The following is a 61,669-nucleotide window of genomic DNA, read 5'->3' as shown; positions in this document are numbered from 1 at the left end:
GCTCTGTGGGCAGGACGGGGTCCCCCGTGTCTATGCACAGCGGGCACAGCAGAGCCGGCGTGTGGGCATTGGGGGCAGGTTGGACGGGAGTCCATTTTCAAACAGAGTCCCCCACACACGCGGGGGTGGGGGGGGCGCAGAGCGCTCCTCTCACTCCCTGGCGCTGGGCTAGCCCCACCTCAACTCAGCCTTGGGCCTAGCCAGGAGCCAGGAGAGCCTCCGGCCGGGGTGGGGACAGGAGCAGCTAAAATGGAGCTCATCGGTGGCAGCTGCGCTAAGAAAGGCCCCGTTTCCCGCGCACATTGGCCAAGCCCGGTGGAAACTCCACCACTCTTGGTAACCATGACAAAGCTCACTCCTGGGCCCTCTTGTACCCATCCCCGTGGTTTCTGGGCGTACGCCCAGTTCCTGCCAGCAGCCGTGACTTCCTATTTCTGACTCACTCTTTTCTTTTTAATAGCCCTAATTCTTGAAAATAAAAGCCTGCTGACTCCCAGCCATGCCCAGCTGTTCACCCCTGAGCCAGCATTTTCCATCTTCACCACTTCCAAGGAGGTGACATCAGTCCATGGGAGACCACCCCGCCCCTGGCCTTCAGTGACCAACACTCCCTGGGAAATTTCACTACCTCTCCCCTTCTTCCTCACCAGGGCCGGATTAACCTTTTGGGGGCCCAGTGCCAAATATATTTGTGGGTCCCCATGGGGGCAATGGAGCATGGCGCAGGGGCGTCGGCCAGCCCCTCGCTGCAGGGACCAAGGGCATGGCAGGGGCAGCCCCGCTCCGCCCAGCCCAGTACGAGGGCACTATCTACAAACCGGCAGTTGCCAGACGCACTGTGTCCTGCCCGGCCCTGTGCTGCCAGCCTGCCCCTTCCCCTCGGAGGGGGCCCATGCCATGCCACACAGCCCCCCCGCCCAACACTCCCGTGACTCCCTCTGGCCAGAGCCCCTGCCCACAGCCCCACCACAACTGTCCTGCGTCCCACACAGAACCCCCACTCCCTAGTGCCCCAACACACACACATCTTCCCCACCCCCTCACAGCTCCCCAGACGCTTCAGAGACCCATTCCCCCACCCCTGCCTCCCGGCCGCACTCACCAGCCCTGCTCGGCGGTGACTGTGTCTGCTTCTGCACCAGTCCCAGGCAGCTCAGCCCCGGGGAGACAGGCGGGGTCCCACAGGTGGTGGGAAGCAGAGACTGCCCGGAGCCGGAGGGGCACTGGGGTCCGGCCAGGAGGCAGAGAGGAGTTCCCAGCCGGCCGGCCGGCAGGCCGAGAGGAGCAAGTAATGGGCGGGGAGCAGCCAGTAGGCTGGTGGGGTCTCGGCCCAGTGCAAGCAGAGCAGGCCGGGGAACCCTTCTGAGCATGGGCCCGGCTCCATGGCGCCACTGTGAACCCGGCACTGTTCCTCACAGCCCAGCTTTGTGCCACAGCCTGAAATCTCGCTGCGGAAGGAGGAGCTCTTGAAAGCTTGGAAACTTTGCCACCAGCCTTCCCATGAGAGGCTATCGGGAGATTCTGCCTCCCATGAGGTGAAATTCCCCCTGGGCGCCAGCTCTGCAGAGGTGAGGGCTCTCCCGCCCGGCTCCAGTCGCACGGAGCCCCAGACAGTGTTGACCCCCTGCGCAGGGCTGACCATCAGCCAGGAATGTCTGTGGAGCAAACTGAATTCAGCCCTGCAGCCCGTTGAGGGAGCTGGGGCAGAACCTCAGAGCAATTGGCATTCGTAACAAATTCTCTCCAGTCCAGGGAGCAGAGAGAGGCGGAGCCACAGCCCCAAGGCCACGGAGCAAGTGAGAGAACCCAGGAGTCCTGACTCCCCAACCCCTTCTGCTCTAACCCCTAGACTAATTTGGTCTAGTGGGCGGAGTAGGGAATTGTCAGTCAGGTTCTGTAACAGGGACACCTCAAACCTGGTATCAGACCTGCCCCTGCCTCAGTTTCCCCCACATTCCTGAAAGCCGCCAGCCAGTGCATCAGTGAGCCCACTCCCCTACCCCCTCAAGGGTCCATGTTTCAGCCCCTTTCACCAGGGGTCTACTTATTGTTCAAACACAAACTCAGCTCAACACAAATCCAAACAGGTAACCAGCTCATGTGGCCTTGCTCCTCCCCAGGCCTGTGCTACCTGCCCAGGGGGAACCCCAGCCAGCTCCTTGCCCCAGCCAGAGTAGCAAGCCCCACACCTCCCACCTCCTTACGCTCTCCCTCAAGTTAGCTGCTTGTTGGTCTTTCATCTCACCATCTGGGAAGCAGGTGGGGCTCCACCCAGCTCCCTTAAAGGGGCCATCTCAGAACAGCTCTGGTGGTTGAGAGCTGACGGAGCCAGAAGTATACTGATCCACTCGTATACTGACCCACTGTGTGACCCGCTCTGTTCCTAAGTTTGCCCTTTTCCAAAGCAGCAATTCCAGCTCAGAGCACAACAAGCAGGAGTTAGGTCCTTCGGGTTCAGTTAACACCCCATTGAGGTGGATGGCTTGATTCATGCCTCTCAGAGCAATTGCCTGGGGCTGGCTGGCTCAGCTTGCACTCAGCTGGTGTAACGGTTACATGCGCAACCATTAGCTGGTGCAAATCAGCACAGGCCGTTGCCTGTGGCTGACCTACACCCGCCGGGCTCAGAGGTCCACGGAGAGCCCAGGTGGGGGCAGTGAGGGCGGCATCTGAGGCACCGTGGAACATGCCGAGCCCGGCTGATTATCCGAGGTGAAGTGATTTGACCAAGGCCTCAGAGGGGAAGTGTGTCGGGGGGGGGTCAGAATGAGGAGGATCTGATTCCCCGCTCCCCCCCAGCTTTTGCCTCTCCGAGAGGTCATGCTGGGACAGATGGTTTAAATCCCCATGCCGGGATTCGGTGAGGCGGGTTGGACTTTTTATTACTTTGGCACCTGCCCAGAATCCCATTTCCTTGTTCCCAGGCAGGTAGAACATGGAGCTTGCGATTAAACGGAGCCAGAACAATACATTCCAACGCCATCCCACTAAGTGCTGCAGCCGCTTTGCCAAGGGGCTGGGCTCAAAGCCCCTCTCCAGCTCCATTTCCGAGCAATCGTCCCCCTGCCCCCAGCCGGGCAGGAGTTGGTTCAGCTGGCACTGGGCCAGGCAGCCCAAGCTGGAAATGTGCGTCGCGTTTTCCCCACCAGCCTGCCAACAAAAGAACACTGAGGAGTTAGGAAGCAGCGCCCGCGTCAGATCCCCCAAGTCTGGGGAACGATTGCCAGAGACCGGTGCAGGATCGCTCCCGACAGGGCCTTGCCAAGGGGGCTGGAGCTCCTATCGCTGTGGTGCACCTCCCAGGCCCATTCCCCCACCCCGAGCCAGCTAACGCTGCTGGAAAGAGGGGTTCAGAGTCCTCGTGGTGTCTGTATCCCAGCGGCGCTGAGAGCAAGGTGCTGCACACACACGGTGAACCCCTGGCCCGCCGAGATCAATGGCAAGACTCCCAGTGACTTGAATTTCACCCACAGCAAATCCCTGCCCCCAACGAGCTTGTTATCTAAATAGACAAGGCAGGCCAGAGACAGCCACGGGTTTTCCATGTGACCCCAGTCACGTCCCTTACACCAAGATAGCAGCCTTCAACTACCTGAAGGGGGGTTCCAAAGAGGATGGAGCTCAGCTGTTCTCGGTGGTGGCAGATGACAGAACAGGGAGTAATGGTCTCAAGTTGCAGTGGGGGAGGTCTAGGTTGGATATTAGGAAACACTATTTCACTAGGAGGGTGGTGAAGCACTGGAATGCTTTACCTAGAGAGGTGGTGGAATCTCCATCCTTAGAGGTTTTTAAGGCCCGGCTTGACAAAGCCCTGGCTGGGATGATGTAGTTGGGTTGGTCCTGCTTTGAGCAGGGGGTTGGTCTAGATGACTTCCTGAGGTCCCTTCCAACCCTGATATTCTATGATTCTATGAAGATCTTCATAGGACAATTCCTGAATTTTAGGGTCTTGCGTTGAGCATCTACCATCACTAGCCACTTTGGAAAACTGGCCTAAAGCCTTGCTGTGCCTCAGTTTCCCCATGTGATCCTTCCCTATCTCCCTAGGCGGTGCTGTGAGGATCACAATCATTCATGACTGTCTGGGGCCCAGATACCATGGTGTGGGCCCCTCCAGACTTAAGGCATAGGATCTCTCAGCAAGCAGACACATGCTGTTTTAATTCTAGGCGAAGCACATATCACATGAGGGAATGTTAGTGGTTCTACTTGAGGGCAAGTGAACATAGCAACAAGGAGAGAGGAATGTAAAGGTGATTTCTCTCTCTTCATCATGACCTAATTACTTGGTTAAATTAACAAACAATCTACTCAAGTTGCTGGAGAACAAAGCAGCTGCTTCTATTATAAGGATAACAAAGTTTGATCAGGACTGAGATGTCTTGTTAGCTCACAATTAAATCTCTGATGGGGAATAAGAAACGGCTGATCTTTTGGGGAGTGGCTGACTTTGGGGGCATTCTGGGGTTTAAAGAGCAATGAGAATTAATGAGTTTCTATTGATCTTGCCCCAGTGGGCTGGAGAACAGGTCCAGCGGTCTAAGATTGGGGTCCCAAGTAGAATCAATTGGGACCATTTGAAAACCTACATTTTGTAAAACTTGAAAATACAAATCTGTGAAAATACAAATTCTAGGAATGATTTGCCCAAGCGATTTGTCACACTTATTTCATCAGAGTGAATTTTCCCTGACAAGACTATAAATGCCCTGTATTGATGAGAGGTTCAGCATTCGTGAACTGAAAGGGACTAGTGCAGCTTTTGCGTCTGTCTTATTCACATTCCCGGGAACCGTCATAAACTCAAAAGGGGAGGAGATACTGAGAAGATTCCACGCATTTAGAATGAGATCTCTCCAAAGTAAGTACGAACCTTCACTCGACAGCAAGATACCATAGCCACTGATTTCCTAATAGCAAACTGCTTGGATTTATTCTAGGTGAGGGGGCTGGTAAGTGTGATTTGGGGAACAGTAACTTCTACAGTTACCGTTTGGGTTGTTTGATTTAAACAAAAAAAAAATTTTTTTTTCTTCCTTCTTCCTGGTATATTTGCCTATTTATGTATAGCCAGGAAAAGAATAGCTGTGGAGACAAATGCAGAACATTTAAGAGGCATGTGTTTTATACAGGCTGGATTATGTTTTTAACAGGTGGGGTTTACTTACTGCATGTTATGGGTGAGTTTGCCTCGCTACAAAAAATTCTGAGTTATGAGCAGCTGAAAGCAGAGGGGATTTAAATCAAAGTCTCATTCTAACTTTAACTCTAAAAGCTTTAATGTCTAGATTGTGTTTCTTTAGACTAAGCTCCTTGGGCAGAGATTGGGGGAACCAACACACTTTGGGGTGATACTTACATGAGAACAGTTTCCACTGGAAGTTCTCCTGGGCATGGCCTGTCTCTCACTAGGTGTATGTGCAGTGCCCAGCATACAGGGCCCCCAACCTCAGTTGGGGCTTCTGGACTAACCCTACTATCTCCTCTGAACACAGAGAGGGGGCGTTTCTCCCGCTCTGTATCTCCAGCCACAGCTGGATTCCTCTGCACTTACCTGCCTGACTCTGCTCCTCTCTCTCCTTCCTTCGCCTCCAGCTGTTCTGCCACTGCTAGTCAGCACTGTGCTGTGTTTGGGGTGCACCATGCTGCACGCAGCTCCCCTGACAGAGTTCTCCGGGGATCAGGATTTCCAGCAATTCCTGCAGAAGGACCTGGAATACATCCGCAAAATCAAAGGGGACGTCGCCCAGGTGCAGGAGCTTGTGGTGAGTTGCTCGACACGAACCAGGGGGAGAGGCATGGAGGGCAGCAGAGGTCTGGGGTGGGCCATGCAACGCACTCAGAGGTTCATCTATGACCTGCACAAAGGGGCTTCTTGACATCTGACGAGAAAGCTGCAGCTACACGCCTCCCTGGCGATTTGGGGTCTCTCGCTCAGCAGTGATGCTGGGGGCTGCAGCCTGGCTGGAGGGGACTCAGGGGAGAGCTGCGCAGTGGGTTAAACTGTAACAAGGGAGGATGCCAGCAGCCGGGCCCTGAGCACTCAGGGGTGGGGCCCTGACATTCTGATCCGGAGGCTTCATCTCTGCTGAGGATCTCAGCCCCAGGCTCCCAGACAGACAGGCTTCCCCAGCAGCTATGACTTGGGCTGGGCGGTAGGACTTCGCAGCAGGACGAGACGGATTGGGAGATCACTCCGCGGCGTCAGACCCCTTGCTGTAGAGCAGCGTGAAGCTGTGCTGATCTTCCCCAGGGACAGACACCTGACCAGGTCCCCATTACCTCCAGTTGGGAGGGTCACAGACAAGGGCCCTCCTGATCCAGCAAACTTAGCAAACTTCAACCCCCGGCAGGAAACACACAACAGGAGCAAGAGGAACTGTGTGTCTTCGCCTCTCTCAAAGCAAGAACCAGAAACAGGGACCCATCCCTCCCAGAGGAGTTGCAGGCTGCTGAACAAGTGTCTTCTCAGGGACCAGCCTGACAATTTACCCAGCCGCTAGGTAGAGGATCTGTCCACTCAGCCAGTGCAAACTGCAGCCTTCCCCTTCTGGTCACTCTGCCCCTGCCTGATGCAGGCAGAGAGCGGATTTGAGGACGGTGAATCCTCCTCCTGCTTTGGACTGCAGTTTGTTTGGCCTGATCCTCATGCACTTCTGCAGGTCTCCTTCCTCAGGCGAGCAGCCCTGTTTATTCAGTGTTACTCCCACACCGAGGCGTTTGCAGGATCGGGCCCTTAGGATTTGGGCCAGAAAAGTTTTTCGCACTGATGGTGTTAAATTGGGAGGCAGACGCTGGCCAGCCCGCTGGCCCGGGGGATCCGAATGGGCATGTTTCCTGGAGATTACAGCTCGCGCTTGTCAGTATTTTAACCCTGTGGGGCAGCCAGTCTTATTCACATAGCCAGTGGATTTGTTTGCTTTGGTCCAGTTTCCAAAGTCTCGCACGACCACGCCAGCCAATGTGCAGCACTGAGTCCCTCTCCTTTCCTGCTATTCCCGGGGTTGTGCCAAAGGAAAGGACAATGCAAAAATGAAAACAGAAAAACAGTGCTTGGGAAAAGGCAGGCGAGACTAACGGAATCCGAGAAAGGCAGGGCTGGAAGGGACTCCGGGCAGGACCAAGCAAACCCAGACCATCCATGACAGGTGTTGGTCCAACCTGTGCTTAAAAACCTCCAATGATGCGGATTCCACAACCTCCCTGGGAAGCCTGTTTCAGAGCTTAGCTACCCTGATGGTTGGAAAGTTTTTCCTAATATCTCACCTAAATCTCCCTTGCTGCAGATTAAGCCCGTTACTTCTTGTCCTATCTTCAGTGGACACGGAGAACAATTGATCCCTGTTGTCTTTATAACAATCCTTAATACATCTGAAGCCTTACGCAGAGCAGAATAGGACAGTCCCCTCCCGTGTCTTACATACAATGCTCCTGTTAATACACCTCGAAGGGGATTAGCCTTTTTCATAACAGCATCACACTGTTGACTCATATTCAATCTGTGACTCACCCCCCAGATCCTTTTCAGACCACTGCCTAGATCCCCATTCTGCAGTTGTGCATTGGATTTTTTTCCCCCCTCCCTAAGTGTAGAACTTTGCATTTGACTTCAGTGGGTAAAGTTACTCCCAGGAGTGTTTGCAGGGTTGGGGCTGGTGTCTGGAACCCACCCCGGCCATCGCATTCTCGGCCTAGACTGGGGTCCCGGAACAGCAATCGCTAGCTGTCGCCGAGGCAATACTTGGCTTATAATTCCCACCTCCTGACTGTACCTTTGCTTCTCATCCCACCTCAGTGCACGACCCTCCAGCTCTGCAACGAGGAGGAGCTGATGCTTGTCAAGCAGAAACTGGGCATTTCCCAGGCCCCGCTGGATCTGTGTCACAGCAAGACCTTCCAAGTGGTGAGTCTGACCGAACGGGACTACAGCAAGGTCGGGGCGGGGCGGCGGGAGCGATCTGTGGGCTGCGTCCTAAGGGCCCCAGCTTGCTCCCACTGACAGCGGTGGCAGCCGCAGGGTCGGACTGACTCCAGCAGCAGGTCTGTGCCTGGGGCAGGAGTGAGGATCAGCTCCGAAAGGGTTAGGGAGCAGCACGCCGCGGTGCTTCCCGGCCCGGGGGCGAAGGAAAGGCACTCCTACAATGAGCTGCTGGTTCTCAGCTTTGGCTTCTCTCCAGCCACGGCAGCCTTCTCCAAAACAAGAACAATGGAACCACTTCAACCCTGTTCCTCTGCCAGCTTCCCAGAACCCAAACGCCTCTCGGCTACATCCGAAGCCTTCCCAGGCCAGGGCCTGGCTGATAAACCCAACCCTAAGAATAGTCCAGCCCAAAATAGCCGGGTGGGGGCAGCTAGCTAGAAAGAGGGGGAGGCTTCCTCACAGCCCTGGCAAACGCTGCTGTAACTCAGCACTTCCCGGCCTTGGTGATCCCCAGCGCCGGCCCAGCCGTGAGGGAGGGAGAGGCCCAGGTCCGTGCTGCCTCGCTGAGCTTCACGGATCTGTCAGCCGGGGCTGGGGGGAGTCTCCGGTCCTTGCAGGGTCTTGAGCTCGATGGTCACGTTTTCCAGCCCTGCTCGAGGGCCCCGGCAAGGAAGGAACCCCAGGGGAAGCTCCGACCCCTCGGGGGGAAAGGGAACAGCTGGCCCACTGCAGTTACAGTTAACCCCTTCCGTGCTGCACAGTCACCACAGCCAAGGTGTTTCGCTGGGATAGACGCTGCACAGGAAACTTGATGCCAATCGGGTCACTAAAGCGCTAGCGTCCCCGCTCCGGCCTCCTCTCTCAACTCCTTCCTTCTCGTGCCCACAGGATGCCTGCTTCAGCCAGATCCGGGACGGGCTCCAAATCTACCACGGCCACCTCGCCCTCCTCCTCCAGCTCCTGCCGGCTCACTCCAGCCTAGTGGATGCCCTCCAGCTGGACGTCTCAAACCTGTCCACTAACATCCAGCAGCAGGTACACCGCTCCGCTTGCTCCTGCTCCCCCGGTGGGTGGGACCAGGCCCTCGGGGGGAGGGGGGAGAGGGGCCCCTGGGGGCAGCCAGAATCCTGGCGGCCTTCACCCAGATCAAGTGGCTCAGGCGGGGAGCCAGCCAGGGCAGGGCCTGGCAGCAAAGGTGAAGCCAATCCCTGCTTGCCATAGCCCTGCTGCGTTCCTGGGCCCGACGTGCTTGTGCAGGATTGAATGGGACGGGGAGAGCGACCCGCCCTCAGCCTCACAGCGGGGCCTCCCAGGGTGCGGGGAGCTCACCCCCATGCTGGCCCTGACCTGTGCCTAGATTGAGGCTTCGGGCTCCTTTCGCCAGCACGAAGGGCCCGAGCCAGAGCCTGGTTGTCTCAGAGCAAGCCCAAGCTTCCCCGGGTGCGTCAGGCGCTGGCTCCACTGGGCTCCTGCTCATGCTGCTTGCTGTCTCCCGCTCCTTTAGATGGAGGATCTGGGTCTGAACACGGTGACGTACCCCAAGGCCGAGGGCCAGGGCACCCTCCCCAGCCTCTCGTCCGACTTCGACAAACAAGCCGGCGGATTCATCATCCTCGCCAACTTCAAGCGCTTCCTGGAGACGTCCTTGCGGGCCCTCCGCCACCTCACGCTGGTGTGAAGGGGCGCGGGGGTTGGCGCCTGAGAAGTCCCATGCCTTGGGGAGGGGCTCCGGGCTTTGAGATCTAAGGGGGAGTTTTACGGGGGGTGTCTCCCAGCCGGAGGATGCTCTGCTCATCCAGCCTGGATTCTCCCTTATTCCCCCCACCACCTCCACTCTGCAAAGCAACAACCAAGGCTCTTAACTATTGGACTGGGGCATCAGCAGCAGCTGCCCCTCCCTCTCGGGGTCAATGGCAAACCCTGCCCCAAACCCGTTTACTATTCCCCGGGGTTTGAGGCTGGGCATGGTTCTCTTTTAGGGTGACCAGATAGCAAGTTTGAAAAATCAGGACAGGGGTGGGGGTAATAGGTGCCCCAAATACTGGCACTGTCCCTACAAAATCAGGATATCTGGTCACCCTGTGTTATTTAAAGGTTATTTATTTCTCATTCGTGAGCTTCACCACTGGTTGGTGCATCCACACACGCAGCCCCAATGCAAACCCTGCCCGGCTTATTTAATATTTATCACTATTTAATATATTTATAGGGGTTTGGAAGCAGTTGGCAGACGTATTTAAGTGCAACTGGTCTATGGTATGTTTTTAAAGTCAAACTCCATTCCCTTTATAATGACCCACGGGCATCATCACTGAATGTTTTGCAGCATCAGCAAATCCGGGAGCAGGGCCTGGGCTGCTGGTTGTGCATTTTTACATGTGCGTGCAATGGAGTTACTGTTTAATATTTAAACAAACGAGCGTCTCCAGTACCGGGGGGTTTGCTCTTTGGTAGCCAAAAGCTCCTGGCCCAGCTCCCCGTGGGATCTGGGGGAGTAGGACGGCACAGCAGGCTCCTGAATTAGCAAAGTCCTTGGCTAGGGTACTGCTTATGCCTAGCCCTTCTCATTGAATGACAGGGAGGTTTTCCTCCAGGGGAGATTGGCAGAGGCCCTGGAGGTTTTTCGCCTTCCTCTGCAGCGTGGGGCACGGGTCACTTGCTGGAGGATTCTCTGCACCTTGAGGTCTTTAAACCACGAGTTGAGGACTTCAATAACTCAGGCATAGGTTAGGGGTTTGTTCCAGGAGTGGGTGGGTGAGATTCTGTGGCCTGCATTGTGCAGGTCAGACTAGATGATCATAATGGTCCCTTCTGACCTTAAAGTCTATGAGTTTCTGAGGTTTCCAGCTCACCCTCCCAGAAAACCAGCTTTTCTGAAACTTTTCTTATATTATTTTTATATATTTATATTTTTCAAATGCACAATCCACTGTTCCTCCTCGTTCACCCATGAGATTTACATTCATGTCAAACTGATTTTATTTATTATAATTTAACTTAATGATTTACATCTTCATTTTTACTATTAACTGTCATCGCTCCTTTCATTTCAAATGATTTTTTGCCGAGAATGGCTCAAACCTGAATCCTACCAGACTCAAATTCCAGCTACTCTGAATCCAACCAGTGTGAACTGGGCTGGAGGGATTGGCATTGCCCATATGCTTCAAAGCGGTCACCGACAGACAGCCCCCGTGCATTTCGATATGAATCACATTGTACTAGATTAGCGGAGACTGTGCAATTCTACCTCGCCAGATGATCCAGATGAAGAATGTCCATTCTTGAATGGTTGGAATTTAATTAAAAAAAAACAAATGCAAGATCTTCATTGACAAATTCTGGAGTTTTGCCTATTAACTTGGCAAAATGCCCAGCAGAGTGGGATATTTTGTAATTGTCTTGAACTGGTTTATATTTCAATGTGTTGTATTTATTACTGTGTCTGGGCATGGCTCAGACCAAATCGATTTATATTTTTATTTAAAACAAAGAATTAAAAATATTTTGGTACTTTCTAAAACATGTATGTTTGGCTGAATGTATCAGGAGGCGCGGTCCTACGCGCTAACACTTTTAACCAGAAATAAACCAGTCCCTTATCTAGGATGACAGCAGAGAGGCCCCCACGCGGTTCGTTAATAGTTCTCTTTACTTGTTCAAAGTGCACAGCTTCATGCCAGCCCACAGGCCCATCCAGCCCAGCCATGGAGAATTAATCTAATATTAAACGCAAACTGCACCTGAGCTTAACCAAAGCAAGAGACGCAAGGCCTGTTAGAAGGTCAGAGCCGTTTAACCCTTCAGCCCATTACCCAGCTAGATGGGGATTTTCAAAGGGGACCAAGGAGTTGGTGCCAGCCCCCAGTGGGATTTTGGCACCGAATATCTTCAGCTCCTTTGAAAAAGTTCATACCCAAAGCTTCAGGGAGAGCAGGAGCTCCAGCTCCAGCCCACATGGAAGGCAATTCAACAGCTCAAGGACCCTAGGGAGATACATCATCTCAGGAGCAGGGAGGGGAAAGCTGTCACCAGACCAAGGAGCACTTGAAGGGGAGAAGAATCTTTCCCACATCCTCTGCAGTACCCCAAATCCTTGTCCCCCTCCTGAACACCCCTGCGCTTGGGGCATCTGCTCGGACAAGGGCTCTCTATATCTGGAGCACTGTCCAGACACCGAACAAAACCATCCCAGCCCTAGAGAGCTGACAATCTAAGTACAAGACAAGAGATGGAGACAGCCAGGGGAGTACAAGGAACCAGGGAGACCATGCTGGTCAGCATGGCAGGTAGTGAGCTTAGCCACAGCGGCCTCGCCCAGTTTTTGTAGACCTGGAGGCCTCGGAGAGTTTTGCGGGGGGATTTGAAGGTGGATCTCGATCGGGAGCCCTGCCCAAGCGCCAGGGGCAGCAGGGAAGAAAGCACACGGGTGCTAGTTTGAAAAGAGAACAAGTGGGTGACGGAGGCTGATCGGAGGGGGCAGTCGATAGCTGGATGGCGAATGAGACGGGGGGAGGCTGTGAAGGGCCTTGACTGAAGACAAGCAGCGATTGTTTGATGCGATGGAGAAGGGGAAGCCAGCGTGGGATGCAAAGAGAGGGGAGACAAGGGCAAAGCAACGGGCGAGGAGAATGATGGCCGCCGCAGCACTCGGACCAGATACGAGTGGGGCCAGACCCAGAGTGCCTAGGGCAGCCCGCACTGGAAATGCCGCGGTCAGGGCAGGCTGCAAAAGGGAGAGCAGATCCTCCCAAGACTGGTGGGTACCACTGATGTTAAACTCCCCAACCAGCCACACACTGTGCTTCTGATCCCCCGCACTGGTTATCACACAGCCCCCTTATTGCATTCCAGTTCTCTGCCTCCCAATCAGCACCTAGGTCCAGCACAGAGAGAAGTGATTAAAAAACTCTGCTTACGTATACAAAGTGTTCTTCTGACCCCAAAGGATCAGCCCTGTTACCAGGTCACTATAGGTTTGGATCTTACCCAAAATACCAGGCTGCCAGCCAATCCTTTAGTGTCTAAAACTAAAGATTTATTATAAAGAAAAAAGAAGAGACGTTAAATGGTAAAACAGTCACATACACACACAGATCAGGTTCTTAGCAGTATTGGTGAGTTTGCCGACTTGAAATTCCCTCTGGAACCCACCCACAGCTTGGATGGGTCATTCAGTCCTTTGTTCAGAGCTTCAGTTTGTAGAAAGGTTACTCCAGAGGTAAGAAGCAGGACTGAAGACAAAAGGAAGAAGATGCAGCTGCCTTTTATAGTCTCTTGCCGTGCAGTTTGATTTCCTTTGTTCCAAGTACAAGCTGCCCAGCACGTGGCTTGGAAGCCTTAGAGTTCTGTCCATGGGCATGTCCCTCTCAACGGGTCAGGTAGAGCTGATGGTCCTTAATGGGCCATCAAGGAAGCTAGGAAGTGCTGATGCCAAACTGTCTGGGGGGTGTCACCCAGAAGTATAACACACGTTTTGAAATACAGCCATACCTACATGTGTATAACCCACAATACAAAGGTGATACAAACACATAGATGAGATGATCATATCTGGCAGATTATAACATTTCTGCAGATATCTTACATGGCATATCTGGCATAACTCACTGCAATTTTACAATATTGGTATTCATAATATCCTGAAGTGTCCCCCAGATTCCATACAGCGTCACACAAGGCATTCCCCTAATCTCCACTCAGAGCAATCAGAGCCAGCCAATCCAGCCACTCGAGATCGGAATCAGAAGCCATCAAAACGTAACAGGACAAGCTGGTCTGCGCCCCCGAAGGGGTCTGCTTCCCAAACCAGTCCCAGAGGCACCCCCATTGAGTGCAGGTATGGCAAGTGACCTGGCCTCCGCCCCCCACCCCACCTCCTGACAGCAGAATGACTGCACCTAAAAAATCACCCGCTAAGGACAAAAGACCGTCCCCTGCAACATGCTTAATGGCTGGATCAAACTCTCTGGGGCTGAAAACAGCCTTCAGGGGACTGGCAGGCTGAACCAGCTCCGGCACCAAAAGGATTGGTTTGAAAACCATGAGGTTTAAAATAAATATATATATATATATATATATATACACACACACACATATATACACATATATAGCATATGAGGTTCTATTTAATTGACCTTCTGGTTTTTTACCTCTAGGTGCACTCGGATCATGTTTTCAAGCTGCTCTCCACAACCACAACAGCTAGAGGACTTGGGCCCAGACATTAGGAACCTGTGAGCATCTAGACTTTTGACTTTTTAAGAAAGGTGAGGCTCTCCCATGGTCTCTCATCTTCCAGGACCGGGACTTTACGTGAAACACCAAATGTTGGGTGAGTGGGCACCACAGCAGTTTAATCACAATGCCTAGCTCCTGGGCTGCCCTCCCCCGCCCCCCACATCCCAAAGCACGTCACAAAAGCAGAGTCAGGATCATTAGCCCTATTTTTATAGATGGGAAAACTGAGGCACAAAGGTGGGGGACACAGGTTAGGAGACTTTCAGATGGTGAACTCCTCAGAGCAAGGACTATCCTTACCTTTCACTACATCCCATCCCCCAACCCACCGCTGGAACTCACTGCTGCAAAGGCTTGACACGTTATCTACAGCCCCACCACGCAGAGGGGCCTTGGACTCTCTGGGTGCTGCACAGTTAGACTGGGCAGCAAACAGGGCCTCCCCAGCGATTTCTGCTCCCTCTTGGACACTGGTGTGAGTGGGCTCCTCAGCAGGCGCTCTGCCTCGGCCGCTTCTGGCCTCAGCGCAGCGTTAAACCAATGGGGCTGCGGCTGAGGGGATTAAACTTCCAAAGGCCAAAAAAGTCAGCAGGGCGGGAAGACCCAGAGCAAGAACCAGGGGCTGATCCAGAGGGAGATGGTATCAGGGCCAGGCTGCTGCCCAGGCATGTAGATACCAGTCCTCGTGATGTACATCTAACGGAGGCAGGAGGGTTTTCCCCTGGGAAACCAGAGAGCTTTCCACTATTGCTACACTCCCGTCTGACCATTGGCTCAAGATAAAGGGAAGAGGGGGACGCCCCTGTCATTATTCATCAACTCCCAGCTGTTTGGGGAGCTCAGAGAGAGCCCAGGGCTGATTTCTAATGGCCCAGAGGAAATACAGCCCCTCCTGTGCAGTCTGGACCTCCTCCCCTCCCCCAGGGCCAGCTGGAGGCGGGGATGCAGATAAGGGGATTGCTCCTCTGGCGAAGCCTGAGATCACCTTTGCGTTTGAATCTGAAGCAGACCTCCTAGGATAAGTACCCCCAGGCCTAATGCTAATAGAGGTTAAGACCAGGAGGAGCCAGTAGGTCTCCCTTAGTAGGACCCGCTTCTAACACAGGCACCCTGCCCTGAGCCCAATCCCTTGTGTTTGGTTAAAGCAGCTCTTCCAGAAAGGCAGCCAGGGCTGGAGCCGTCCGCCACGGGAATCAGGACAAGCGATGCAGGAAGTGTGGCTACGCCAACGAGACGCTACCCCATGTCCTGGGTAGCTGCAAGCCCCATGCGAGAGCTTGGCAGCTGCGACACACCATCCAAGACTGCCCGGCCAGAGCCATCCCGCCACCCGTGGGGGAGGTTGCCGTAAACTCTGCCATCCCCGGAACTGACAGCCAACTGCGACCGGACATCGTCATCACCAATGACGAGTGGAAGAAGATCGTCATGGTGCCGTTCGAGAACAGGACCCCGGCCTTCCACGATGCCAGAGCTCAAAAGGTAGAGAAATACGCCCCTCTGGCCGACACCTTGAGAGCTAAGGGTTCCAGGTCCAGACACACGCACTGATCGTCGGAGCGCTGGGCGCATGGGACCCCAGTAACGAGCTATGCTGAGAGAATGCGGAATCGGTCAGCGCTACACTCGGCTGATGGGCAGGTCACGGTGTTGGACACCATCAGGTGGTTGAGGGACATCTACCTAGAACACATCACCGGACATCGGCAACACCAGGAGGGATGAACTGGAGGCCGATGAGAAGCGCAGTCAGGAAAGTAAATATTCTCCTCATGGATTGTATTTTCTAAATGGACAACCAACCTAATTCTCAGTTACCGAGGGACAATCTCCACTCATTGATATATTTTGCTTTCCACAAGCAAATCTCTGTACAACTTTTCATGAGGGATGTACCCGAGTACTTGGATTCTAATATCTAAACTGTATTGTTAAATCTATTCACCCAAATTTGGGTTTTTGCTGATTATGTACTCTATGTATCATGTGACTTTTAAAAAACTAACTTTGTATTTGTGGATAATCTAAGCACTACACCCAGATGTACAGACACTCTTTCCCACAACTGTGTATTATATAATATTCAACATTAGCCTGAATAACATTTTTAAATCTAAACCCAGAATCAGGCTCCTCCAGGATTCACAAGACCCCGTAGGCGCCTACAATGGCCAAGCACCTACATTGTGGCAGTGAAAGTTCCCAGCTACCTTTCTGCCTCTGACCATGCGCGCTGCAGCCCCACCCCAGGCGGCTGGATAAGCCCCAGAGTGACACTCAAACCAGGACGGATGGGTGTTCACCTAGCTCCCCTCCAGGCCAGACCCAGCGAGCATGCACCGAGCTCACCGAGCGGATGAGACCCCTGGGGCGAACTTACACACACCAGGTAACAGTGGCAGCAGGAGCAGCTGCCACCCAGTGGTTAGCTACTCAGCTGGGATGTGGGAGACCCCTGGTTCATGTCCCCCCTCCCCCAGAGGGGAGAAGCAATTTGAACGGGGCTCTGCCACCTCTCAGGTGAATGCCCCAACAATGGGGTGAGGGGATCGTCTGATGCAGGGCTCCTTCACGGCCTCCTGTTGGAGCTGTTCCACTTTGGATAATACATAATAAAAAGCCATTGGAGCAGAGGGATTGAATGCTGGGTCCCTCGCCTCCCAGGGGTACGCTCCAAGCACCAGACTCATATTTGCACCCGCTCTCCCTGGGCCAATGATTCTGTCACCAATTATCCAAAGTGGAATAGCTTCCCCAGGCCAGATGGTTGGACCTGGACATCGGCTCAGCTGGCCCCTGACCTTGCAAGCTGGTGCTTTTCCAGGTAATCCTAGCGGAGCCACTCACTCACTTCTCAGCTATGCCACACCAAGGGAACGCCGACTCCCTTCTCGAGCGAGCGAGCCCAACTACAAAGTGGGGAATAACCGGCTGGGCCATCGTCCTGCTGAAAAGGATCTGGGGCTTACAGGGAAGCGCAAACTGCCCACGAGTCAGCAATGTGATGCGGCTGTGAAAAAGGCTAGTATCAGTCTGAGGTGCAGCCACACGCACGTCAGATGTAAGACACGCGAGGTGATTGTCCCGCTCTACTCGGCTCCGGTGACGCTCAGCTGGAGTCATGGGTCCAGTTCCGAGCGCCACGTTTTTAAGAAAACTGGGGAGAGTCCAGAGGAGAGCAACGAAAACGATGAAAGGTTTAGAAAACCTGACCTATGAGGCAAGGTTAAAAAACTGGCCCCCTTTAGTCCTGAGAAAAGACGACTGAGGGGGACCTGATCACAGTCTGCAGGTATGTTCATGGCGGATATAAAGAGAATGGTAGTAATCAATTATTCTCCGTGTCCACTGAAGGTAGGACAAGAAGTAACGGGCTTAATCTGCAGCAAGGGAGATTTAGGTGAGATATTAGGGAAAACTTTCCAACTCTCAGGGTAGCTAAGCTCTGGAACAGGCTTCCCGGGGGGCTGTGGAGTCCCCGTCACTGGAGGTTTTTAAGAACAGGTTGAACAAACATCTGCCAGGGATGGTCTGGGCTCACTTGGTCCCGCCTCAGCGCAGAGGGCTGGACTTGATGACCTCTTGAGGTCCCTTCCAGCCCGTTTCTATGACGTTAGTGAATTACTGAGGAATACTGATGTGAACAGGAGGCAGGAAACATTTCTGCAGAAAAAATTCAGCCTCCAGCCCTGTCAGGTTCCTGCGCTACAACAGCTTTTCCATCGATTGCTACAACTCTCTCTGGAGCCTCCCACAAAGCCCTTTAGCACCAGTCAGCGCACAATGGGCACAAGATGCCGGGTCAGCACCATGGCACAGACCTCTACCGCCTGGACTAAAGGAGTAACTCCATCAGCAGGCAGCAGTGGTAGACTGGTGTCCTCAGCGAACAAAGTCATGTGGGGAGGGACATAACACACAGTTACCTTACAACTACTCACAGCTCTACCATGTGGCTCCTTAAAACTGCAGGGGGAAGGGCGTGGCCTGGTTTCAAATAATGAAATGTACAAAGTAACCCACCAGCATGTCCTGCTCCTGCCTTCTCTTCTGCTGTCACTTTCAATTTCAGTCACATCACGAGTTGGCATGACGTGGGTGACTCCAGCTCGACAAATTCCTCTTTCATTACTGCTGTGAGAGGGATTTATTTCAGGAGTGGGCCGGACTAGTATGATGGTCACAGACGCTCGCTCTTCATCAGCGGAAATTCAAGCACTTCAACAAAGGCGGTCAGGATCGTTATCCCGATTTTACAGATGGGGAAACTGAGGCAGGGGATGTCTGGGTTGCCAGGTACATTACTGACTCGCTGCATAGCTTGCGCTGTCACTTCAGCTCTCTAGGCCTTGCTTTCTCGTGTTAACACACACACACACACAAGCTGCATCACTCTCAACAACCGGCAGCTGTCCTGTGAAAGCTCAGGAGTCAGCCTGGCCTGAAATAAATCCACTCCCCCGCCTGGCAAAAAACTGGCCACTCTGACGGGTTAACACTAGCACAGGCGTGGAGGGGGCTCTCCAGAAGAGACACGGATGGCTCTCTTGCGTCACTTTATGACGGCATGGACTCGGAGCTGAATCTCTTCCTCATTCCTGGTCCTGGGGTATTCTGTAGTTACGATTCTCTCCCCCAATTCCCTGGATTACAACAGCAGCTACTTCCCCAGCTACCAGAAACACTTGCCCGCATCCTATGACATTGCCACAGCCTCCCCCAGACTCCCCTGCTGTAGGTGTTAGGTGGGGAGCATGACACAGGGAGAGTGATGCAAGAGTCTCTATCATTCACTGTCCCATGAGCAAAGGGGTTTCCCTTTTTTTAAACCCCCCCACCACGCCCTCGTAATGTTCCAAACCCAGTCAACCCTGGTGGAAATCAGCTCTGAGAACTGGACACCCCTCTGGGGCCCTCTAAACCACCCCTTGCTGCTGTGGCACGATGAAGTTCCTCAGTGAGTGTGTTCCACTACTTTGTTCAAAGTGGTTTTTAAATGTCCCAAGCGCTGGGGTTCCCATCCCCTTGCTGGGGGAGACGATCCCAGCTCACTGCCTGGACAATATCGCTGATGGCCACGGCCCTTTTGGGGCTCGTCCCACACACACGCTTTAGGAGACATACAGGTATAACGAGCTCATTCATTCATACCCCCCCACCCCCACCCTCCCCACTTATCAGCATTTACGGGAAACCTGTTCTCCAAACCCTGCTCCCTTCCCGTCAGGCAAAGCCGGCTGCTTGGCAGTGAGCTGCCGGGACTGTCCCGCTTTGGGCTGCTGCGGCGGTGGCTCTGGAAGCCCTTCCAAAGCAGGGCAAATATTTGCAAAACTGGCGAGGGTTGGGCTGGTGGCAGGATGTGTGTGCGTCGGGGCGGTCAGAACAGTTTGCCTTGCTGCAACGATAACGGGTCACAAAAGGGGATGCCAGGCAGGGCGCCGTAGAAAGCTGCCACCCTAGAGTGGCAGAGCCTCTGCTAATAGCCCAGGGCAAATGTCTTAGGGGAAGCCATAAAAACCCTCAATGGACCTGCCTGTGCAACTCTGGGCCATCCACAGGAACTGTTTGCTCCCACCAAGTACTAAAACAGGAGCGACACGTCTCTTTCCTCTGCCTCTCAAGACGCTACGCTGAGCCATTCCTGTCTAATTTAAAAGGTGCTGAAGATAAATCTCCTGCAGCAGGGAGTTGCACAGGTTAATTGTACATTACCCAAGAGCAGCGCCCGTTACTCTTGTATCACAGGAAGAAGGGTGGCCGGGGGGCAGGGGAGGGTTCGTTCCCACCCCACCCCCCAGGCTCCAGGAATGACTATGTTATCATTACAGCCACATGCCAATGAGCCTTATCACCCATTTCGCAGTCCTCTCCTCCCTTCGCTACGTCAGCTGGCAGGAGTCTTGCTCAACCGCCCCAAGCACCCCAACCACTTGAAAGCTGCCGCAGGTGATTTACGAGCCCCCTTTATTGCCGCTCCCTCCCCTTCTGAAAAAACGAGGGTGGGGTGAGCCGGTCCACGTTACATAACGAGGTTACATCAGCCCCGGGCTGGATAGCGCTGCTCTCTGAATCCACTTGGCGAAGCCAGCGGACAACGGCCCAGCCTTGTTGCTACACACAGTGGAGCTGGCTCGGCTGGGAAGCCTGCGTCCCAGCTCTCCCTTTCTCGTTCCTTGTCAGCTACCCGGACACACTGTCTTTTCCCTGACATCGCACAATGACTGTGGGCTGGCGGGCGGCTCCATGTGACAGCCAAACAGGAAGGAAATGCTCATCAGGCTTCTAGGACATGGTGCTCCCTTACCCAATCCCACAGGAGCCCAGAGAGCTTCTCAAGGACGCTCTTGAGCTGACTCTGCAGCCAGCCACGCTAAGGCCAATGCAGAATCCCAGGCGATGGCAAGACGCCCACTGGTCTCCAAGGCAGCTGTTCTGCAAGAGCAGTCGCACTGTCTCCCTAAGCACAAACAGCCACTCCCGGACAGAAGTGGGCAAACCTCCCGCGGATTGGTGAACTCTGGGGGCACGCTGCCTGCTTGCTGCTAGGGGTCGCGGGCGTGGAGCAGAGCAGGGACTGAGGCGAAAGCAAACCGTGCTGGTGAGAAGTCCCTTGGTCCCCACTCCCCGCAATCTCTCTGCTCGGCGAGGCCGATTCCGAGATAGGCGTTGAATTTCCCATGCAGGGCTGCGTCAGGGGGATGTTCTGTTCCAGGCTGTGCTGTCTCAGCAACGGCTCACGGCCTGAATCAGACACGTGCGTGAGTCACATGGGGTGTTCAGCAAGGAATCCCAATGGACGTTTCCCGGCAGGAATTTCTGTACATCCTTTTCAATGGAATTGCTTAGCGGTGAATCCGCTTTCCAGGCATGTTGCATGGACATTGCTTTGCATGGAAAGGTCCCGACAGCAGGTTCCAGAACAGGGGTCCATCTGCTCAACTATGGTACAACCCCATGGCTGCTCAGGACAAACTAGAACGACAGACCCAGGCAAAGGGACGAATTCAGAGACTCCACTCATGGCACGGAGGTCTTTGGCCTGGTTCGCTCCAGCTGTGACCAGGAGTGGAGATGATTAGGAAAGGAGCTTACAAGAGTCAGGTCATGCCCTGAGCTAGCCCCTAGCTACTCTTCCCAAAGATGACAATGCTGGTGAGTGCCGGAACGGCCACCTGTATAGGGAGAGTCTCTCGCTGCAAATCTGCCACCCGTCTGACCAGCAAATGGCTGCAGAGAGCAAGGAGGAGTCCGTCAACCTCCGCCCATTGGGTAACATGGCCCAGCCAGCCAGGTGCTAACTTTTCACCTCCCCACCCAACAAGCAGTGGCTAGCCAGTTTCAGAGCCTGGATACTAGTGAGAGGGACCAGCGGCCTGACGCAGTAAGACAGGATTTCTGGGTAAAGGGCCAGTTAACACAGCAGAGATTTGTCGAAATTGGCCAGAGGGGAATCTAACAGACCCTCCCCCAGCCATCAGCGTTTGCACTGGGGCAGACACTAGGTGTAGACAAGGATTGGCACAATTGGCACCACAGCAGCTCACTCCACTTGCAAGCAGGGGTCAATGGTGTCTTTAGCCATACTAGGGGTCTGCACCGGATCAGCTGCACATGAGCCGACCACCGCTGGCTGGAATCGGGCTGAGAGCCCCATGTCGGGATAGACACACGGCAAGCTCCACCTTGCCCTTGAACCTAGGGCACACGGGAGAAGGGCAGCTGGGATGGATCAGAGCCTGGGGACACAGGGAACTTAAGGGGAAGGGCCCAGTTACAGAGATGCTTACAGGGAAAGCCAAGAGTTAATCCTAAAGGAGCCCCTCAGCAACCCTTCTTTTCACTTTCCTGTCTCGAGCAAAACACGTGAGCGAAGAAAAGACAAACCAGCAAAAACTCAGCAAAGCCAACCGCTCCCACTCAGCCTGTCAGTGATAAGGTAATACGCCAGGCAACTCAGCACCCTCACAGTCTGACCAAGCCCAGGGCTGGGCGATTAAAAGGAGCCATGCGCTATTTACTCCAGGCAAACGACTTGCACAGAATCAAAGCTCTGTTCTCCCGGCAGCACTGCCAAGCGAGTGCTGTAACAAAAGGAACTTACAATTACTCGCCCGCATGAGCCACTGTCACACTCACTCATTCACAGGGGTTTCCTAGGATAGCTCAGTCCAGCGTCCCTGACTGCTACCACGAGTCAGCTGGACCCTGACCCCAGACCTTCCAGCAACACGCCATGCGGTGGTTATCAGAAGCGCTCTCCCCAGGGAGGCTCACATTACATTTCAGAGAGTGCTCTGGCTTCCAAGCACTTGTCAGAGCTGAGGGGAAGTCTGTTTACATCCCTAGGAGCTGGGGGCTCTACCTCACCCTATGCATAGATCTTGTTCTCTCCTTAGAGAGGTATTTTTATTTTTAAAATCGATCTTGTATGTAAGAGTCATGAACCGCAGATCTGAAAGCATCAGGAATGGATAAAATATAAATCTGTTAGGCACAAAACAGTCCAAAGGGAATTACAGATGATACAGATTGAGATAATGCTGCTGCCTCTGGGGTGGAACACAGGGCAAGACTTCAGCAAGGGTAAGAATCCTTTCTTCTTGCAAGCAATGTTGGTTTCCTCTGGTTGGAGACGGCAAGCTCCGGACTCCCTTACATTAAGATTGCATTAAATCATTCTACCCCGCTTTCCCGTCGCGATGCATTCCACCAGGAGAGGGGAATGGGCAGCTTTTAGGCTGGCTTCATGAACAGCTGGAAAAAGCAGGCAAGCCCCGCAGCACAATAAGGCTGCGTTATAGGAAGGAGGAGAAAAGCACCAGGCTGAACGGAGAAAGAAGGAGCATTTGAATGTTGTAAGCTGCGCTCGCTCTTCGGTTTACTGTATCTCAGAATCGCTAGTTCCATCCTCTGCTTGGCGACGGGAGAGAAATGCCACAGAAAGCGATCTGCTCTCAGCGGTTTATTGTGGGTTTATTCAAGCCCAGAAGGCTCATTAGACATGGTACAAGTCAGTCGTAGCCCACGACAGGCGTCTTACACGGTGTCAGAAATACACTGGCTGGCAGAAGGGGAATGAGCATTTCAACCTATGAAGGCGTGAGGGCAAATTCCATGCTTGAAATTCCCCTTCTGGCGTCACATGGGATGAACCAGCATTGCCCGCAGACTTGAACTCAGCTTGTGCCACGTGGCAGAAGCGAGTTTGGTTCATCTCTGCCCAGGCTCAGTGAAGGCATGTACTGTGGAGCCGCAGGGATATCTGGATTGATTGGCAGCACCTGCTCAGGACAGGCCTGGGGCAGGGACTGGAGCAGGTCGGGCTGAGGGGCATCGGCAGAACTGTGTGGGGGAAGCGAGCACAGCAACTAGCTGGCTCCAAGCCATAGTATTATTTGCTGTCTTCCACAAGCACTAACTGGCACCTCTTCCCCCTGCGACAGCGGTGCCGTCTCTGCCCTCCCTTGCACTGTTCTAGCGGCTTATCTTAGCAAAACTTAGGAGCCGGGGTAAATCTAGCAAGGATCCAGTTCCGAGCTGTATTCCCACAGGAATCCGGGCACTCCCTGCCGACACACGGGCAGGCGACGTTACGCGATGGAGCTAATCAGAACAGGAGGGAAGCATGAATGATCTGCTGAAACATTTTGCTTGCAGAGCCGTGGCGGCTGCAAAGTTGGACTTTGAAGACTCCCAAACCAGCAGAGGATCGCGCCCGAGAAGGCTACAGAAGAAACCACCACAACACCCCCCTTTTTTATCTAGCAATAATAGTTATGCAGCCCTATAGATTTAAAAATACCACTTCAGAAACCCCTGGGATCTGTAAGTCGCAGCAGGTAGCACCTTTGCTACAGACAAGATGTCGGGTGGCTGCTTTTCAGTTGGGTGTCTGGAGATGAAGGCCCCGGACACATTTGTTTCAGAGTCACTGGTCCATGGATGAAGCGGATAAAGCTGCACGCGCTGGAGGCAGGAAGGCGTCGAGCCGCCGCGGGGTCCCCGTAGCCATTCTTCGGCTCCAGTTCCCGTGTGCAGGATGTTTTGCTCAACAGGAGTCCAGGACTCAGTCACAGCTCCGCAGACCCCAACAGCAAGTGGAGAAATATACCAGCTACTGGGCCCCCAGGGAAACCATCAGTCTCCCGAGACACCACGTCTTGGCACAAAGGCTATTAGGAAAGCCCCGAGCATCTGGGCTTTATGAGAATAAAGAACTAGGTCTTAAAACACTAGGAAAAAAGATCCGAGCAACAGCCAAACAGCGTTCGGCATCAGACGACGATAGGGAGCCACAATCCCGCGTGGGCTGGAGAGAATGGAACCTTTAACACGCCGAGTCCTGGGAATGAGGCACTGCTAGACTCAGAGTCCACTGCAATGGTGTCCCCCTGGCACGGAGAACAGGCGGGATCCATGCAGCCGGAGACGATCCATTGTCCACTTTTCCTAGCTCCCCCGGCTTCTGTCCCGCCTTCCCCTCACGCAGCATCACAGAAGGGCGAGCCGTGTTCACAAAGCAGCAATGGCCTTGGCAGCGACCCGGCGACCCAGGGGCAAGCTGAGATCCGTGATGGCCAGGACAATTTTGGGACTGGACATGGTGGACACTTTCACCAGCTCTGACACCTGCCCAGAGAGAGAGGGGAGGAGAAAAACGGATGCCTCAAGTCAGCGTTGGAGGTGCCAGCAGTCTGGAGAGAGGGCTGCAAAAGCTACCAGCATGCAGGTCACCTGAGCCAAACGGTGGGACATGAGCCAGACTAGAAAAGGGAGGTGACCCTGCTGCCCGCGGGTTACGATACAGGAATCTGAGCCCAAAGATGACCTCGCTGCAACTGGAGGCAACTTATGGGGCTGCTCTTCGGTGCTAGCAAATCAGGTTCTCATAACAACAGCAACGCTTTGCCCATCTCTAGAGAGTCCCATCAGAGGATCTCAAAGCACTTTGTGCCTCACAACCCCCTGCAAGGCGGGGATTAACCCCATTGTTCAGAAGGGGAAACTGAGGCACGGGAGCAGGCACGCTAGGTGCCCAAGATCACACAACGAATCACTGGTAAAGCTGAGAACAGAACCCAGATCTCTCGACTCCTAGTCCCAGGCTTTAAACCACAAGACCAACTTTGCCCCAAGCGACGGGCCGGAGCTGCTGTAACCGTTTAGCCTTCGCTGTTAGGCCGAGGCCCAGGATACTGGCCGGAGACGCTGCCCTGTATAACGGGCTTCCCTGAGTCAGTTAAACGCTAGCAATCACCCAAGTCGCCCACGGTGCCGTTACTGACCCTCCACCTCCCTTAACAGCCCCTCCCCTCCGTCGCGGGGAGGAGTTATAGGCCTGACTAGGCCTCTCGCTGTGCCAAGCGGCCTGCCCCCAGTTCCACACCACAGCAGCCCCAGGCCCGGGCACTGCTGAGTGAAGCAGGTGGGTCTGCCACGTTGGGGGCTGGGTCCCAGATCTCAGCAGGGGCTGCGGAGCAGGAGCAGAACCAGAACTCACCATTGTGAAGGGCATGAATTGCAGGATGCTCCCGCGGCTGCCCTGCTCCAAGCAGTCCACGCACTCCTCCATGAACCACTGGACGAACTGGGTGTGCGTGCCGGCTGTCTTGGCCCCCAGGATAGAGGAGATCAGCAGGAAGAGGTTCGCTGGGGAGGAAGGGAAATGAACGGGTATTTGTAGCCTCAGGACTGGCAAAGGGCTGGGCGGTGCCTTCAACACCCGGGGACTGGGGTCTCCTTCCAAAGGGCTGGGGTGCACCACGCTCACCCACTCATGGGCACCAGCTCTATCAGGGCACCTGACTCTGCCGGGCTGCTCAAGAAGAGTCAGGCAGCAAAAGCAACACTGGCTCATTCAGCACCAGAATGGCTTTACAGCAGAAAACGTACCGAGCCCCTGCGTTCGGGAGGCCAGCCAGCGCTCTGCTGCCGCCGGTGGGCAGGGATCCATGCTGTGAGCCTGCCGCGCAAGGACGCAAGCCAGGTCCACGCCGAGGGGAATCAACAGGAGCAGTGACTATGAGAGCATCCAGTTCAGAAAGGCTTCTCCCTGGGGAGCCCAGACACTGCAACTGACCAGGTGCCTCACCGCACGGCAGGGGGTGGTTCCACCTTCCTCTGATGCAAAGGGAGCTGCGGGCAGGATACCCGACCTGACAGGCCAATGCCTGATCCGATCCAGGCCTACGCTCCTGTACAGCCCGTGCAAGCCTCCTTATCACGCCTGGGGAACAGCTCCCGCTCGGGACTCACCTAGGACTCTGTTGAGAGGGTCCCTCATGCTGACGGTGTGAAGCTGGGAGGCAGACAGCGAACTGCTCATCGAACGATCTGCTGCGGAGGAGAACACACCCCGGTCAGGAGGGTAGCTGGAATAACCCCACCGTGCACCTGCGCTCAACCACAGCCGCCGACGTTCCACCCCAGGGACTGCTGCCCCTTCCTAAGCTCAACCCCGCAAGACCATGGAGAAAACCAAGCCAGACGCGGCCCCGTCCCTGCGGAGAGGGACGGCAGAAAACTCCTGCTGTACAGAGCCCACCTGTGGGTGTGCTTTGCTCTGCCACTTGAGGGGTCTCCCTCCACCCTCAATGGGGGGCACATAAGATGCCTTCCCCAAACCCTCAATTTTGTCTTTAATATAGTGACGCTCAGACCTCAGTGGTTCAGGAGCCAAGTTAGTGATCAACATTACCCAAAAGTGCCCCAGTCGTGTGAATTCATTCTCTCCTTTACTACAATCCTATCGATTCATATTTAGACAGTAGGACAGGAGAAATAGTTAGTTTTATAGATGCAGTGTGTATATAGAATTCTCGCAGTAAATACGTTAATAGCGTAGTGCAAGTTGATAACTTGGTTAAGAACACAGTAAAAGCCTCCTGATTGTGTGATGTAATCATTAACCAATCTAAGTTATTAACCAGCGCTGCAACGAACCGCAAGAGACACATTAAAGAGCCACTTGTGGCTCTCCAGACTCAGTCGGAGAATCACTGCTCTGATACAATCAAAGCCAGAAAGGTCCCTTGAAGCTTTCCCAGCCTTTGGGGGTATTTGGATCCAGGGCTTTGGTCCGGTCCATCAGGCAGAAAGCTGAGCTAAGAGGTTCGGAGCAAGATCCAAATGCGAGGTGTTAAGATGATCTCTGAAGACAACACACATGTGGATTTGAGTTGCCATGTTAGTCCATTGCAACACTGGGGTAGGAGAAAACTTGTTTCTGCTACCACACTCGAAACTCAGACCCACAGACACACCGTTTGCACTCATCACCTGGATTTCTATGTTGATCAGCACACTGAGGGGATTGGTTATTGCCCACTGGCTCCTATCGTTAGAATTACTGTAGGTCAATCGGACGTATCACAGGGTTTTAGGCATTCTGGGATTGGACTAAAAATGCCATGGCTAATTTTTGGATGTGTCACTGTGCTTCACTGTTGCACAAGCCCAGATGCTTATGGTGCTTTCTGAAAGCCAGCGAGGCAGGCAAAGCTTAACCGTGTTTATTACAAAGATGTATCCGTCTTCATTTCCCCAGCAATCCACGTCTGATTTGCTTTGAATAATGGCTCTGAACCAACACTCAGTAAAATCATGATTAACGTAAAGCAGTAGAACATTTCTATAGTGCCTTTTGTGCCAAAATACTTGACAAAATTAAACTGATGCACATCTTGTTCATCACCAGCACTGAAATCAGCTAGCTCTGGGGCCGAACACGGCAGCTGTTTAACAGCCTCACGACAACACTGCATGACAGGGCAGGGTGTTACTGACCACTCACTTAAATGTCATAACCGGGGACAGGAGGGTTCATAGACACGTTGGGCTGAAAGGGACCTTGAGAGGTCATCAAGTCCAGCCGCTGCGCTGAGGCAGGACCAACTGAATCTAGACCATCCCGGACAGGCATTTATCTAAACTGTTCTTAAAAATCTTCGGTGAGGGGGAGTCCACAGCCTCCTGCGCAAGCCTGTTCCAGAGCCTAACCGCTCTGTTCTTTAGAAGGCAGAATTCTATCAGCGGAGTTGAAGTTTGACCAAGACACCAGAGTTTAACACTGCAACTCTCGGGAAAAGACTAGCCAAGGCAGTCTGAACCTCGGGTTTACATCTCAGCCTTCTGAGATCACACAGGACCGGACAGGTAGCTAAGGATGCCAATAAAAAGCACATTCCCATGCAAATTGCTCAATAACTACGGGTAAACTCAGAAAGCAGGATTTCCAAATCACTGCTCCATCAGAGCGAATTTTAAAAAATCCGACATGTCATGGAAAAGGGGAAAAAAAGGCACATCGAAAGGAAGAACAGGAAAGACGGTGAAATAAGGGGAAAACCACACCGAAGGTCATGCATGTTTAAACAGCAACAAAACCATCAGAAACCACCGGTTTAAAGGACACGTGCTGAAAGGAAACTACTCAACAGATTGATGGGCTGGAGAATTGCAAGGGCATCTCTGATTCACTTCAGGCAAATCTGAGCGAGCATACTTCTGACCTGTAACATCCTGCTATATATAAGCCAAGAGCCCAGAATGCATTTCCTGTTGGATCTGTCGCAATGATTATTCATCCATTCATGTTACATTAAAGGAGACTTGCATGGAATTCTTAAAATTAGCTTCATTTTGCTTCTTTAACGAAGGCCGTGGCCAAGTGAAATTCCACACACGTACATTTTTACCTGAGAGGTACCAGTAATGTCAGCTCCTGCCGGCACTAGTTTGGCGGTCTCTGATGCAGACAGAGAGCTCTCCTGCCCCTTACGCAAAGGGCAAAAGTGATGAAGATTTAACAAAAAAACCGCCCGTGTTCCCAAGTGTGTGTGAGACGTTGGCGTTAACCAGGTGTTAAAAAGCAAGGCAGACTTCCTAACACTCATCCCCACCCACGTCCTTCATGCCTCATAAGGAAGCAAATTGAGGCCCAGGCCCAGCCTTTGCTCCTGCTTCCCACCTTTATGGCTTCAAGTCACAAAAGCCTCTTTAGTGAAGTCTCTAAACCTTCCTCGACTCCTCCTCCGTCTAATCCCCGAACTGGGGTCACAGCGCATCCCATGCCGTTGCTTACGGCTTTCTGCAATTCACCTCTAAAGATATTGCGCGGTGTCTGCTGATCACCGTTAAATAACGGCTGCGTTCCAAACAAGAGGTAGCTGCATTGCACCGCTGGGCACAGAGAACGCTGTAAACCCACTGGGTAGTCGCACTCCGTAGAAAGCCTGAATCCATGAGGTGCTGAGCACCCTCCTCTCAGCCGCGTCAGCTGCACAGATCGCGACTAAGACGAACGCTTTGCATCGATACAGCAATTGACACATTCAAACATTAAGCGATTAACCCGTGAGGCAGGCGGGTCCGTATTAATAGCCCCAGACCAACCAGAGGCAATGAAGTGATTGGTTGAGGCCAGGTATTATGGGTGTCAAAGGCAGGAATAGAACCAGGGTCTCCTGATGCCCAGATCCCCAGCCCCCAAGCCACATTGCCTCTGGGAAGCTGGTGCCACAATTTCACTTACTAGGGCTGGACAGAACATTGGGATCCTCCTCGTTGGAGCTCAGCAGGCGCATGAGCTTGGACGGCTGGGTGTCGTCCAGTGGGAACAGGCTAATGTAGTCCTGGGGAGGGGGAAAGCAGAAGATTCAGGCATGGCTGAGCTGGAGCTCACGGCGCACCCCCAGCACCTCACAGCCGCATCCCTCCCCGGGGGCAGGGCGCAGCACGACGGGATGAAATCAAGGGCAAGGCGTGTGGCCAGGTGGGGGATTTTAACACACAGCTCGCACGGCAGCAATCAGAGGTGTGGTTCAGCGCCGTGCACAGGGATCACCGCACACACATGTGCGTGCGAAAACGGTCAAGAGAACGAACTTCACCAGCCAACCCCAAAGTATCCCAGAGATGGCAGCCGTCCCTTTATTAGAAAACCAGCTCTCGCGAAAACAACCCGCCTTCCAGCCCATTCTCAGTGACTGCTTAAGATGGGTTTGCCCAGACGTACACTGTCCACAGGATGTAGATCCATGCACCCCCCCCCACACACACACGTACCTCTATGTCCTCTCGGTGTCTCTTCTTCTGCCTGGCCGATGCCTGGCCCTTGTTGTGGGAGGAGTAGGAGCTCAGGGCGCACCAGACAGAGAGCCTAGCATGAGAATCATGGGAAAGGAAAGCAGCGTGAACTGCAGGGGGCGGTTTCCCTGGATTCAGTATTACCTGAGCAGCACGGTCCCCCCCACCCCCCAGCTCTAAAAGGTTGCGGTACATGTCTGTCAAAGGGCCCCAGGCCGGGTGGTTCTCTTACTTGGCAAGGGCCTTGCCAGGCGGGTCCATCAGGGTGTGCCACTTGGAGGAATCGGTGAGCAGGCTGGGTAGGATGTGGCCGAGCAGGGATAACGTCAGCTGCTGCATGTCCAAGCAGAAGATGGCATAGAGGAGCTCCACGGCCCGCAGCGTGTGCTCCTTGCGGGTTTCCTTCAGCAGCTCCTAGGAGGAGATGGTGGGGGACAAAATCAAGGAGTGGGGAGTGAATTGGCAACCCTGCCCCTATTGCCATGGATACGGGGATCTCTGGCGGCCATGGCTGTCACTCCTGCAAGGAACACACATTACCTGTGCTCAGCAAAAGGGAGGCAGCGTAATGTAATGGTTAGAGCAGAGGTCTGGGAATCAGAATTCATGAGTTCTAGTCCTAGCTTGGCCGTCAACTTGCCACTTCCTCCAACTTTCCCCCCGCCACCACCATCTGTGCCTCAATTTCCCCACCTGTAAACCTGGCACCATTCTACATACAGCCTCCTGCCGCCCATCCCCCAGGATGTACCTTGACCAGGTTGTTGCAGAACCAGTAGACGCCCCCCATGTGCAGCAGCGTGTCGAAGATGTGAATGGAGCGACTGTCGACCCAGCCCTTCTCCAGCACCTTGGTGAACACGCCCGTCAGGACCTCCTTGATGGGCTTCTTAGGGGGCAGCAGGTTCCAGTAGGGGATGGGGTCCGTCCCCGTGGAGGGGAATCGGATCTGCGTCGCCGTCTGCTGCAGGACGTCGGCGCACATGCGCTCCAGGATGGAGCTCATTATCACCACGCTGGGAAGCGAAGAGACACACGGAGGGGGCTGAATGAGAGGGTGCCCCGCACCCACAGCCTGCTCTCTGCAGACACCTGCTTCCTGCAACATCCAGTTTGAGATTTAAAGCTACAAGAGGCAGGAAACTGAGCCAGGGTGGCAAACGTCCATAGCATGGCTCACCTTGTAATGGAGGGACTGGCTCCAGGACAGCTCGACTCCTCCCCTGCCACTCGAGATCTCCCTCCCCTGGAACATCCCTGGGGCAAGTAACATTTGGAAAACACTGATGCTTCTTTGCCTGCAGCAGCTGGAGAGGAGGAGGAGGAGGAGCCAGCCCCATGCGCCCAGCCAGTGCATGGTCGTTCCCTACAGTCTATTCGTCAGAGTTCTGCTCAAGCTAGTATTAGATGCCTCTAGTAACAGAGCCCCCTCCCCGCCGGAGACAAGGCCCCAGCCCCATGGGTCCTGCCTTTCCCCACGTGACCTCCCTCCTCACCGCTCGTTGTAGAACTGCAGTGTGTTCTCGCTTTGCAGGGACGTGGCCAGCTGCCGGATCATCTGCAGCGACTTGTCTCGCTCATCCAAGCCCAGCATGCGGACGTGGGCCACCAGCCAGGCCATGGTGCACACGGCCATGCTGCACACCTTCCCTTTGATGTTATCCGTGATTTTCTGAGGGCGAGACACAGGCAGACAGCTGAGGTTCTGCACCAGACACAAATGCAGCCCCGCCCCCGTTCCAAAGACACCGCTCCGTCTCGTGTCGCTGGGGGGTCCTGAAGTGACAGAGCCAAATCCACCCCGGTGCAACTCCATCCGTTTCAGGGGCGTGGGTCTAGCCCCAGGGCCTTGCCCAATCCCGCTGAAGTCAGGGGAAAGCTTGGACCAGCCCCTTGGTGGCAAGTGCTGAAAGCGAACGGTCATACGCAGCGTTTCTACGGTGATCTTTCTCCCCAGACCACAGAGCACTTGACAGAGTGGGGCGGGGTCAGCGTCGAGACCCCCCAATACAGATGGGGAAACCGAGGCACAGAGAGGCGCAGCACCTCGCCCCAGGTCACAGGGCAGGATTTTGTGTGTCTCCCCCTACCAAAGGGCTGGATGTTTGTTAGTTTCGAGCTCTGGAGGTGTAAATGCCCAGTGGGGAGAGCTCCCAGCAAAGAGCAAAATCTGGACCCCGCAATGCAGGACAAGGGAGATTTGGACTCGGTCCTAAGCGAGAGTTTACACCCGCATCCAACTTTGCTGGCATTAGACACGTGCATTGTGAAGGCTGATACCGCTGAGCGCGTGAGACACAGATCACACACATGGTGAGCGGTGAAATTCCAAGCCTGGTTTCTTTGTTTTAGCTGAAGGCTGGTGAAAGATGCTGGATTGGCCGTTCTAGAGACCAACGTCCTTGTTTACCAAACCCTTCTGGAAACAACCAGCCCAGGGAGGTTTGTGCCTCGGCTCTACCCCAGCAGGGGAGGACTCGCCCAAGGTGCCCGGGGACGAGCCAGTGCAGCAGCTACCTGAATCGACTCGAAGGTGAGCACTCCGTTCTCCCAGGCATTGAGGATCTCCAGGATGGCTGCCGAGATGCTCAGACATGCCTCGTGCCACTTCATTTGCCTGCCGGGAGCGGGAGGGAGAACTGGTCAGGGGCACAGGATACCTTTAAACGCTCACTCACCATGACCGCAACAGCCCAAAGAGGCAAGTCAAGTACTGGCGGCAGCATGGGTCCCACGGGCAAGCCACGCCACTGGCCCTCCGCCTAGGCTGGGTTCTGGTAGCTGTTTGAGAGGGGAATGGGCTCAAGCAAACTGCTCTGTTGGGAATCTAGCTCAGCCCAGGCTGGAGTATGGGTGGGAGTCAGGTCCCCCCCAACACACACACACCCGCCCCCCGCACACACGGGAGCTACGTACACCAGCTTCATTTCCGAGGAGCTGTTCAGCAGAGCGACCAGCGATTCCACCTTGGTCGAGTCGGGCCGGAAGCAGGGATGATCTGGGTTGAGGATTTTCCCCTCCTCCGGCATGCAGGTCTGCATCCAGGTCTCGAAGAACGGCACCTCCCCAGTGGGGCTGGACTCGGAGAGAATCACCTGGAAAGAGGCCCCAAGCAAAGGCATCCTAAGAGAACGCGGAGCAGCCCAGCCAACACACAGCTCACAGCTGAAGCAACAGCAACACATAGTGGCCATCGTGGCTAATGTCAGGTGACTGTTCCTGATGGAAAGGCAAATCCCCGTGGTTCTGGCCAGGTCCAATGAGGCGAGTTACTCTCTGCCCTCGAAGGGTCACTCTCCCAAGGGACTCTCCTTCCCTTCCTGTTGTGCTGTGCACAGACTGCACACTCCACCCCAGAGGTGGCTGTATTTCAGTGACAGAGTGGAAGCAGATCCTACATCAGCCTCTAAAAAGTGCTCTTTGGAAGGCGGACACGACTGCCACTGGGACCTGGCGAATCTGTCCCGAGCAGGGATTCTTGCCCGGCCAACTCCTCAGGTGCAGAGTGGCCCCAAACCCTCCTAGGGTGCGTCCCTTGCTTCCCTACAAACCAATCACTCCAGGTCCCTGGCAGTGTTTGGGGCAAGGACTTCCCCAACACACCTGTGCACAGGAAATCCCGGCAGCGAGGAAGCCAAGGATTATCCTGGGCTTGCAGGAGCTGGGAGGTTTGCATCAGGCTGGCCTCCTCACCTCTGGTTTGCTGGTGTGTGGAGCCTCCCCGAGGCCCCCCCAGCCCCCCAGCCCGCGTTTGGAAGCAGGGCTGTGGGAGGAGCCGACAAGGAGCAGGCTCTGCTGCACAGCAGGCCAAGTAAAGCATGGAAATACCAGAACGCAAACCAGCTGCAATGCAGCCGAGTGCCGGGGACTCCAGCTGAACCCACCCACAGCACAAGGTTAAACCAAAAGAAACCTGGCTAGGGAGGAGACACGCCCCCCCAAAGAGCTGTTTCACTAGCCACCCAATTCCCTTGCCCAGCTATCCGCCCCCTTCATGAGCGTGTGCGACGCGCCAAAGGACTGAACTGCTAGGCTGTAGGCACGGGGAAAGCAGCCCAACAGGCACCAGCATCTGCACTGCCTTCCTTGGCACTGCCGCTTCATTAGTTGTATGGTACCGTCACGGGGGGCCTGTGGGAGCCCCAGATGTAAGGGGTCTGCAGTCCGCGCCCCCCTGCCCCCCAGGCAGTTCGGCTTTTAGACTTTCCAAGGGGGGGGAGACGGCTGTGAATTTCCCTGTTCAGAGTACAGGAGGCTGCTGCCTGGATTGTGCACTGACACAACGGAGCGGGGTTGGATTGTGGAGTACGGCTGGCTCCCGAGCTGCGGAGATCCACGAATATCTGTATATTTCCCTACCGCGTCTACAGGAATATCACTGCGCACTTCCCTAGCTCTCCAAGACATCACAAACAGTAAGCAAGCCCCACAAGCCCCCGGAGAGAGACATTTTAGGATTACTTTAAGCAGCACCAAAATGCAGCCGCCTCTGGGGTGACACGCCATTGCTGTTCAGCAGAACCCAGCCAAGCTGCACAAGGGTTTAGGATGGGAAATAATTAACAACAAAGCCAGCTGAAGTCGCAGGGTGCGTTTACTAGCAATCCTTTGTTCCTTTCTATCCCTTCCCCCCAGGGATCTACCAGGACCTTCCAAACATAGTGAATTAATCCTCACCATGCTCCTGAGAGGTGGGCATTAAAGACTGGGAAACTGAGGCAGAGAGCAGGGAAGTGGCTTATTCAAGGCCACAGAGCGAGTCAGTAGCACAACCAGAAACAGAACCCAGGAGTCCCGACTCGCCTGTCCTAAGCTTTATCCTCCGTAAGTTAGAAAAAGGAAGGTAGAATGGGAATTTGCCTAGGATAGAGAGGTTAACATGTTTAATAGCGGAGAGAGAGTTCCCCGTAACCACCCCTGGAGCTGCTCACTGCTAGAGCTGTCTGTATGGTATTCATACAGACTAGGACAATGCTGCTTCCTTACCCAACTGGGGCCCTGGGGGCAAATGGGTGAGAAACAGACCCCCCAGAATCCAACAGGAACATGGGCATGGACAAGTGAAGGAGCTTGAGCCAGCGTTAGCACCTTCTTTCATGAGCGTCAACAATGTTAACTGTAGTTGCACAGCGCCCCCAGGTGGGCATCTTTATATATTAATCTCTGCCTGAATATCAAAACTAAGCAGGAGGACACAGGATTCAGAGATGGGAAGAGACGTGGTGGATCCCTGAGCCCATCTCGCCAGAGGTTAATCCGGACCCAGTTCTAGGAAACAAAGCAGGAGTGGGAGGGGATGGTTTTTTCCAAGGTTACGCCAAACAGCCGCACTTCGTGGGTCTGACACGAGCGGCAGGGGGAGTAGGAACGTGAGAGCTGCGAAGGAACGGGCAGGTTAAGCCAAAGTTAGGAGCGGCCATTGATTTTCACAGGTTCACAGGCTTCAAAGCGAAAAGGGCTGGCTATGATCATCTGATCTGACCCCTGCAGGACACAGCCCCAGGAGCTCGGCCAGGCACCCCTGCAGCAGATGAACCATTCTGTCATGCCCAATAATGGGGGTGGCCTCAGTTTGGGGGCGCCCAGCTGGCAGCCCTTTGACCTGATTTTCACAGGTGCTGAGCATTCGCCATTCACTTCAACTGGAGTCTTGGGTGCTCAATGCTTCTGGGGAGGGGAAAAAACCAAGCAGGCCCTTGGCTAGCAGCTGAAGTCAGCAGCCACTGACAGACGTTTGGCTGGAAGTTAATTTCATGTATCCATTGACACGAGAGTAGAACGGGAGTCCCCACAGCTACCGGACTCTTGCTCTTTCCAAGCCCAGCCCACTCTTTTCCAGACTGAAAGGAAGCAGGTGAAATTAAATGACCAGATGATCTCTGCACAGATACCCCCAGCGGGTCACCGTCTGTGGCGATCAAACCCACCACCTTTGGATCCAAAAGCAGGAGCTTCTGCCGCCCAAACGAAAAGACCCAGCTCCGTTAGCTGCACCCTCTACGTGACCCAGCCACTAGAGGGACACCAAGAGTCACGGTGCATTAGGCTGAGCTATAGACACGCTGCGTGGCCTGAGCTCATGTTATTCATTCAGGATCTCCTAGCTAGATGGCACGAGCTCAGGCTTCCTGGAGACACCAGTCCGCAGAGCCGCACGGACGGGGGGAGCCTACCTCAGAGCCGTAGGTTTGAGCGACGTGGCACAGCATGAGGAAGGAAATGTCGAACAGCAGGGCCCTGACGGAGGCAGCTTTGGCTGTGGAGGAGAAACCAAGTTGTTACCGGAGCTTTCCAACCCCAGCTCGCCCAGCTCAAGGCCCCAGTGGGATGCTATGGAGGGACCCCCCACACCCCACTGCACTGGCACATGCTGCCTCCCCTGGGGCACCCGGCGCTCCTACTGGCAGGGAGAGCAGGGCAGTGCTCACACCGCCCAGATCTCCTGCATAGCGGCCTCACCTGAGGGCAGGGAGCTTTCACTAACCCCCACCCCACAACCTAAGCCGAAAACCTGCTGCACTGAGCCTGGAGCTAAGCCTTCCCTCCAGCCAATGGAAGGTCAGAGCATTTCACAAGTTTAATCACATGCAAATATATTCAGAATCCTTATCTTGGGTTCTGTGCTCAGACATCATCCCTTCCAAAGAAGGAGGGGCTAAGGGGCACTGGCAGCAGGCCAATCTCCCCCTCCCCCCTCAGGGGGAGGAAAGGGAGACTCATCTCCACGCCCCCCCAGCACAGAGCCCCTTGACCTGCGACTGAGCGGGGGACGAGCTGCGGGGGCTGCACACGTGAGAGGATAAAGAACCCCAGTGAGCCCTGCACCCAGCCAGAGCGAATCAATGCCCCCTTGTGCAGGCAGTCCCCAGCTGGGACAGTGCTCGCTACTGTTACCCCACGGCGTTAACCCTGCCAGACCGGGGTGCTCTCTGAAAGGGCCCGGGCACGGCTCCTCCACACTCAGCAGTAAGGGGCTCTACTGTTCAAGCTGCCATGTCACACTTACAGCCTTCTCCGCTGATGTGCTTGGTAAATTCATTCAGCCTGAAGAGAGGCGGAGAAAGAAGCAATGAGGCGCCGTAGCCGTGGGTTCGGTCTCTGTGGCTGGTGAAACTGAAACCTCTTTCCCCCCAGAGCAGGGCAGGCTGCCCACGCACGCTGCCCCCCGCCAACCCTCCACGGCAGCTCAGGCCCAGCTGGGACCCTCTCCCCAACCAGCACCAGCCTCCCAGTTCCCACCGGCTCCTTTCTCTGCTGGCCCCATGGCGCAGGCCCCGTCCAAAGATGGAAGGGGAAGGAGACCAGACGCTGGGCTGGGACTCTGTAGGTCTGGTTTCAGTTCCCAGCTCAACGACGCGTCCCCTCGTCACTTCATCTCCCGGGGCCTCCACTGCCCAGGGTCCTTGCTCTCCCCCACCCGGTGTCTGCCCGGTCTGGTTAGCCTGGGAGTCCCTGCGTCCGGGACTGTCTCCCTGTGTCAGTGCAGCACGCAGCACACCCTGATCTCGGCTGGGGCCTCTAGCCGCTGCTGCTCCAGCCATCAATCCTAGCCGAGGAACAGCACGTGCCACATCTGACCTGGGTGCACTGAACAGGGGAATCCAGGCTAACACAGGAGATGGCACACTGCACACGCACACCTGTTCTAAGAAGCCGGTACCCCCACATCAGCCTGACCCACTATCACGCCCCAGCTGCATTGGCTCTTTGGTTCGCACTCTCTTTTCATATGCTTGAGTGGTTTGAAGTTTTGAACATGTGCAAAGTAAAAATAACTCCAAACCCCCAGCCTGGGTTCTGCCCAAGACTGGTCTGACGATAGTAACAATTCTCAAGAATGAGTCCAGCTGACAGGCAGGACTTTAACGTGTCGAAATAGGAAAAGGCCCTGCTTATGTATATTACTGTAGTGCTCGGACACCCCACTTCGGAGTTTGCTGGGTGCTGCACAGAAAACTAATGAGAGGCATCCCTCTGCCCCAGAGCTCGCCATCTAAATAGACTAAGCCCTTGTATACATTAGGAGCGCTTTGTTGCTCCAGGAACACCAGTATATTCACACCAGGAAAGCACGGCTAGTGTGGACGCAGTTAAAGCTGCGCTTTCCTGGTACAGTAAAAGCGCCCCACACAAACGAAACAGGCGATATCGGTAAAAGCGCAGCGTTGTCAGTAAAGCTGCGTCTACACTAGGGGCTCCTGCTGGCACAGCTAGGCGGCTCAGGGATCACATCCCTGACTGACGTAGCTACCCTGGCAGAATTTTGTAATGTAGACATAACCTAAGGGATGGAGGGGAAACTGAGGCACGGAGAGGGGAAAGGACTTACCCAAAGTTGCACAGCAAGTCCATGGCAAAGCTGGGAATAGAACCCAGGAGTCCTGACTCCAAGTGTATTCCCTGCCCACTGGGCCCAGCTGCCTCAAGTTGGCTTAGCACGTGCACTCCCACATCAGCTGGTTTTAAAGTAAACGAGTGCAACCCCACAATTCTAGCTCGTTATTTTTAATGCACCATCCAACAGCGCAGCTTTTCCCCTGCCCGCCTGGGGACAGCAAAGGATTGTTTGTTTTCGATATCATGGCAGGGGCAGGTGGATTTTGTGCCAGGGTGGTATGTTTCCAGCACAGGAGGCTAACAAACCCCCCGCATAACGATCTGAGCTCTGAACATCCGCAGACCCATCTAGGGATTGCTGAAAAGCACCGATTAAAGACACGTTCTCAAAGCACCACAGGGCGCTTTGAGGTACAGCTCCCACTGCCAGCCGAGACCAATGCGTGGCCAAAGCCGTCTGCGTCGCTGCACCCATCACGTGAGAGGACCTACAAACCAGATTGATCCAGCCTCGTCGTATCTCCTGCATGTTTGCGGCCACCAGCTTCCCTCATTTTGCTCAGAGGTGGGAGGTCTGAGGCACAAACATGCTACACGGCTGCCCTGGCACCCCGCGCCCAGTGATAACCCAGCACAGACAGTCTCTCTGGAGTCACTCACTTGATGAACTTCCGAGCAAAAGATTTCAGCTTCCCCGTCGCTGCCGCAGCTGCCAACAGCAGATCCAGGCTCTTCCCAGAGAGCATGTGGCCCAAGACGCCGAGTAGCCCCTCGGGGGATTTGGAGTGATCTGCATCCATGGTCTAGTGAAAACAGGGGGGGCGGGGAACAAAGCAGTTTTAAACAGTATTATAAAGCGGCTGTAGAACTCTGGGCACGACTGGAGCTCTCTGATTGGCTGTCGGTAATGCCATATGCAAGTCAGTCATCATCAGAAGACATGTGGTTCTGGTCTACATGAGAAAACGAGAGAGGGATCAGACCTGCCAGACAGCGCTCTAGCATTGCTCAGCCACCACCCAAGGACAGCTGTAATTACCCATAATCCACCACCTGCTGCAGCTCAAGCGGGACCTGTGGAACAAAATGTATTTGCTGATTCCGAAGCTTGGGCTCCTACGCGCTCTTGGGGAGCGTGGCGGCCATAACAATGCAGGGAAAGACTGCGTCCGCCTGCATGAGCTGTGTGCATGTTATCCAGAGAGAAAGGAGCTGGGAGCAGGACGGTCACAGAGTTCTCTGCCTGAAAAGGCCTGAGTCATGCTGTTACAGCCCAATGCTTTCACATGCTGCATAAGGTCACTGCTTCCAGACGCAGTTAAAGGGATGGCTTGGCATGGGGAACAGCCCCTCTGACTCTTACCGCCACTAGAGCGGAACAGGACAGCAGTCGATCCCAATGGCGCGGCATAGGGCTGCTGGCGGCCAGCCGCCCCCAGTGAGCCTGCCCCCAAGGCTGGCTAGAGGTGCCGCCTTTCCCCCAGCACTGGGAGAGAACCTGGAGCATTACAGCCGCTCACGAGCGATCAAGGGTCCCAGCAGCGGTCTGGGACGGGGGGCACTGGGGAAGTTACCTTGAGGATGTTGGTGACAGTGGGCTCGGCTCTCAGGATGAGCCCCGGGTTGGGCTGGATGTTGGCATTCTCTGCCGATTTCAAGCGTGGCGCATGCTCCCGGTCGGCCGTCCTGGGGGGGGGATATGCATGGAGTTGAGGGAATCAGAGAGGAGGAGCCCCCTCTTCCCCCTGCTTTCCAAACAATGCGATCCCCCACTCCCTTCTCCAAGAGTGCCATCTACACCAAGAGGGTCAGGGTCAATACAGCCCGCGGGAATGCAGCACCCACGCCCCTCCCCACGTAGGGAGCCTGTGGCCAGCCAGACCAGCAGTTCTGAGCCGAGGAGGCAGTTCCCTGGGTCGACAAGGCCCCCTTCCCTCCCAGCCCCCATAGTGTGCTCAGCAGAGCCCAGCAAAGCCCTTTCTATTCAAGCTGGGATACCTAGAATCTTTTAGCCCCCGTCTCACTGGCTCTTTCTTTAGGGTTTTGATGGCTGGTTAGATACAAGCTGTCCCGTTAACTTCCTCACAGCGGAATAAAGACACTCAGAGCCCCCAGAAGCCAGTGATTCCTGGGGGGAAAGGGATGGCAGCAAGACCCAGCTGCTATCAATGTGCAGGAATTTCACAGGGGAACTCCCAAGGCAGCAGAGCTGGGGACCTACCGTTTGGCGACCAGGTTGGTCATGTGGGCCTCAGACAGCAGTCCCTGCTTGCTACACTCCTGCAGGAGCAGACTGGTACAGTCACAGCTGGAATTGAGAGAGATGGAGCTAAGGGCACAAGGAATCACACACACACACGCTCACTGACCCGCGTTAGGGTGGGAGCGGGAAAGCAGCTACTTCAGAGAGGCCAGAGCTTTCATGCGTCTGACCAAAGCAAAGGAGACAGCATTGTGAAGTGCGGGGTCAGGACTCCGGGGTTCCAGCCCCATGTTTAGGCAGACGTTGGGAGCCTAGTAACTCAGACAAGAGACGGGCTCAGAACTGAGTTCTCTCTCTTTGGCGTTATCAGGCCACTGTACCACTGGGCACGTTAGTTCTGTCAGAACGGGGCTAACAATATTTACCCACCTCACAGAGGGGCCTGCCAGCTTGTTTGTTTGTAAGGTGCCTCGGAAGCGGAGAGCGTTATGAACATGGGACTCAGCTGTTAAACACTTGCTGTTGGGAGGGGAAATGAGGCACGGGAAACTTGGGGAGAGAAAATCTGCCCTCCAGACTGTACGCCAGCCTCAGGAACAGCCAGCGGGAAACGTGCCGGCAGTGGTTCAATACCGCCTCAACGGCTAAGAGCAAAGCCAGGACGCTGTAACCAGGCACTGAAGGCTGGGCTGGGCGTTCTGCCACAGATCCAGGTGCTCAGAAACCAGGGATTAAAAGTAAAATTGGATCCAAGTTTTCTACTAGGTGTTAAGCCCAGGACACAGGCCAGTTTTACCCATTCGGGGCTGTGGGGCTCCTCCAAGAAGAGGGATGTGCTGTCCCCATGGTTCTGTGTGCAGCCCAATGGTTCTCAAAGGAATCCAGCCGTTCCCACAGCAGTGAGGAGGAGGAAAGACCCTGCACATGGCATACAACAGCCGGGCCTTTCCACATGCTTAGGCCCTGTCCCCTGGGTGCTCCGAGGTCAGGCGCAGACACAGGAGGGAGGAGGACTCACTTGCATCGCTGATCAGCTTTGTCCAGCAGAGGGGTGAGTTTCAGCAGGAACTCAAAGGCACAATTCACGTCCTCGGTGAAATCCTGCAGCCACACAAGAGGCAAGCGCTCGCTCAGACCTCGCTTCACAAGGTACATGAGATTCTTTCAGCTCAAGCAACAAAGCCACTTAGAAACTTGGGCTCGATTCTTCCCCATCGGCTGAATAACTCTGCACAACTCCACACTGTGTTGGCCGGTCAGTGTGACGTTAGCAAAGGGACGGATTAGCCTATGGTGCTTCCGGGACACGGGGAAGGCTGGGCAGCCAGAGTCTGCTATTCAGAGGTGCCGGCTCTCACTGCGGTCCCAGCACTGCAGGAACACAACCCTCAGCACCAACGGGAGCTGCAGACGCTTGCCATGACAGTCAGGCCCCGCCCTCCGATCGGGCATTACAAGCTGACACCCACTGCTCAGCAAGGAGAGGGGGGAGATTCTCAGGAACGGGCTGGGCTGGTGTTTTATTGTGGAGTTCCCACCCCTCGAAACAAAATCACCCACAGCGATAGTAAAAGAGCGCTGGGGTAGCGCAGCCAAGCAGGGACGACTTGTGACCACTGGCTATAAACCTTCCCCCACCGTGTGTCAGCCTAGACCAGCTATTACAGCGGGACCCCATCCTCCCATCGCACCCCTGAGGCCAGGAGGTGTCTCCTCCCCCGGTGACGTCTCGGCTTTTAGCCTGTAAGCTCCTGGGGGCAGGGACTGCCCTTGGCCACATGGCCCCAATGTTGCCGAGACTTATGGTTACGGACATGAGGGGTCCTGCTGACCAATCAGATCGTTCCTGGTGCAAAACTGAGCATGGGCCTATGTCTCTGAGGGAGCAAGGTCTATATTTGCACAGTGTCTAGAACAACAGGGCCCCAAACTGGCTGGGAGGGGTGAGGGTTTATACAGAGCCCCTGCTACGGTGGAGGGGGAAGGAGGACCCTGGTATGGGAGGCACACACAACCCCAGGCAGAGGGGCCGAGTTTCAGAGAGTCCCTGAAATAGAGGGAGGTAGGAGGGTGGCACTCAGGAGTTGGGGGAGGGATGCAAGGAGCCCCTGGTGTGTACAAGCTCAGACAACACAAGTTACAAAGCACGTGACCTCCCAGGCTATTAGACCGTAAACTCTTTGGGGAAGTGACTGTCCGCTACTCTGGGATTGTACAGCGCCTAGCACAACAGGGCCTCCATCTCATCTGGTCCCTGGGCACCTCCATTACAAACATGATCTCTGTGTGTATTGTGTACACACACACACACACACACACGCGCTACTGCACTGTAAATGATCCATACTAAATACGAACAGTCACAGCAACTCACCTTCTCTCCCTGGGGGTATTTCTTTAGTTTAACCAGAACCTGAGGGATCTGAAAGAAACAGTTGTTTCAAACATTCAGATCTAGCCCAAGAGATCCCGGGTGCAGAGAATCAGGCTCATGCAGCACGACACATGGCTCCCACTCAGGAGTCATGGCAGAAGACACCCACCCTAGAGGAACCCCCCCCAAGAGCTGCCCCACAGATCCATCTAGTCAACGCCCTGGGACCATCTGGTCCCAAGGAAGGTGGGAGGGAAGCCCCCTAGTGGACATTTATGGGATCGCCCGCACAAAAGGGAAGCGTCACAGTTTCTTCCTAACCCACCTCCCCATCACTCAGAGCGGGCTTCGGCCCTGAAGCAGGAGCATCTGTTCATTTCCACGAAGTCCCCGATTCCCTTCACACCTGTCAGTCCCAGCGGAGATTACAGGGGACGAGATGGAGGAATACGAAGCTGTAACGTGTTGAGCTTGTTCTGGGGAATCAGTTCCTATCCCCCGTCCTTTTTTTTTTTTTTTTTTACAAAGAGCGGACAAGAGCTGGGACAGGGGATCCAGGGCCATCTGCTGCTGTTTACATTGGGGAGGGGGGAAGAAAGAAGCTGAACACATAACCTTTCCGTCTGCCAAGGACAAAGGAGGAATGCGAAAAAGCAACAGCACCGGGGGCTTAACACAACACTTACTTCCCCCTCTGATCTAAACCGGACAGTCACTTAGCATTTCGAAGGCATTCTGCAAGCATAGCCTTCCTGGAAGGCGATCACTCCTGCTTTACAGATGGGGAAACTGAGGCGGGCATGGCCAAAGCAACATGGCAGTGCTAAGAACAGAACCCAGGTCTCCTGGCTCTCAACCACGCGCGTTAACCACCATCCCCACACTGCACACTGGGACCAAAAGCTCCGAGGAGAAACGCATGAGGCATGGGTGGGAGGAGGCAGAGAAGCTACTGAGATTTGAACCTTGGGATCATCGCCACGTTGCTGAGCCAGCTCTCAGCTGACAAATAAGATCAGGGCATCTCTGCATACAGCTGGATCAAGTCAAGCCGATGTCATGTCCTACAAGGGCGCAGGTTCTCCATTAAGCCAAGACCAACCGCGCCCCACAGCCAGGAACAAAGTGAGACGAAAGCTGTTTTGCAAAACTAAAATAAGCCCGACAAATCAATGTTTGGTGGCTTGTGTAAAGGGCTGCTGCCTGGGGGCTCAGCCTCCGAGCCTGCGATTTAACATGCTGTATACAGCTGGGGCATGAAAAGGGTCCCCGGGGGGACGCAGTGGGAGAGGAGAGAGAATTGCTGCGCCAGGTTTTGGCGCTCAGCAGGGTCCCGGAGGAGCCAGGCAGTGGCAGACTCTGGGCTCTCGGCAGGGGTGGGATGCAGGACAAGGGGTTACCTTAAGGAAGGTGAAGGCCGTCCATTTCAGCTCCTCCGTCCCCTCCGGGGACTCGATCAGGCCCACGAAGCAGGCTTTCCAGATCTCCAGCACAAAAAGCGGTGAAGGAATGCGCTACAAGTGGGATGGAACAGATCTCAGACCCAGAGAGTCTAAGGTATGCCAGCCACTCCAGCCCCCACCCCATACACACACCCTACTGCGTGGGTCGTCAGCGGGGATCAAACCTGGAGCCTCTTGATTTAAAAGCAGGTGCCTCTGCTGCTTGAGCTGGAGGAGTAACTCCATTCACCAGAGGCACAAGCAGACTCCTACACGGACCAGCCACGAGGGTAGGGCAGAGACCCACCCAGCACTAATGGGGGTGACACACAACTGGATTTGGAGGGAGTCGTACTTCCCTGCATTTCTGTGCGAGATCAGGGGCCAGCCTCAGCCTCACCCCCTCTGGTGCAAGACGAGAAGTGGCCTGCCAAGGCCAGACAGATTCAGCACCACAGCTGGGATTAGAGCTCACGAGGCCTGGCTTCCAGTCCCCCTAGGCCACGCTGCCTCTCTGAGTCAGGATTCACCCAGTACAGGGAGGAAACGAGCTGCTGCTCCTTCGCTGTACCTGCATCCGCTTCACCATCATCAGCTGTTCCACGAGAGGCTGGGTCTCTCCCGTGAGGTTCATGGTTCCTTCCAGCAGCACCACGGCATGCACGGTGGGGAAGCCGGTTTTGTTCAGTTGCTCGGAGTGGGCTGAGAGCATGGTGGGTATGCTGACAAAGAAGAACAGTGGTAATCGGGCAGGGGGCTCGAGTGATGGTGGGGGACACCCTACACCCGCCAGAGCTGAAGGTCATTGGGTTTGAACCCTCCCCTATGCTGCTGCCACGTCTGGGTCAGGACAGGCGACGGCCCTTAGACTCTTCTCTGGTTTGACAGATGAACCTTTGGGCACTGGCTAGGTCATTGGTGTTTAACACCCTGGGCGCTGGGCTTGTTCACATGGGGAAGTGAGTCCGGAATAAGGTCGGGTGAGAGTTTAAAGACTCTGACTAGCTCCCTGCATGGACACTCTTAGTACAGAACAGAATCCACGTGGGCCTTATTCCAGAATCGCTATTCCGGCCATGTTCCCATGCAGACAAGGCCGGAGAGTTAAAGGGGGAGGGGCTGCTGAGGGGGTACCATGAATAGGACTTCCAGCCTGCAACGCAACTGAGTTCCACCTAGCCCGGCATCCTCCCTCCCCGCTGCCAGCTCCCAACCCCTCCATCGACTCAGGGGCAGGACAGGCTGTACAATGGGCACAGGAGATGCCTGGGAGGAGCATGAGGCTCTCTGACCTCTTGGGCTTCTTCTGGCCAGCAGCAGAGGAGCAGGGACGCAAACAAGGGCGAGAGCAGAGTCCACAGGCATCAGCCGGGAGCCCTCCTGGGATGTGACAACATGAGCTGCCCGCTCATCCCCAATGCTGCTCCCACAGCTACCCTTGCTGTCCCAGCCAACAGGCAGAGCAGGTGCATGGATCCCCCCCCCCGCCCCCAACTCGTCACCCCAAGCGCCCGGAAGGCAAAACAGTGGGGCTACCTCTTGATCAGGGAAATGCACTCGTCTGCCTGGCTGCGCAGCTGGGGGTGGCTGAGGCTGCTCAGATTCTCCCCCAGTTTGATCAGCGACTGCTCTATGGTGCTCCACGAAGCTGGAAGGAAAAGGGGGGGGGGGGCGGGAAATGTAAGATTTTCAATGCGGGGATCCCAGGGAGTATCTGAGAGTCCCGGCAGGTCTGTACAGCGGAGAGGTCCTGGCAAGGGCTGGGACTTGCCTAGGAGCTCAAGGGAGTAGGCAGCCAAATCCCATTGGATTTCATTGGGAACGAGGTGCCCGACTTCCACAGGCGCCTGTGGGAATCGCAGCCGAGATCTGTTCTGCCTCAGAGTCGCTCTGGGACACCGCTCGGCTTTGCATAGCACCTCTCCAGGTGGGCTGGGGAAAGCCCTACTACAAGGGAGCGAGTCTGCAGCAGCCATTAGCTCCCACAGCCTTCATGCTAAGCCGACTCCTCTTCCAGGGCGGCGGGGACCAGAGGGCAGGCAGCACGGGTGCCATGTCAGGGAGCAGGTGGCTACAGCGATTGAGACAGCAGAGGAATGGGTGTTGGAGCAGCAGGGACAAAGAAGGCTACGGGAGCAGGAAGCAGTGATGGCAGGGCTTGGCTGAGCCGGGGAAAGGAGAGGAGGAGTGGAAGACCATCCCACAGGGGATGGCAGCGAGAGAGACAAGGGGAGGGAAGCTCCGGAGTTCAGGTCTGGCCATGGCAGAGACACCAGCAAGACAAGACAAGGTGAGGGGGTGGGACGGACGGAGCGACACCGGTAATGGCCCAGCGACATACACGTCTCTTCCAGCTTGCCGATGTGAATCAGGGCCCGGTTTTTGGCACTTCCCAGGATCTTCTCCAGCCGCTCCAGGCACATTTTCAGCTGGTTCTCAGCAGCCGCCTGGTCCAGCATCTCTTTGAACTTCTCCGTATAGAAGGCCGCGCAGCGCAGCATCCAGTTGAGGGCGCTCATCAGGGCCCGGCATAGGCCAATGCACTCCTCCGCTTTGCCATGGCAGCTGAGAGAGGGGGGCAGAAGAAAAGAGTAGGTTTGAATGTCTCATGATGGGACCTTCCCCTTATTCCAGCTAGCCAGGCTCCCCCACCACTGCAGCATCCAAACAGCTAACAATCCTACAGAGCGAGGTCGGCTTAACTACATCCCGCAGGGCTGTGAGAAAACCACCCCCTGTGCAACGTACTTACACTGACCTAAGCTCTGGTGTAGACACCGCTAGGTCCATGGACGAATCCATCTGTCAACCTAGCTACCACCTCTCGGAGAGCTGGATTTACTACAGTGAGGGAAGAACCCCTTCTGTTAGTGGAGGAAGGGTCTGCACTACAGTGCCACAGGGGTGCTGCTGCAGCGTTTCTAGTGTAGACACACCCAAAGGGAGACGCTCAAGGTCACACAGGGAGCTGGGGAATTGACCCCAAGCTCTGCACCTTAACCACTGGACCATCCTTCCTCCTATTCATGTGGCTGAATTTCATCCACCTGTTGACTGTTTTTCCCTCCTCGACTCGCACAAAGCACTTTGTCACGCTTATAACCTCCAGTATGGCTGAAAAATCTCACCATCTCGGGGTGTTCCTGGCCTCTCCGGTCTTTTAATTAAAGGGATACTTTTCTAAGTCCCCAATTGAATTATCTTGCCAAAAGTGATCAGCATTGATCAACAAACTATGGGGTGGGAGTTCTCCTTCTGGAGCACAAATCAGAGGTTTGGATCTAATTAAATGGAGGATCAAATTAACCGGGGACTGGATGAAGCGGCCAGCTTTGTATTTGGCCAGCGGCAGCTCCTTGTCAACAGTTGGTGACAAATTAATATTAATTGTTGCAATTCTGCTTCATGAAATATAAGAGCAGCTATTTCCGCTTTCCTACCCCATCTATTCACTCCCCTGCACAGACTAACCTCAGCAATATCGTTGATGCCTTTAAACAGGTTTAGTTGGGTTTTAAGGTAAACTACAAGCATTCTGGGTTTGAGAGAAACGGTTTAATGCCCCGAATCATCGACAGAACATCAGCCCCTCGCTCGCTCTCTGGACACAGTCTCAGCAGCGTCACAGCAAACGCCTACTGACTAGCAAAACGCAAATGCTCAAGGTTGCAAGAATGGCCAGCTGTGTTCAAAGACAGAAGTAGGAAGGGCTGCAACAGTGAGGTGCATTGGCAGTGCTGGGTGTGCACAGCCCAGGACCATGGAGCAGGAGGTGCCGCAGGTGAGGACTGAGATGCATTAGCAGGGATATCATCCCTCACATTGGCGGTTTAAGCCTACCTCTAACTACTGGGGCTGAGGAAGAAATTTTTCCGTGGACGCAGGTTACCCCATAATGCCAGATGCAGGGTTTCTTGTACCTTCCTATAAAGCAGGCACTGGCCATGGGCAGCAACAGGACACTGGCCTGGACAGGCCACTCTGGCAATTCCTATATTCCCTGTGTTTAGCGCAGCTGTGTGGGGCGTCCAGGACTAGACTAGCAGGAGGGCTGCCAATCAAGGTGCACAGGCAGAGCTGAGGGAAGTGACCTGCCCAGATCCTACACCACGGGCTGCCAAACTTTTGTTTGGCATGACCCCATTGTAACGAACCATTTCCTCCTGGGACCCCAGACAGCAGGATGACGTCATTTTCAAGGGCAAAATGGCATCCTCCACAGGTGAGGTCACATTGCATGGACGATGCCATTTTGCTCTACAAAATGGCGTCCCCCATGCAGCGTGACCTCATACATATGGTGCATGTGAGGTCATGCTGTGCAGAGGATGCTACTTTGTAGAACAAAATGGCGTCCTCCATGCATCGTGACTTCGCATGCATCATACATGCGAGGTCACCAAGTGCCATCCTCCGTACACTAGGGATCACTGCGACCCCACTGGCTGATGGCACGACCCCATTTGGGGGTGCGACCCACAGTTTGGGAACCGCTGTCCCACATATCCACTACTCCTGGCTCGTCAGTGTTATCGATCTTTGCCTTTGAGGGGCATTAGAGCAACTCCTCCCACAGCGTCATCACACAGCCCTTCAGAAGAGAGCACAATGGAACAGAACAGCAGCATGGTACCTGAGCCGATCACAAAACATATCCATGATCTCCAGCAGGGACTGGACGCAGAGATCTCGGGAGAAGTCATCGAACTACAACACAGGAATACAAGGGGATTTTGAAACCAGACGCATTGAATACAGATTTCAGTTTTTAAACAGAAACATTAAAAGATAGTCTGCGTCCCACTCTGGGATAGGACAGGGCTCCCAGCCAAGAGTTTTTATTGGCAGCTAGTTCACAGCTACTCAGAAATGAAGGATGTATTAACAGGAATGGCGTAGGCAAGACACAAAGTAATTCTACCACTCTGCTCAGCACCGATGAGACAGTTCTGGGCACCACGCTTCAAGAAAGATGTGGACAAATTGGAGAAAGTCCAGAGGCGAGCAACAAAAAATGATTAAAGGTCTAGAAAACATGACCTACGATGGAAGAGTGAAATAAATGGGTTTGTTTAGTCTGGAGAAGCAAAGACCGAAGGGAAACATGATAACAGTTTTCAAGTACGTAAAAGGGTGTTATAAAAAGGAGGGTGATAAATTGTCCTTCTCCACTAAGGACAGGACAAGAAGTACCGGGCTTAAATTGCAGCAAGGGAGGTTTAGGTTGGACATTAGGAAAAACTTCCTGTCAGGGTGGTTAAGCACTGGAACAAATTACTTAGGGAGGTTGTGGAATCTCCATCATAGGAGATTTTTAAAAACAGGTTAGAGAAGTGAATCTCAGTGGTTCATCAGCCAAATTAGTGATCAACATTACCTAGAAGACCCACAATCATGTGAATTCATTGTCTCATTTACTATAGTACTATTCCGATGTAAACAGTAGGACCGGGGAAATATTTATATACATTATTCTCATAGCAAATAAGTTAATAACTTAGTGCAAGTTGATAACTTAATTGGTTAACAACACAGTAAAAGCCTCCTGATTGGTTAATAATTAAATCACACAGTGTTTTAATATCACGTGCTGCGAAGAGCCGCAGGAGACACATTAAATAGCCACTTGCGGCTCACGAGCCTTGTCTGAGTATCACTGGGTTAGACAAACGCCCGCCAGGGATGGTCTAGAGAATACATAGTCCTGCCTCAGTACAGGGGCCTGGACTTGATGACCCATCAAGATCTTTCTAGTCCTACATTTCTATGATTCTAGGTCAATGTTTCTCAACTGGTGGGTCGCGACCTGCCGGGAGGGGATCATGAAAGGCAGTCAGGGGCCACCAAGGGTTGGAAGTTTTATTACAATCTAAAGTAAAGAAAATCTCACTCCCCCACTGCCCACATGTTCTTACCCTTCACGTGATCTCTGTCAACCTTAGAATATATGGAGATAGACCTATCTCATAGAACTGGAAGGGACCCCGAAAGGTCATCGAGTCCAGCCCCCTGCCTTCACTAGCAGGACCAAGTACTGATTTTGCCCCAGATCCCTAAGTGGCCCTCTTGAGGATTAAACTCACAACCCTGGGTTTAGCAGGCCAATGCTCAAACCACTGAGCTATCCCTCCCCCCAACCTAACCTCTCAACTCTCACTCATAAATATTAAAGCATTATCATCATCGAACCTTTATTCCCTTTATTTCTATAGTAAACATAAGGGCTTGTGAAAAATTTCTGACTGAGAACAAGGGCTCCCCACCTTAAAAGGCTGAGGAACACTGATCAGGTAACTTACTCTAGCAACCACTAGCATTCTTTCATATGAACCACTTTTTACCCATAGCACCCTGTGCTGGGAGTGCATTTCCCTCCGTCACTAAAACACAACGTCTCCATGGACAGATTTTCAGAATGGTTCATTGCCCAGTAAGAGCGGCCAGACTGGGTCAGGCCAATGGTCCGTCTAGCCCAGTATCCTGTCTTCCGACAGCGGCCCAATGTTGCTGGCTTTAAGTATTAACGCCACCATTGCTGGAGTTGTCGACTGCTGTGAAAAGGATGTGCCAGCATGTGGTTTTAAATGTGTCGTACCCACATGGTAGATGGATTAGGCTTTTAAACTTGTCTTGCAAGGAACTGCGCGCAGTTTCCCAAAGGAAAGGCAAAGTGGTCTCTTTCCATTGATGGTGAACAGCCTGTTCCACATAGCAGGGACATAGAAATGTAATCTCTTTGGTTTGTGCCATCTGATCATTGCTGACTCAGCAAAGGATGTCATTTTCCGCTTGACCTATATCTGGTAGGAGTTAGTAGGACAGAAATGGATGCATAGATTGTAGGTAAAATGAAAGACAGCATCCGTCAAGATCTACCTTACTGATGGCCGTCAGGACGGTGGAATAAGATACCATCTAGGAACAAAAAAGACAGATCAAGAAAGTTATTAGCTAACATTTTAAAATGCAATTGCTGTTGCCAAGGAATAATGAGGTCATTTTACAGCTGCGCTACTTGTCTCTTAAAAAGGGGCTTTGGCAGTGACCCAGCACAAATTTAAAGAGACATTTTTAGGTGATCACTGATTTGCTTTACACAAACTTCACATTAAACTACAATTTTAAATAACAAGCTAAGGAAAGCAAGAGTGTCTGGCAGCTGAGGCACTGTCTAGAGGGCAAGGGATCTCTATGCCCGCCTGTATGCACAGGCCACCATCAGAAGCTTCGTTGCTTTGGCACGTACTGATCAGGGGGACACTCCGCCACTATCTCCTTGCAGAGGAGAGAAGCATGATTGAGTACCACACTGGGAGACAGGAAATTCTGAATTCCAATCCTGGCTCACACACCGACTCCCTCTGTGGATCTAGGCAAGTCACTTATCTTCTGAACCTTGGTTTCCCAGGAGCAACAAGTCCCCCAACTCGGGGTTGGGAAGGGTAATTCCTCAGTGTCTGTGAGGCACTTTGAAAAGGGGAAGTGCTACGGAGGTTGTTACCTGGGAACTGATTGCATATTTCAGATAGGACAAGATCAGTGGGTTGGGTGATGGGCCAATCATGGCCTGTTCAAGAAGAGCTTCTGAAATGAAAACAAGAAAGGCCGGAGATTTCAGTTCAGCTAACACATGATCTCTCATTGTCGGCACATCCCACAAGCAGGAAGGGAGACAAAGAAAATACTGCTGATCCCAAAGATTTAGCACGACACCTTCTTTAAATTAAACCAATCCTACAACGGTCCGTTCCCAGTAGCAGAGGACAATAAATAACTTAGGAAGCATAAAGCATCCTGCCGCTAACTCAGCTCTTGCAGAGAATCTTGGGCCAAAATGGACCCCACTATCTGAAAGTTGCTGTTATCAAGGTGCATCACCCTTCTTAGACTCATAGCGTTTAAGGTCAGAAGGGACCATCATGATCATCTAGTCTGACCTCCTGCACAACGCAGGCCGCAGAATCTCACCCACCCACTCCTGTAATAAACCCCTAACCTATGTCTGAGCTATTGAATCCTCAACTCATGGTTTAAAGACTTCAAGGTGCAGAGAATCCTCCAGCAAGTGACCCGTGCCCCAGGCTGCAGAGGAAGGTGAAAAACCCCCAATCTGCTCTGGAGGAAAATTCCTTCCCGACCCCAAATATGGTGATCAGCTAAACCTTGGGCATGTGGGCAAGACTCACCAGCCAGACACCCAGGAAAGAATTCTCTGTAGTAACTCAGATCCCACCCCATCTAACATCCCATCACTTACTTCCAACTTACTGGGGCCCAATGATCTGGGAGAAAACCTCTGCTCACACACATCTCTTGGTTGTTGCCACAGCTGGGTGGCTTTTGCTATTGGTTCCTGACTCTCCAGGCCTGGCGAATGGCCCTTCTGCTGAGAATGCCCGTGTGCTTTTGGCGCCCGCTTCCCCGGGCAATTCCCCTGCCAGAGCCTGGGTTTGGCAGCTCACGGGTGCAGTGCATGTCCTATCTGTTCAGGCAAGCTTTTAATTGACCATTTGAACTACTGCAGCAGTGCACGGAGGCTGCCTCACAAAGGCAGACCCATATTTTGCAGCATTTGTTTTAATTAGTCTGAGGCAGCCAGACGCTGGAGGTGGAAGCTGCCGTTTGGGAATCTCTAAATAAGTGCATCCCTCACTTTCTTGGAGGGCAATTGCTCAAAAATAATGCACCAGTCTGGATCCCCAGACGATAATAAATCACAAGCACTGAATCAGAATTGTTGGCTGCAAGACACATCCTAGAGCTTGCTCAGCAATTACGGACACTGGGAAACTAAATGCATCTTTCTGCTCACCAGAGAGAGAGAGAATTCTAACGGTAACTTTCCCCTTCCCGTCATCCTGTAACCAGGGAGCATGACACAACCCAGGCGAGACATTATGATCCATCGCGAATGTATCACTACAGCTCCGCCAGGCTCGCGGCCAGATATTTTTCTTCGGTCTTTGGATTTGAAAGCAGAGTCTGAACATTAAAAAGCACCGTTCTAGGGCTAATGCATGGGGGGTTTAAAGGAAATCACCTCATCCGAAATTACGAACAAGGATGATCATCAGAGCTCTTCCACATGACAAACCAGTCCTCCCTGGACTCCCACAACCCTGTCATTATTTGTATTAAGGTAGCACTGCTAGAAACCGCAATCGAGACCAAAGGCCCATTTTATGGACACATCGTAAGAGACAGTCCTTACCCTACACAGACGAGACAGGCCGTGGGTGAAGGGAATACAGACTCACAGCGAGGGGAACAGACTTGCCAAAGGCTGCACAGCAGTGACAGAACCGGGGCTAGAACCAAAGTCTCCAGAATCTGCCTAGTGCCTTTCCGCTGCCTCCCATCCCCCTGCCACCCACACCACTCAGGTTAGCCTCTTCATAATGGGGAATCACTGGGTCACCTGTGCTGCCTCATTTCTACACAAACTCTACAGATGACAGAGAGACTCTGTTATAACTGATATGGGCCAAAAGTTTCAAATACAGGAGCGTAAACTCAAGCTCCCGCATGCAGATTTAGGCAACGACATGGAAGTGCCCTGAATGTCAACAATTCTGAACGGCTGCAGTTCCCCTGCCCCAGCAGAGCTGAGGTTACGTGGCTAAATCTGGACGTAGGAGCCTAACTTTAAGTACCTGGGTTTGAAAATATTAGCCACCCACCGTGCCCAAACGGTGCTAAATACAGTCAAGGCCTAGAAGAGGCAGAATCTCTGCCCTGAAAGAGCTTACCATCTAAGAAGATAAAGTGCAGACAAAGGAGTGAAGACAGGAAACAACAGGCAGAGAGGAGCGTAGGGCTGGGAGGAGGAATACACAGCCGCTACGGGTGGCTGAGCTCTGAAGCGGGTTAGTCTCTCGATATAGGTGCATTTTTACGGTTACCGTCTACAGAACTTGAGGGGGAGAGGGGTTAGCTATATCCTATCACAATGCTATCTGAAGGATTTTTATCTTGGGACTGATTTGCAGTACACGACAGTTATAAGTGGTAACTCAGAGTCACAGATCTTCCATGTGGATCATGTGGTACCCAGTAAATTCTTTTGTATGACAAGTATCAGATCATGCAGGGCTTTCAAAACAAAAGCTATTCACCACTGGTGAATGGGGAGCTTTCTATAATTAGGGGAGGGGAGCACTAAATGATAAATTTCTGCAGCTCTCAAAACACTACCTTTCTAATCCTAGTAGTTCTAAAGAGCACACGCCAAATATAAATACAGCGTCGTCTTCCTGAGCCTGCAGACTGCCTCAGTGCCACTGCTCAGAGCTTTTCCAAGCAGCAGCACAGCAAAAATAATAGAACACTAATCAGTTTCACAACTGTGAAAATAATCATGGACATTTTACTCTTCTGCTGCCCAAGATGGCTAACAGCAGAAGCAGAAAATGGAGCTACTCACAGGGGACAGTGACTGTAGCAGAAGAATACACCCTCTGCAGCAGCTGAGAAGATGGGGTCGGGTAGAGTAGCAGATACCTCACTTTACAGTAGGCTTGCAATTGGAGGGCAAGCAAAGCAGAACTCTTTTCCATCCCAGCAGGCAAGGTGAGGCTTCAAAATTTAGCAATTACCCTCTAGCCAGAGAGTAAGATTACAAAAATGGTACTCTCAGGCAATGTCCAGGCATAGCATTACAGTACCCTCCTTCTACCCAGCAGGTTTGAGCTGGACTTTTCACCCACAGCCCTGGGACCTTACTGGTGTCCCTGCAATCCAGATTCCACGCTAGTCCTCTGGCCAGTAGGTGTCTGGTAAATTCTGTAAGACTATGTTAATCCACCAATAAAGAACTTTTGAAAGGAACAGAAATGGGATCTCACGAGTGAAACAGAGAATTCCCCACCTCTCACTAAACAGAAAATGGACCCAAATGAATGGAATCGCATGTGGGGAAGATATGATCTAAGGTTACGGGAGAGCCAACCCTCATCTAGCATAATTAGGACATTCAGTCCAGTTCTCCATGTTGGTTTGAATGGGGAATATTTCCCTTGAAAACCACTCCTTTACATCAACTTGAGAACAAGTGATTTGTGTTAGTTTACACAGGTCTTTCAAACACACACCATATACAGGAAAAACTAACAACGTTACCATAATTGGCATAAAAGCCTGGCAATTATTTTACCTATGTATACTCAGCAGGTACCACCATTTAGCAGGATTTGTGTCAATCTCCCTTCTTGAACTGGGATGAGAAAAACAAATTCTAATGAGATCTGTGGGTCGGAAGATGCTTTCGGTTTCTTAATAAACAATAATCCCTAAGGCTTATAACAACAGAAGTACCTAGTTCTTATACAGCACTTTGTATCCATAGATCTTTAAGTGCTTTACAGGGGAGATAAGGATCATTATCCCCACTGTACAGGTGGGGAAACTGAGGCATAAGGGGATGCCTGAGGTCTCCAAGCAAACCAGAGGCACAGCTGGGAAGAGAACCCAGGTCTCTTTAGTCCCCATTTAGTGTTCGATCCACTAAGCCAATCTGCATCTCACAGTGTCAGTAATAGCTCAGCGAGTTATTGCAGCCAACAATCATGCTATATACTCCACTCTTCCTAAGATTTACATACTTGGCTTTAAGCACATGAGTGGCCCCAGTGAACGGCTCCACACATATACAAGTCTTTGGAGGGTAGGAGCCTTCGTTTCCAAGTTTCCTGATGGGAGTTTTTCAGCCCTGATAACTAGGGTAAGTTTCAACACCAGCAGAGAAATAACACTGAACATAATACAAGTGCTGCAGTTTGCTTTTCTGGATCATACGTTTGTCTCACTTTGTACCACGCACATAACGCAAACAGACATGTGCACCCGAGCAGTCAAACAAAACCAAACCCTGACCTGCCAAGTTAAGTATGTCCCACGTGGCTCCTTTGGGGAAGAATTTCTTCATGTTTATGGCCCACTGGTAATCACTCCACCGCTCTTTCCAGGCCTGGAGAATGGCCTGTTTTAGATTGACAACCTTCATCTTTCTGTTCTGAAAGGGAGAGAGAAGATACAGCAGCTTGTTCGCAACAGCATTTCGCACCCATTCCTCTCCTAGATTTAGCTCCCCCGCACATCTCCCCTGGGGCTCTATACATTAAACACATCTTTTATTTCTATAATCAAAGATTCATTTAGAAGGAGGCAGGGCGGCCTGGTTCACGCAGGAGGCTGGGAGCCAGGACTCTATTCCCATGATAAGGGGGAGACTGCAGTCCACCGGTTAGAGCAGGAGCAAAGGCTCCTGGGCTCTAGTCACACTGGGAGGGAGCACAGGGTGCTGGGGGGGGGCAGGACTCCTGGGTTCCCTTCCCATTCCCAGATCTGGGGAACACGTGTGCCCTAGTGTTTACAGCAGGGGAATAGGAGCGCGGACTCCTGGGTTCTGCTCCCAGCTCTGGGAGGGGGCAGGCGCCTGTGGCTAGAGGTGGAGGAGTGAAGCCCACCCCCCCCCCCCAGTAGGGCATCCCAGGGGGAGGGTGTGTGAGTCCGTCTCCTATTAGCACCCCCTGAACTTGCTTATGGGGGAGAGGGCAGCCCCCCCCCGGAAATACACCCAGAATCTCCCCCCCGGGCCCCCACCTGGAAACACACCCCGCGGGGGGGGGGAGGGGCTCTCTCACCTTCCAGCCCTCGCAACCAGCACCCAACCAGCACCTCCTTCAGCCCCTGGGCTCCGCCATCTTGGCACCCACCAACAACCCCTCCACGGATTGGCTGGAAGAGCACCGCGCGCCGCGGAGCTTGCTGGGAGTGGTAGTTTTTTGAGCCTGGCTGCACTAGCGTGAGGTCGGGGGGGGGGGGGGGGGGGTTAATACTTACAAATACCGGTCCTAGGCAGAGACATCGGGGCCGCCCCTCTGGCATGGGGGGTGGGGCTAGGGTGACCAGATGTCCCGGTTTTATAGGGACGGTCCCGATTTTGGGGTCTTTTTCTTGTATAGGTTCCTATTACCCCCCCACCCCCGTCCTGATTTTTCACACTTGCTGTCTAGTCACCCTAGGTGGGGCGGTGGTGTTTTCCAGCCTATAGAAAATGGTCGGGTTTTTTTTATTTTACTGTTATTTGGGGGGTTATTTATTGGTGCCCCTTTGCCAGTTGGAATCTATAAACAGACATTTGTGCTGGCCCCCGGCAGCTTGCGGAGAAATGGGGCTGAATCCCGGGGTGGGCGCCGCAGCCAGAGGGGCTGTGACTCGCCCCCATTCCACCCCAGGAAAGATTCAGCAGGCATCGTTAATTACGGTTATTTACTCTTTATTTACGGTAGCGTGCGCCAAGTGCCAGGCCCTTCCCAAACACCCAGGAAGGCTGGCACCTGCTCCCACTCTGAGGAGTCGTCTCTCCTCCAGTCAGTGGGTTTCAAACCATGGCCCCCAAGTAACGGGCTGGGCACTGGCGTTGTCTTTGCGCAGAGCTCTGGGCAGGGCACGTGGGGCATTGGGGTCGGCTCGGCTCCCCTCCTTTCCAACTGCTACACCATGTTAAAAGATGTGACATGTTTAATAATTCACTCAGTATTACTTTCCCCAATTTCAAGATCCGTAGATTCAAAGGCCACAAGGGACTATTGTGATATAGTCTGACCATCTGCGTAACATGGGCCAGAGAACATAAGAACATAAGAACGGCCGTACTGGGTCAGACCAAAGGTCCATCTTGCCCAGTATCCTGTCTTCCGACAGTGGCCAAATGCCAGGTGCCCCAGTGGGAATGAACAGAACAGGTAACAGAACAGAACATCCCCAAATAATTCCTAGAGAAGCTCTCTTAGAAAAAAAACCATCCAAGCTTGATTTTAAAATGGCCAGTGATGGACAATCCCCCGTGGATGTGATAGGGACTGGGAAAGGAGGTGGGGGCCAGGCCTTGAGGAATGGGAGGAGAGATTTCCTTGTACTCCCGTCTGTGTCCATCTGTTGTCTCTTGTATTATACTTACATTGTAAGCTGTTTGGGGGAGGGATTATCTCCTTCTGTGTCTGTACGGAGCCCAGCACCATGGAGGGGTGGTAGGGCCATACAGATAATAAATAAGAAGATGAGGGGGGAGGGCTATCCACAAGAGGGAACATTTGGGAGCCCCTTTCTGAGATAAATTGGAATACTCCAGTATTTGTACCAATCCTTTGCACCTCTCTCTACTTACTGCAAATACAGAGGTACCGTTCTTTCGTTCTTTGGGACAACTGGCAGGCTTGTAAGGGGAAAGCGCTTTCTTTCCAACCTGGCACTCACATCTCTAGCCAAGCCCTCCGGCTGAGGGAGGCCATCTGAAGGGGCAGACCCGGCAGATGGTTTTGGATCATCTTCATTCCCTTCGCCGTCTCGAGGGGATGTGGCAATGCTGGGCTGGAAATGCTCTGCTACTGCCACATGCACAATCAGAATAGTTGTGCAAAGCCGCAGATTGACTCACGTGCTGGGACCCGTTGTCTACGCGGGCCTCACCAATCAGATCAAGGCAGTGTGTTGCCTCCCCAGCCAGGCTCGAGCTGGGACATGTTCTCCTTGGGAGCTGCAGCTGTGCGTTCGAGGAGGCGCTGCAGCTGGCAACCCCGGCGCTGAAGTCAGAATCAAAGCCACCTTCTTGGCTACCTGCTCCCAGGTGCATCCCAGCACAGGCTGGCTTCGGGGCTGATGGGCACCTGATTCATTCTTCATTCCCCAGCCCCAGCTCCTTTGCTGTTTACTGCTTCGTTGAGGCTCCTGGTCAGAGTGATTTGGGTAGGGGGTGTTGACTTAGATCCAGGATGATCCTGTGATTAGGACAGTGAATTGGGACTCCAAAGAGCTGCCGGGGGGCGGGGGGGGGTCCCTTCCTGTGACCTGCTGCGTGACACGCTCCCCCCCACTCCTAGTCTAGCTAGACTATAAGCTCGTTGGGGCAGGAACTGTGCGCAGAGCAGTCTCGCTCTCACTGCAGGCCTCGAGGAGTTGCCATTAATACACATGATAGATAATAACAGGAGCTAGTCCAGGATCCAGGACTCCTGGGTTCATAGATTGAAGTGGCAGCGTCTCGGTTTCCCAGTCTTTGGAAAGGGGGTCACCACGCCTGTCTCACATCACCCACTGCAAACACAAACCTCTTGGCGAGGGGCTAGAGGGAGGGCAAATATTATTGACACACCCACGATAGGCGCACTGCGGCCCCCCAGAATTCCACGGCGGAGCCCAGATCCTCCGGCACCAAAGCCCAGGCCCGGAGCCCGGAGGGCTTAAGCTAGGGGAGACGCACCATTGGTTATTAATGAGACAGGGGCCTATGACAGCAGTTGTGTCATTCTGATTCAATCTAGTAGGGCAATGGTCTTTCTCTCTCACACACGCACGCACACGCCAGATTAGTGCAGCCCCTTCCAGATCTCCCCCGAGCCCCACAGCTGCATTTTGCCAGCAGGGCCCATCCCCAGACGTGCAGTGGCCTTGTGCCCCGTAGCAGGCGCCGCAGGGGTGCAGCTGGGTTGTCCGTGCCCACGCACCCTGCTCTTTACTGCAGTGGAAGCTGCACGGGGGAACGCTCTGGACTTGCGGTAGCCGAAACAACAGGGAACTTTCCCCCCAGGATAGGGGAAGCAGGAGCTGTGCTGAGCTCTCTCTCTTCTCTCTCTTTCCTGGCATCTGTTTCTCCCCACAAAGTGCCACCCACCTTCCCGGGCTGGCTGGCTGGTGTGCCCAGATCACCTGATCCCCCTCCCACGAAACCCAGGGTCTCCCAGTCACGTGCCCTGCACTCGCAACAGAGAACGGTGCCATTCGCCATCTGCCAGGGTAATTGGGCAGCGGCTTGGAAGGGAACCTGGAGGAGGAGCTGCGTCCCTGCCACCTCCATGCGGGGGCTCTGCACTTACATTGCTGCAGACATGGGCCAGGCCAGGCCCTGGTACCGTGGGTGTGCAAGAGTGGGGGGTTTGGCCCCTCACTCCAGCGTCGTCCCCCGAGGATCCTGCATTTCGCGGGTGCAGAACAGGCCCCGTTGGCTGAGCGAATTCCACCCGGCGTCAAGGCGAAGTCAAGAAGCAGATCGGGCCCAGCTCAGAGTCAGGCCTGGGTTGTGATGAAAAGGCCTCTGGGCGCAAGTTCACAGCCTGGTTTTCAGAGGTGCCGGACACCTGACACTTCTGTTGGCTCCGGCGGGACCTGCGGGCGCTCAGCACTTCAGACCCTGTCTCTCTGCAACGACAGCTGAAGCCAAGCAAGTCTGACTCTGACCTAGTTCCCAGCTTCGCCGTAGGAGCAGTGGACTGAGCTGGGGGCCATCAGCCAGGACTCCTGGGCTTTATTCTTGGCTCTGCCACTGACTCCCTGCATGACCTGGGGCGAGTCCCACCTCCTCTGACCTGCAGTTTCCCCATCGGCAAAGTGCTGACAATGCTGCCGACTGATCGCTCCCTTTGTGGAGCGCTGGGTGTCTGCGATGAACGGCACCATGGCCGCGCACAGCTCGGCAACCAACCGGTGGGCGTGGCTGAGTCACCAGTGCCCCCTGCTGGATGGAATCGCAAACTTCTCGGCTGTGTGTCATAGGCCCTTCACCGCTAACAGAGATTCCCCTTGAGCGGCCGTGCAAGGGCTTTCAGTGCTGCTCTGAGATCTAGCCCCAGGCAGTTCCGAGTCCCCGTGAGCTATCCAGGAAGCTCCTTGCTCCCATGAAAGTGGCAATCCACCTCTTCGCCTTTCTTTTCTTCTCCTGCGGCTGTGCAATATGTTGTTCTTTTTCTTTCCCCAGCGGCAGGGAGCGGGTGACAGAGGCTTAGAATAATGATCAGCCCATGTGTGGTTTCAGAACCCCTCTTTCTTCCCCTCCAGGGTCTTCGTCTGCTGCCCTGGGACACTCCCATCCCCAGCAGAACATGGCTGGGAGAGCCTGCGTAGGGAATCGTCAAACAGCCCTGTCCGTCCTGAAGGCACGGCCTGGCCTGTCTCTGTTCACTGCACATAACCTTGCCTTGTATTACACCACAACCCCGAGGCCCGCCCAGGGCCCTGCCGGCCGGGCAGCGCGCAGGTGGAGAGACCGCCCCGAGCCAAGTGCTCATAGGCTC

The 61,669-nt window shown here is 53.8% G+C and overlaps 2 protein-coding genes and 1 non-coding gene across 3 annotated transcripts; 1 reads left to right on the top strand and 2 right to left on the bottom strand.

The window, feature by feature from the left end:
* Window positions 1-5,560: 5,560 nt before the first annotated feature.
* CSF3 (colony stimulating factor 3) lies at window positions 5,561-11,434 on the top strand. The gene is made up of 4 exons (XM_065422486.1): window positions 5,561-5,765; window positions 7,796-7,903; window positions 8,810-8,956; window positions 9,426-11,434. The coding sequence occupies exons 1-4, from the start codon at window positions 5,643-5,645 to the stop codon at window positions 9,597-9,599; spliced, it is 552 nt and encodes a 183-aa protein (XP_065278558.1). The 5' UTR covers window positions 5,561-5,642; the 3' UTR covers window positions 9,600-11,434.
* Window positions 11,435-24,673: 13,239 nt separating this feature from the next.
* Window positions 24,674-57,291, bottom strand: MED24 (mediator complex subunit 24). The gene is made up of 26 exons (XM_065422485.1): window positions 57,245-57,291; window positions 56,475-56,613; window positions 52,105-52,187; window positions 51,480-51,518; window positions 49,237-49,310; window positions 46,945-47,168; window positions 46,140-46,251; window positions 45,175-45,325; window positions 44,562-44,675; window positions 43,162-43,209; window positions 41,806-41,888; window positions 40,806-40,892; window positions 40,159-40,270; window positions 39,245-39,387; window positions 37,254-37,291; window positions 36,421-36,503; window positions 33,164-33,342; window positions 32,765-32,864; window positions 31,744-31,919; window positions 30,999-31,263; window positions 30,480-30,661; window positions 30,227-30,320; window positions 29,694-29,793; window positions 26,417-26,497; window positions 25,662-25,810; window positions 24,674-24,790 (listed from the first exon to the last, which is right to left on the bottom strand). The coding sequence occupies exons 2-26, from the start codon at window positions 56,602-56,604 to the stop codon at window positions 24,674-24,676; spliced, it is 2,964 nt and encodes a 987-aa protein (XP_065278557.1). The 5' UTR covers window positions 56,605-56,613; window positions 57,245-57,291.
* On the bottom strand, window positions 36,791-36,898 carry LOC135894724 (small nucleolar RNA SNORD124). Its single transcript, XR_010562388.1, has one exon. It is a non-coding gene; the product is annotated as a small nucleolar RNA SNORD124 (small nucleolar RNA).
* Window positions 57,292-61,669: the final 4,378 nt, after the last annotated feature.

Source organism: Emys orbicularis, chromosome 25 (genome assembly GCF_028017835.1).
Source record: "Emys orbicularis isolate rEmyOrb1 chromosome 25, rEmyOrb1.hap1, whole genome shotgun sequence".
In the NCBI taxonomy this organism is placed as follows: Eukaryota; Metazoa; Chordata; order Testudines; family Emydidae; genus Emys; species Emys orbicularis.
Note: the sequence above shows the minus strand (reverse complement) of the source record. Positions and strands in the feature narration are given on the sequence as shown.

Coding starts and splice junctions, on each gene's coding strand:
- MED24 (XM_065422485.1), bottom strand. CDS start 56,604: ATGAAGGTTGTCAATCTAAAACAGGCCATTCTCCAGGCCTGGAAAGAG. Junction 31,264..31,743: donor CTGCAGTTCTACAACGAGCG/GTGAGGAGGGAG, acceptor TTCGCTTCCCAG/CGTGGTGATAATGAGCTCCA. Junction 26,498..29,693: donor CAATGTTCTGTCCAGCCCTA/GTAAGTGAAATT, acceptor TCTCCTCCGCAG/CAGATCGTTCGATGAGCAGT.
- CSF3 (XM_065422486.1), top strand. CDS start 5,643: ATGCTGCACGCAGCTCCCCTGACAGAGTTCTCCGGGGATCAGGATTTC. Junction 5,766..7,795: donor CCCAGGTGCAGGAGCTTGTG/GTGAGTTGCTCG, acceptor ATCCCACCTCAG/TGCACGACCCTCCAGCTCTG. Junction 8,957..9,425: donor CCACTAACATCCAGCAGCAG/GTACACCGCTCC, acceptor CCGCTCCTTTAG/ATGGAGGATCTGGGTCTGAA.